Consider the following 70517-nt stretch of genomic DNA (forward strand, 5'->3'; position numbering starts at 1 on the left):
GTCTTGAATTGATTTAAAAGCTATTGTGTGCATATATATAGTTACATCATAAATATATTGGTTTTTGTCATTGGTAGGTGATGGTGTCTAACCTCTTAGAGTATCAGGTATGTCTACATTTGATTGATTAAGAAATTGATATACATATATGTGATAGTTGCCTATTAATATGTTTGTAAATTGGAATTTTTCTATTACTCTGAGTTTAAAACATCTCTAATTATTTTTTATATTTCTTTTTTAGGTTGGATATTTTTTTAAATATCAACCGGTGTTTTGTTCGAAGATTAATTAAACTTTGAGTTGAATCGATTAATATGAATATGACTATTTTTTCATGTGAAGGAGGAGAATAGGATAAAACATACTTCTATTTTTGCTTACGTTGCATCCTATGAATGTTTGTAAACCTATGAAATGGCACCTCATGTGAGGATGTGTATTTAACTCTGATGGCAGTTTGTAAACCATCATTTTTTTTAATTGATATAATGTTTGTAATTAGACAACTTTCTTTTTTCATTTATTATTTTATTAGTCTAATGTTTTAGCTTATTTGTTTCTTATTTTCTTTTTCATTTATTATTTTATATAAGGTAAAAGATTAGTATAAAAAATTGTTGATTAATGGGAATATAATTAATTTTTTTCATGTGAATAAGTTGAAGAAGATAAAAGAGACTTCTATTTATTGATTTTGAAGTCCCTTAAAATTTATATAGATCGAGTGTATATTGATGTTGGAGGCATTCAATTAAAAGAAGACAATCCAAATAATTTAGAAATATAAATATGTATCTCATTTTTAAATACAATATTGTCTACAATATGTAGGTAATCTACTTGATCTCAATCAAGAGAAATATAGAAACAATAACAAAGTAGAAATTAAAATAAGTTTTTTTTTTTTTTGTAGTTGATACTCAAGTCATGTGGTTCTTATAATTGTAATACATGCAAGAAGTATATTGATTCAACTTGACTTAGAGGTTGTCCAAATATATAATCTTCATGCATTTATCGTATAACACTTGCCTAAATCTGGATGGTTCAATATGAATATATATGAATTTTAATAGATGGTCATATTTTAATATACGCATGACATCTTATTCTTACAACCATAAAATGAATCGATGAAAAGAATTGTGCTAAAAACATGTTAGTTTAGAAATTGTGCTAAATACTTTTTCCTCCCACTTAGAATTGTACTAAAAACTTTCTAAATTAAATTAAAAAAAGACAAAAATTATTAAATAAAAATTGTTGATGCTCATTTGTCAAAATAAATTTTAGAAATTATTAAAACCGTAGATGTTAAAATATATTTACATATATTTAGAAAATATAATCACACATATATTTAAACATATTTACACACAACTAAAATTCACCAATAATTCAAAAATTATTAATTTAATTTACGTAATAATATAACTTTTTGGATAAATTAATTACATATTCTAAAAGAATGTTTACGTTACGGCTGAAAATAAAATAGTGGAATATTTATAAGAATAAGATGACATTTTTTTAAGCAAATAAGAAAATGACACATGTTAAATCTTAAATTCATCTATAAGACTTTCTTTACCTTAACCAAATAACTAAACCTAAATTCAAATATATAAAATCTTCGTCCAAAGTTATATATTGACAACAACAAATATTCAAGTTTATATAATATAATAAGAAAAATAAAATAAATGTTCAAGAAAATATTAAATAAGAGGGACAAAAACTAACAATAATTTTGAAGAGACACAAACCTCACCAAGAAAAAGAAAAACAAACCAAAAACAAAAGGACCAAGCAAAAAAAAATGTGAACCAAACAATAGACTAAAAAATTGGGACTAATAAAGTTGGAATAAAATTTCAGCAAGTGAATAAGTGAGAATAAACTCCAAGAGAACGAGAGATGAGTAAGTAGATATGTTATTTGGAACCTTAAATTGCATAGAACGTAGTAAGCAAATACGCTGTTTGAGACATAATTTTCAAAAAATGAGATCACGTGGAACAAATAGTCAAAGCCACCATATATGAATCATATTCTATAATCAAAACTTATTTTAACATTTCTCATGAGCAATATTGTCTACAAGTATAATTAGGTATGCCTCCAACTCTTATTGAAAATAATAAAATAAGGGATACATCAAAAATAAAAAAACAAAGTGACATTTGACTATAAAATTGCAACTCATATAAAGAAAACTAAAATCTTATATGATTACACTAATAAAATAAAAAAATGATACATCCTTTCAAACTTATGAAATATTATAAGAGATCTATTACATTAAAATATGAACAAACTACGATATAAATTAATAAAAAATCTAATATTTCTAAACAACTTTTTTTTTACCCATATCTATATATATAAATCCTAGATAGTTGTCCAATTGTTTATCTAAACCCTAATCCACAAACCAATCAAAACCTTTCATTTAGCCACATCACTTACATCCATTTAATGTGTGGTACTAATTATAATTATAATTATAATAATAATTATTATTATTATTATTGTTTTGGGTTTTTATCCATTTTAATTTTTTTTAATTTTATTATTTTGTGTATTTTATTGTTTTTTGTTCAAAATAGTTAATGTTCAAAATTTGTCTATTCTTTGTGTATATAAGGAGTTGGTCGATTGTTAGGACTACTTCCTAATGTTAGTAAAAAAAAAAATACTAATGGTTGGTATGCACCGCATAATTTTAATCATATTCGATTTTGAGTATGAGTTAAGTTGGTTTATCGTTGCTCCAATAAGTTTCAAATTAATATAAATGACAAATTCAATAATAAAGTAATTAAAAAAATACTAATGGTTGGTATGCACCGCATAATTTTAATCATATTCGATTTTGAGTATGAGTTAAGTTGGTTTATCGTTGCTCCAATAAGTTTCAAATTAATATAAATGACAAATTCAATAATAAAGTAATTTATCCAACTCATAATCATGCCTTATTCAACGTCAATTGTTTTTCATGGTCAATTATATGTTGTCATTTCCAAAGTTATTTTAAAGAATGAGTTAAAGATATTGCTAACCAATGTTAACGAAGAAAATACCAAAGTAACTTCAAATGTGATGTATAAATAAATAAGTTTTTTAAATGTATAAACACATATTTAACATCTATATCACATTTAGATAACTTTTATTGTTACTATTATTTTGATAATACCAATTATTTCAATTTGAAATTACTACTTATACAAATAATTTTTTGACATTATAATATAAAATAGAGCATAAGACCCGTGCATCGCACGGGTAAGCGTCTAGTACTAATATTAAATATAATCATATTTTAAAATAATATCTATCACAATTATTATTTTTTATTTATAAAAATATTTTAATTATATATTTTAATCAAACCCGTGCAACGCACGGGGTTACCCCTAGTCCTAATTAATTAAAGGCTTATATTTAACTAATTAAACTATGCAAGGTAAGCCCTAACGATCCTACATAAGGAGGGCATTAAAAAAATTACAATCTTTTTTTTTGGTACAAAAAAAAATTACAATCTAACATAATTAAAATTAGACAAAAGAAACATCCGTGGCCTTATTTAACTAACATAATAACCAATGTCTTTTTTAACCGAGTTAATTTTTTTTCCCAGCTTTCACCGTCAGTTTAATTCGACTCTCGAATCAAATTAAATTGGTAGTAAAAGAAAAAAAATGTAGCTCGGTTAAAAACCGCCGATACAACAAAGTAAAATTCGTGTGGGAGGTTTAACTAAGCTTTTGCTAAATGAAGCAAAAGAAAAAAAAGATTTATTATATTATAGGTTCTTCATCTTTTTCACAATTTATTAATTTCTATATATATAGCAATTTATTAATTATGTTACTCTTACATTGTGTGAAAATTTTAGAAATCCTTATTTTTATTGATATAATGTTTGTTAGCCTACTTTTCTAACTTTTTTCTTAATTTTTTTTATTTCTTAACGTAGATTTGACAATTTTTTCATGTGAATTAGGATAAGAGAATAAAAGAGAGACCTCTATTTTTGTCTTTGTTGCATCTTTGATGCTCAAGAAGTCTATGAAAAGTGACAATTTATGTAAGCATATATCTTTAAGTGCATTTCCACTATATATGTTATTATTCATAATACCATATTTTTACTTACTACCCTACAACAATATTGCTTATTTTTTCAAGGAAAATATAACTAAAATTATTAAAACAACAAAACCATCATTTTAATTGTAACAAAAAAAACATCATTTTAATTTTGATATTACTTATTCTTTGCAATAAAGCAATTATTATATTCAATTAAATTTGTCTTTTTAAGTAATCGTGAAAATAAAACCACAAATCCACCTTCATTTGTAAATTAGTTACAATAAGAAAAATAAATGTATGAGAAAATCAAGTTTCTTATAACGATAATAAATTATTAAAAATTTTGTAGCAAAGATTACTCTATAAGTATAAATTAGTCTACCAACTCTTCATATTTTACAGCTATGCTTATTTTGTGTGCTCATTCTCCATTGTTTAAACATCTCTATCGCACAAGCAAGTAGATTACTTTCTTCCCAACCTGTCAATGCTATTTTCTAATTATATATATATATTTCTTTTTATTTTTTCAGAGGAAGAAAAATAGAGGAAGATATTGTATATATAGTTTTTTTTATGAGATGTATATATAGTTTTCTTAACTTTCTTATCAATACACAAAATAAAATTTTACTAATAAAAGGAAGGTTGAGTTACTCATAAGCAAGCATTGTGATGATGTGGCATGCTTTAGAGAGCTCTCATATCTATTTAAAATTTGTCTCACAATTTATTTTGTGTGTCCATTCATCCTCCAAAGTAATTATCTATATGTTACAATAATAATGGCTCCCAATATTTTTTTTGCAAAGAACAAAAAAAATGCTATATTGATGTTGATAATTATACATGTGAAGTTCAAGTGACAAGTAATTTAAATTAGTAGCAAGTGTAACATATAACATAAATAATAGTAATAATGAAAAAAAGACAAAAAAAAAGGTTCAAATTATAAAAGAAAAATGAATAGATATATGCTCTTTCACATTTTACACTATCAAACATAAAATATAAACTATGCATGCATAAATATAATTTGCACTTTGCAAAAATTTACTTTAATTAAATAAACCAAATAAAAAAAATTACTACTCAAAAAATTTTCATACTTGACAAAATAAATAAATTTTATGAAGAAATTGGGAAGTGGGACACACTTTTAGAGGATTTGGTTGGAGATGCCACTATCTAATAGTAGTGATGATACAATGTGAATTCTCATGGCAAGGAATTGGGACCTACCCTTTATAGTGGGGGGACAAATTTGGTTCCTTTATTTAGTATTTTGATACTCAAAGATAAGGCACTAGTCTTTGCTTTCTAAAAAATGTTATAGTTATTTGCTGTAATGTTTTAAAAATCGAACCGGTATGTTCAACTGGTTGAATCGAAAATTATTCAATTTACTGATCAGTTTGATTTTTGTTACACTGTAGTCTGCTTGAATCAGATTGAACTGATTAAACTATAGTTGAATCATTTGAACTATAATTCAAAATGAGATTGATTTGTTTGTTGGCTATGATTCATTCACATTTATTTATGTTGTTTGGTCATGGGGAGCTTCTAGTGTTCCAAACATTTTTATATGAAAAGAAAATTGGAGTCATCTTCCACCTAATGTCAAAATCAATGGTTTAGTGCTTTGTGGGCCTTGGACTTTCTTTCATGCATGTCACATATTGAGAAGATGGCCTTGTTTCTTTAAATCTTCTTTCTAGAGTTTCTTTTTAGATTTGAAAAATGCCATATCACATGAATAATTTAACACAAATATTGAATATACTTTGTCATGTTATTCATGTTTTATACTTTCTCACCAACCCATGATTAATTATTTATCCCATGAGTGCATGCAACGTCTTTCTTTGGGAAGCCTTTCACTAAAGTAATTGGTAGGACAAGCAATTTTCTTTTACATTTTATAATATCATATATTAATTAGCATGCACTAGTTAATAATGTTTTTTATTTGACAAGTACTAGCTATAATAATGTTAGTGATATAGTTATCATCACTCACTATAATGACAATAATATATTTTTGAACAAACTATAATGACAAAGAATTTGGATAGTACACATTTAGCCACATAATGTTTAAATCTCTTTAACCACTATTGCATAATTAAGTTGTTTATATATGTGAAGTGTTAAAAGTCCATTGATCGTACAATAGCTTGAACATGAATTTATAAATGAGTGTAAATTTTATTTCTATAAACCGGTTTTATAAAGTTGAGTTATATGCTCAATACAAAATTCTAAGAAGGTATATGTCATACCCCATTTTTTGACCGACCGTTTTTTATATTTTTTGTTTTAGACGGTTTTTCTTTGTCCGTTTCTGACGAAATTTCGGCAGAGAAGTATTTTAAAATACCTCATTTATGTGATTTCTTTTTTTTATTTTTTTTTATTATTATTTTTATTTTTTTATTTTTATTTTTTCGTTTTTTATTATTATTATTATTATTATTATATATGTTTTTTATTTATTTATTTTTATTTATATATTTTTGTATTTTATTATTATTATATATTATTATTTTTTTAGTAGTTTTATTATTAGGTATTTTTTTTTTCTGTCATTTTTTTAGTGGTCCAATTTATTTCGTCCTGGTCCAGGCCCAAAGGGGCATTTTTGTCCAAATAAGGTAAAAATTCATCAGCTAACCCTAATTTCTGACACTTTTAAATAGTGCATTTATTGCACTGTTCCCAAGGGGGAATCGTCAGCGCCGCACCAACAACAACAATTTTTTCCAGAATCAAAGCAAAAGAAATACAAAAAAATCAAAAAATATACAGAATAATATCATCATCAACACAATCTGTTCTCATCAACCATAACCATATCATCACAGTATCAACAACATCACCATAACCATATCATCACAGCATCAACAACATCACCATAACCATATCATTACAGTAACAACAACATCAACAGAACCCAAACCATAACAACAGAACTCAAAATTTCATCCAAAACAAACCAAATCGGACGAACTCAAACCAGACGAACACAATCTCAACGAAACCGAGTCGGAATCGAACGAGAACGAGGGAGAGAAGAAAGAAGAGGAAGGAAGAACAAACCCAGAACAGATCATCAAAGGTTGAAATCTCTTCACCGAATCTTTTTTTTTCTCTTTTTCCCGATCTACAATTATTAGCTTTGATTTAGGTTTTTCTAGTTTGATATTTGGGTTAGGAACGTTAAGACGAAGCTGTGGGTGTTTTTTGGTTAAGTTCTGGGTACCTTGGCCGCCGGAACCGCCGCCGGAATCGCTCCGGTGCGGTGGTTCGTGGCAGCCGGCGATGGGTTCGCCGGAACCCTAGCAGAAGGAGGAGGAAGGAGAGCGCCGGCGCCGAGAGAGAAGGAGAAGAGAGAGTTTTATGAATTTTTTTTAGGGTTTGAGGGTATTTATACCCCAACCCGATCCGGTGTGCGCATGTCCATTGCAGCACACCCTACACCTTCTCCTCTCAGCCTCTGATTTCAATCACATGGCTTAGATCTTATCTTTTTACTTTTAGATCAGAGCCGTCTGATCCATCAGACGGTCGTGATTGATCCTGCGTTTTTTTCTTGTTTTTTTTTTTGTTTGGTAAAGAGGCCTATTCTGGACTGGGCCTTAGTATTCTGTTCATTCTTTGCACCCCATTCCTGCTATTTACACTCCTGTTAGAATGTGATTAGGAAATTTGTAATTATAAATAAAATTTGCATTGCATATGTATGGTTGCATTCATTCATATTTATTTATTTATTGAAGTTTAGAATGTAATTAGGATTTATAATGTAATTGCATTGCATGCATTTTATTTATTACGCTTTATGCCGTGCTTGCGATCCAACGTCGCTTCAATCCCTCGCGTTTAGTTTAGTTTATTGCAAAAACTCAAAAACATTAAAAAAAATTCAAAATCTTTTCAAAAAGAAATCTTCTACTCTTTTTCTCAAATAAAATTAATTAATCGCGTTTTTTTTAAAAAAAAATTCGAGGTCAAAACCTCTTTTTCAACGCGCAAAACTTTTTGCTCATTTTTTCCTTCAAAATTGAGGTCAAAACCTCTTCAAAAAAAATCAAATCAAAGAAAACATTTTTTCCAAAACATCAAAAATCTCAAAAAATCATTTACTTTTTCAAAACCTTTCCCAAAAACAAAACACAAAACAAAAATATTTTCAATACAAAAGCACTTGGATTTCAAACCAAAGTTGCATTTTCAAACTCAATCAATCAAACTTCTTTTTTTTTCTTAAACTCTTGGATTTTAAACCAAGTGGTTTCATCACACTCTTTTCCTAAAAACCTTGGACTTCAAACCAAGAGACTTTTGTCATTCAAATCATTTTCACAATAAACCTTGGACTTCAAACCAAGCAAGCGCGCCTCTTTTCTAAATCAAACATCAATCAATCCTAATCATTTAGACTTTCTTTCACCAAAACTAAAATTAACCAACCTCACATTTTATGCCACTTTGGCTTTTTTTTCATCTTTAAAACCTTTTTCAAAAACCATAAAAACAAACCAACAAACAAATCGACTTTTACCCCGAACTACGGTGGTTTGATCCCTCGGGTACGTAGGCATGAGACTTGTCTCTCCAATCAAATAAAATCAACAAAAACATTTTTCCCTTTTTTTCTTTCTTTAAGCATTTTTCATTATCACTTTAATTCTTATACATTTTCTTCAAAAGCAATTAAAATAAAGCGCGTAGGTAGAATAAAAACAAGAGGTTCCTATAGAGTACTATAGATACTTAGGGTGCTAATACCTTCCCTTCGTATAACTAACCCCCGAACCTTGTTCTCTAAAATAAATAGGGTTTTTTTTCGAACTTTTTCCCTTTCCCTCGGATAAAATTAAAGATCGGTGGTGGAATATCAAATTGCGATTCGAAGTTAATTAATAACTCGATATCCAAAAATCACCGCGACAGAAATGGCGACTTCACTGGGGACAACCAAGCGGGTTGAACCTAACTTGTTTTAAATTATTATCTTCGCGCTCTTTCTTATTGTAAATATTTGTATATATGTTTGGGTTTGCTTTTGAGTGGTGAGATAAGTCCTAACCCGGGCTTGAGCGACACAATAAGATAGGACGGGGTGAAATCATAGTGACATGTCCAGAGTAGTCTGGATTATGAAGCACATGTGATATGATCCCACTTGGTGGAGGCCTCATGACGGTAGTACTCGTTGTCATGAAAAGTCATGATGATGGTATTATTTTCAATGTGAGTGTCCGGAGAAGCCGAGAACCTTTAGAATCACCTTTAACCCATCTTGGCCTTTTCTAGGACGTAGTGCGGTGGCTAAATCAAGAGTAGTCTTGAGATTAGTCGTCACGCGAAACTACACTCAAACGAGATTATCCCGTGGATGTTATCGGAACGAGAGTAGTCCCGTAACCCGGTAATGTCCATAAGACGGTCAATGACTTTGGGAACTTTGAAGAACCCGTGATGCAGGTACAAGTAAACCCTAGTACTTACCATATGGGAGGGCTTTTACCCTTAAACTCCATCATTATGTATCCCAACCTTCCATTTGTGCATTGAATCATTGTAACATAATCATGCATCCATGCATTCATTTCATCATAAGAAAATCTTTTTTCGAAGGACCTAAGAGAGTTATTTTGTAAACATTACAGATTATGGACCTAAAGAAAAGGAACACTAAGAAGTATAGTTTCAAGGAACCAGACCTTTCCCGACTAAGAGAGCTAGGAGCTCTAGTTCCATTCCCCGAAGATTTCCAAAAGCGATATGGGAAACTTTTGAGCATCCTCAATACAAATGTTGAAGAGGGAATTCTTAACACACTCATCCAGTTCTATGATCCAATTTACCACTACTTTACTTTTGTCGATTATCAGTTGGTCCCTACCCTAGAGGAGTATTCTTATTGGGTTGGTTTGCCGATCTCCGAAAGGATACCTTATACCGGTTTAGAAGAATCCCCTGCACCTTCAGTTATTGCAAATGCTCTTCACTTGAAAACTTCAGACATAGTCTCCAATCGCACTAAAAAGGGAGGATTTCAAGGATTGACCTCTAATTTTTTATTCGGGAAGGCATTTTTGTTTGCCAAAAACGGAGATGTGGCCGCTTTCGAAGCTATCCTTGCTCTACTCACCTATGGGTTAGTATTGTTCCCCAATATTGACAGTTTTGTGGATAATAGTGCCATCCAAATCTTCTTGGGAGGGAATCCCGTTCCGACCCTACTTGCGGATGCTTACCATTCTATTCATCATAGGACCCACAAGGGGGAAGGACTTATTCTTTGTTGTGCACCATTACTATATAGGTGGTTTATTTCACACCTACCTCGGACTAGACACTTCAAGGAGAATCCAGAAAAGCTCCGTTGGGCCCAAAGGATTATGCCTCTTACTTCATCCGATATAGTTTGGTACGATGCGGCTTATGATGTCGAAGTGATTATTGATGGTTGTGGGGAGTTCTCCAATGTGCCTCTTCTTGGCACACGGGGAGGAATCAGTTACAACCCTACTCTTGCTAGACGACAGTTCGGATACCCCATGAAGGATAGGCCTAAAAGCATTTTATTAACCGGCATATTCTATCTCAATGAAGAAGGAAGTCAACACATGAGAGAAAGTTTCGCCCGGGCTTGGTGTAATGTTCATAGAAAAATGAGGGATCAGTTAGGAAAGAAGCTTGGAATTGTCTCCGAAGATTACACTAAATGGGTAATAAGTAGGGCTATAGAGCGCGGGATGCCTTATAGTTTCGAGAAGTCATCTTCTGTTGACGCATCTTCTTCCACCACACCTCCTTCAGTTATCCCATTCTATAGATGAATTCCAAGAACTTTTGGCAAGATTGAGACTTGAGAAAGATGCGTGGGAGAGAAAATTCCGAGAGTCTGAGCTTGAGAACCAAGAGTTGAAGGAGAAGTTGAAGGAACAAGAGAGGGTGCTTTCTCTACAAAGTGGTTTGTTGGTGGAGAAGGAAGAGATGATTAGGGTCAAGGATGCCTTATTGAGACAGGATAGCAAGAGGAAGAAGAGGCAAGGGGATTTATTTTCCTCTGGCCTCGATTCACGTTTTGATGGCTAGTCAGCTTCAGGAGTTCGGATTTAGTTTTTATTTTATGGATGCAAGTTTTTTTCTCATAAAATGTTTACAAAATTATTGTCTTAAAGTCCTTCAAAAAAAAACTGTGCATATTTTAGCATAACATATATCATGCATCATACTGCATGCATAAGTTTTCAAAAACAGGGTCTCATGCTCTTTCTTTTTCTCTCCGTCTCAGTTAAGGTGGCTCGGCGTATTCGGTACAAACCAACCCGTGTCTACAATACTCGGTCCAGGTTGAGAAACAAGATGAGTAATTTTGAGGAAGAGCCACCTAGTTTCGTGACTCCAGGAAGAATCTGCTGCAATTGGGTCACTGTTGATGTCCCTTCTGTCACTCCTTTATCTAAGTAATATGTTTGTCTATGTTTGTTTTTCCAAAAAAAATCCTTTTGCCCTGCCCCAGGCAAAAGTGAAAATCAAAAAGGGCTTTGTTTAAGCTTCAAGTATTTTAAAAAAAAAAAAAAAAATATATATATATATATATATATATATATATATATATATATATATATATATATATATATATATATATATATATATATATATATATATATATATATGTTGTCATTTTTCTTATCGTGACACTTTATTTTATTTATACTCTTATGAAAGATGGTAACACAAAAAAAACCAAAAAAAATATGTACATATCTTTTAATTTCACCTTTTTTTTTCTTAGCTTTAATCAATTTCAGAAGTTTGCATTCACATTTGTTTATTGAAATCAATCATAAATCATATGCAGACTAAGCATCAATAAACCCGTTGAACACAATGATCCTAGGCCCTCTCCCAACTTTGAGTTCCCTGTCTACGAGGCTGTAGAGGAGGAGGACAAAGAGATTCCTGATGAGATCAGACGGTTATTAGATCAAGAGAAAAGTACTTTCCAGCCCCACAAAGAGGTTATAGAGTTAATCAATCTGGGTAGTGAAGAGGAGAAGAAAGAAATCAAGATTGGGGCATCCTTAGAGGCGTCTGTCAAAGAAAGGGTGATCGTTTTACTCCGAGAGTATGTTGACATCTTCGCCTGGTCATATCAGGATATGCCTGGTTTGGATCCTGAAATTGTGGAACATCATTTGCCTTTGAAACCCGAATGTCCTCCGGTAAAACAGAAATTAAGAAGAACTCACCCCGATATGGCTCTAAAGATCAAAGAAGAAGTACAAAAGCAAATTGATGTTGGTTTTCTTATTACAGTGGTTGGCTAATATAGTACTGGTTCCAAAGAAGGACGGCAAAGTCAGGATGTGTGTCGATTACAGAGATTTAAACAAAGCTAGTCCAAAGGATGACTTTCCTTTGCCCCATATCGATGTGTTGGTGGATAACACAGCTAAATCCAAGGTTTTCTCCTTCATGGATGGTTTCTCTGGGTACAATCAGATCAGGATGGCAGTTGAAGATAGAGAGAAAACCGCTTTCATTACACCGTGGGGCACTTTCTGTTACAAAGTGATGCCTTTTGGTCTAACGAATGCGGGGGCTACATATCAAAGGGGCATGACTACCCTTTTCCATGATATGATGCACAAAGAGGTCGAGGTATACGTAGATGATATGATTGTCAAATCAGGTACTGAAGAAGACCATGTGGAGTACTTATCGAAAATGTTTCAAAGATTGAGGAAATATCGTCTCCGTTTAAATCCCAACAAATGTACTTTCGGTGTTAGATCCGGAAAGCTCCTGGGGCATCTAACACAGACAGAAAGACTCTGAGAAGGTTGTCTAGCAGCTTCTTCCTAAATGGTGAGGTGTTGTATAAAAGAAATTTTGATATGGTCCTGCTGCGGTGTGTGGACAAACATGAGGCTGCTCTATTGATGCATGAAGTACATGAAGGTTCATTCGGAACCCATCCTAATGGACACACAATGGCCAAGAAAATGTTAAGAGCCGGTTACTATTGGTTGACAATGGAGTCTGATTGTTATAAACATGCCAGGAAATGCCATAAATGTCAGATCTATGCGGACAAGATACATCTACCATCAACTTCCCTAAATGTTCTTTCTTCTCCTTGGCCTTTCTCCATATGGGGTATTGATATGATTGGTCGGATTGAACCGAAAGCTTCCAATGGACACCGTTTCATCTTAGTGGCCATTGATTACTTCACCAAGTGGGTTGAGGCAGCGTCTTATGCTAATGTGACCAAGCAGGTGGTCGTACGTTTTATCAAGAACCATATTATCTGCCGTTATGGTGTTCCTAACAAGATTATTACAGATAATGGGACAAATTTGAATAACAAAATGATGAAAGATCTGTGTGACGAGTTCAAGATTGAGCATCATAATTCATCTCCTTATCGGCCTCAAATGAATGGTGCAGTAGAAGCTGCAAATAAGAACATCAAGAAGATCGTGCAGAAAATGGTGGTCACTTACAAAGATTGGCATGAAATGTTACCTTTTGCTTTACACGGATACCGTACTTCAGTACGTACTTCGACAGGGGCAACCCCTTTTTCTTTAGTGTATGGCATGGAAGCAGTACTCCCCGTAGAGGTTGAAATCCCATCGATGAGAGTCTTAATGGAAACTGAGTTGGCCGAGGCCGAATGGTGCCAAAATAGATATGACCAATTGAATTTAATTGAGGAGAAACGCATGGCGGCTTTATGTCATGGCCAGTTATACCAGAGAAGAATGAAACAGGCTTTTGATAGGAAGGTTCGACCTCGTGAGTTCCGTGAAGGTGACCTTGTGCTCAAAAAGATTTTGTCCTTTCAGCCGGATTCCAGGGGCAAGTGGACGCCTAATTATGAAGGCCCATATGTTGTCAAAAGAGCTTTTTCTGGTGGTGCTATGACTCTCGCAACCATGGATGGTGATGAGCTCCCTCGTCCTGTAAATGCCAATGCAGTCAAGAAATACTTTGTCTAAAAAATAAAAAAACAGCTCGCTAAGTTGAAAACCCGAAAGGGCGGCTTAGGCAAAAAAGAGCGTCTCGGTGGGCTGAAAACCCGAAAGGGCGGACCAGGCAAAAATTAGAGACATAAACAGAAAATAATGATCCTGATAGGTCGAAAACCTGAAAAGGCGATCTATGCAAAAGTTAAGGAATAAGACAAGTAACTACATCGGATCAGGCATCACCTACTCAGAGCACCTCGATTGACAGAATATTTTTGGCTTACAGCATTTTAGACTGCAGATTCAAAGTTGTTAGGGAGAATAGCGATCATTGTGTTTAACGTACCTTTCCCACACAATTACCATTTTCCATATTTGTAACAATCTGTGGAGTTGTGCTTTTCGCCAATTACCACTCTATTAATCAAATTCGAGCCTGTGCCCTCTATTTGGAATTCAATTTTATTTGCAATTTTGTTTTCCTCTCTTTCAATTTAAAGTACTTGAAGCAAAGAAACTCAAAAATAATTTAAAGTTTTTAGTAGTTTTTTTGAAAAAATATAGATGACAAACATATCTCTTAGATTCTCGAGTCATACAAGCATGTATCAACATTGTTCCGAAAACAGTCAGATTCAACAAAGCAAACACAGTCATTGCTAAAAAAAAAAAAAAAAAAAAAAAAAAAGAAAAAAAAAAGAAAAAAAGAAAAAAGGGCTTGCTAAGTTGAAAACCCGAAAGGGCGGCTTAGGCAAAAAATGAGCGTCCCGGTGGATTGAAAACCCGAAAGGGCGGTCCAGGCAAAAGTTAGGGACAAAACAAAAAAAGATATATATTCCCGGTGGATTGAAAACCCGAAAGGGCGATCCAGGCAAAAGTTAGGGATTTCAAAAAAATAATAACAAAACAGAAAGCATGACTGTTGAAAACAGGATCTTGAGAAAATATTCGGTTTCAGTGTACAAAATGGCAACTTCTGCCAAACTTCTGACCGGTGGGCTTTACCCCAAAAAGCAATCATTTTTACCATGGATCAACATATTATGCCGGGTTTTACCCCGAAGATCTGATTTATTTCACCTATAAAGCATTGCCCCCAGTGGAGAACTATTGAGGGGTTGTATGGATACGTCGGCCCAATACTCATCTTACCTGATCAAATCTTTTATCTCATCCAGTCATGTACAAATATCATTCAATCATACAAATACAAACTTCATAGTATACATTAATACATACATACAAACGTTCACACATACTCATACATACAATTATTCACATATCCATACATACATTCATATTCACATGCAACATGCACAGAAAATCATTCATACATACTACATTGACCATCATGTGTCTTACTTCATACATCACAAAAAAAGAGTCATTCCCAGTGTATCTGGTCCAGAGATGTCTCTATCATTCATACATCAAAAAAAGAGTCATCCCCAGTGTATCTGGTCCAGAGATGTCCCCGTCATTCATATTCCAAGTAGCAGGTTTTGCAAACAATCAACTGCAAACTTGTGGTTAATTTCCCCAAAGGAAGTCACCTCAAGTGTGTCTGATCCAGACAAATACATATCCTTGTCATGTCTTGCTCTCCCACAATGATAGCAGACAATTTACTTCCTCGTCTTGTCCTTACCATCCCACAATGTTGGTGGACACTGTCTTTACTTCTGTCCGCTCACAGGACTTTATTGCTTTTCATTTACTTATGTCCGTATCCAGGACTTTACTGCTTCTGTCCGTTCACAGGACTTTATTGCTTTCCATTTACTTATGTCCGTATCCAGGACTTTATCTGCTTATGTCCGCACACAGGACTTTATTGCTTTCCATTTACTTATGTCCGTATCCAGGACTTTATCTGCTTATGTCCGCACACAGGACTTTATTGCTTTTCCGTCTTTACTTCTGTCCGTATCCAGGACTTTACTGCTTATGTCCGCACACAGGACTTTATCGCTTTCTGTCTTTACTTCTGTCCGCACACAGGACTTTACTGCTTATGTCCGTTCAGAGGACTTTATCGCTTTCTGTCTTTAATTCTGTCCGCATACAGGACTTTACCACTTTCTGTCTTCACTACTCGTATTTTCCAGCAGACTTGTTTCATCCACAATCAGATAATCTCATGGTCAAACACTCATAAGCATAACACTCATAACATTGTATCATAGCAGTTTATAGTTCAATCCGGTCAAAAAATGGTGTACTCTGTATTTAAGTTTCTTCCATCGTCAAATCAAAACAAAAACATAATCAAAAATCATCCTATAGCAGTTTATATAGAAATGATGTTTGATTTGGCAACAAAGTATATAATACAAACATAGATGAAGACATTATGAATACTATAGTATATAGCGGTTGGAGGAATGTTAAGCTTAGGGAGCACATTGCTCAATTGCTAATCTAGTTTAGCCTTCTTTGTTTGTTTTTGCTTGTCCCCTTTGATTGGTTGGATCACTTTGTACAAACCTGTTTTTTGAATGGAATAAAATTTTCTTGCTTAAAAAAAAAAAAGACTGTTAATTTTATATATCAATGACGAACATAATCTAGTAGTGTTGTATTTGTTGTATCAAATCACATTTTACTACTTTTCTATTAAGGAAATTATTATTTTAAACAAAATTATGGTTAAATATATAATACGAGTTAAATAAGTTTTTGATTCCTACAAATATCTTAAATTTCTTTTTAGTACTTATATTAATATGTAAAAAAAGTAGACAGACATATTAATATATGAGCAAAAAACTAAAAATATAGGTCCGCGTAAAAAATTATAAAAAAACTAGACACACATATTATTACATACTTAGAAATATAGGTTCCGGTAGAAACTATTGAAAAAAATAGACATGCATATTAATATATAAGTAGAAATATAGGTCACAATTGAAATAATAGAAAACAGACACTTTATTAATTAATATATGAGTAGAAATATAGATGTACATAAAAATTATATTTTCGTCCCTAAATATAAAACTCTCTTGAAATATTTCTTTTACCCTTTTTATAAGACACTAGGGATAAACTCGTGCGTTGCACGGGTTTGATTAAAATATATAATTAAAATATTTTTATAAATAAAAAATAATAATTGCGATAACTATAATCACATATAGTTAAATAATAGATATTATTTTAAAATATGATTATATTTAATATTAGTATATGAGTAAAAAAAAAGTTGGTTAGAAATATTAGATTTTTTATTAATTTATATCGTAGTTTGTTTACATTTTAATGTAATAGATCTCTTATAATATTTCATTAGTTTGAAAGGATGTATCATTTTTTATTTTATTAGTGTAATAATATAAGATTTTAGTTTTCTTTATATGAGTTGCAATTTTATAGTCAAATGTCACTTTGTTTTTTATTTTTGATGTATCCCTTATTTTATTATTTTCAATAAGAGTTTGAGGCATACCTAATTATACTTGTAGACAATATTGCTCATGAGAAATGTTAAAAAAGTTTAGATTATAGAATATGATTCATATATGGTGGCTTTGACTATTTGTTCCACGTGTTCTCATTTTTTGAAAATTATGTATCAAATAGCATATTTTGCTTACTACGTTCTATGCAATTTAAGGTTCCAAATAGCATATCTACTTACTCATCTCTCGTTTTCTTGGAGTTTATTCTCACTTATTCACTTGGTGAAATTTTATTCCAACTTTATTAGTCCCAATTTTTTAATCTATTGTTTGGTTCACTTTTTTTTTTGCTTGGTCCTTTTGTTTTTGGTTTGTTTTTCTTTATCTTGGTGAGGTTTGTGTCTCTTCAAAATTATTGTTAATTTTTGTCCCTCTTATTTAATATTTTCTTGAACATTTATTTTCTTATTATATTATATAAACTTGAATATTTGTTGTTGTCAATATATAAGTTTGGACGAAGATTTTATATATTTGAAATTAGGTTTAGTTATTTGGTTAAGGTAAAGAAAGTCTTATAGATGAATTTAAGATTTAACATGTGTCATCTTCTTATTTACTTAAAAAAATGTCATCTTATTCTTATAAATATTCCACTATTTTATTTTCAGCCGTAACGTAAACATTCTTTTAGAATATGTACTTAATTTATCCAAAAAGTTATATTATTATGTAAATTAAATTAATAATTTTTGAATTATTGGTGAATTTTAGTTGTGTGTAAATATGTTTAAATATATGTGTGATTATATTTTCTAAATATATGTAAATATATTTTAACATCTACGGTTTTAATAATTTCTAAAATTTATTTTGACAAATGAGCATCAACAATTTTTATTTAATAATTTTTGTCTTTTTTAATTTAATTTAGAAAGTTTTTAGTACAATTCTAAGTGGGAGGAAAAAGTATTTAGCACAATTTCTAAACTAACATGATTTTAGCACAATTCTTTTCATCGATTCATTTTATGGTTGTAAGAATAAGATGGCATGCGTAGATTAAAATAGGACCGTCCATTAAAATTCATATATACTCATATTGAACCATCCAGATTTAGGCAAGTGTTATACGATAAATGCATGAAGATTATATATTTGGACAACCGTCAAGTTGAATCATTATAACTGCTTGCATGTATTACAATTATAAGAACCGCATGACTTGAGTGTCAACTACAAAAAAAAAAAAAAAAAACTTATTTTAATTTCTACTTTGTTTTTATTTCTATATTTCTCTTGATCGAGATCAAGTAGATCACCTACACATTGTAGACAATATAGTATTTAAAAATGAGACACTTATTTACATTTCTAAATTATTTGGATTGTCCTCTTTTAATTGAATGCCTCCAACATCAATATACCCTCGATCTATATAAATTTTAAGGCACTTCAAAATCAATAAATAGAAGTCTCTTTTATCCTCTTCAACTTATTCACATGAAAATAATTAATTATATTCCCATTAATCAACAATTTTTTATAAAATCTTTTACCTTATATAAAATAATAAATGAAAAAGAAAATAAGAAACAAATAAGCTAAAACATTAGACTAATAAAATAATAAATGAAAAAGAAAAGTTGTCTAATTACAAACATTATATCAATAAAAAAATGATGGTTTACAAACTGCCATTAGAGTTAAATACACATCCTTACACGAGGTGCCATTTCATAGGCTTTATAAGGAGCAAGGATGCAACGTAAGCAAAAATATAAGTATGTTTTATCCTGTTCTCCTCCTTCACATGAAAAAATAGTCATATTCATATTAATCGATTCAACTCAAAGTTTAATTAATCATCGAACAAAACACCGGTTGATATTTAAAAAAATATCCAACCTAAAAAAGAAATAAAAAAATTATTAGAGATGTTCTAAACTCAGAGTAATAGAAAAATTCCAATTTACAAACATATTAATAGGCAACTATCACATATATGTATATCAATTTCTTAATCAATCACATTTAGACATACCTGGTATTCTAAGAGGTTAGACACCATCACATACCAAGGACAAAAACCAATATACTTATGATGTAACTATATATATATGCACACAATAGCTTTTAAATCAAGTGTAACTTTAAGATATGGAAGGTGAAGATGCATAACTTTTTCTCATGGAGATGTTAGACAAAGAAACCATAGAGTTTTTGCCATGAGATAGATAAATTAAAATTTTGTTAAAACATAGAAGGTAGACTTCCTGATATGGTGTGGTGATAATTAGCTTTTGGGTTAACTTTATATAGAGCTTGTGTTTGATAATTAGCTAAATTTACATATTCAATATTAGTGTCTCCAAGAATTCTTTGTTTTCAATTGCATTAATAGGAAATTGTAACATACAATATATATTTTAATAATATATTGCAATGCAATTAAAACAATAACATGATGCATCATTCCACCTTTCATTACTTGCAATTCATTTTTGTCTCAATTCAACAACAATAAATTGTGTTAGTTTTTTTTTTTAATATATTATTATTGTTTATTATTTATTATTAGAGTAACTCTATTATATGAAATATGAAAAGGTTTTAATAAAGATTGTAGACTTTTCTTATAGAGTGCCACATCATCACAATAACTTATATGTCTAAGTAGAGTCATAAAATTAGAAGTATGATCCCTTTTAATTCATTAGGCTAAGTAGAAGTATGATCCCTTTGGTTTCAAGCAATCCCTTCTGTTGGCGTTGTATGGTTGGCCTCATTTTGCTAAAACATGTGATCTTTCCTGATGTGGAACTACATGCTTCCACCATCCAGTATAAGCAAGATGTTCGGTACAATGCTTCAACATTGGATACCACATCCAGTAGGCCGGGCCTGTGTATGTTGAGATCTCGCGCCTAAGTTCTAAATATGGAATCCACAATAAATGGTCGTTTGCGATAAGGAGCGTTGTCACGCATAATTATTAATGGATCTCGTGATCAAGTGTTGCTTGTTAATCAGATCTTCAAGTTAAGGAAATAATACATTTGTATTAAAGAGTATTTCTTGAAAGGAACCCTTAATCATGCTGAGCTATTGAAGCCTAATTAAAGGCTTAGCCTGAGCTCGTAAAGGTTATTTAAAGAAGGCTGACTCCATTGTTCAAACCACTGAAACCAGAATTGAGTCTTACAAAGCGTGAGTTTAGGTTTTAGTATTGTGTTTATTGTGTTCTAAGTCTTGTGTTGATTTTCCACTAGACTAGGAACTGTGTGTTTGTGCATTGTAATATCTCTGGAGCTTCTAAGCAAGGAGATAGTGTGTGTATACCATTCCAAAGCTTTTAAGCACGGAAGTGGTGTGAGTGTTTTATGAAGTGTGTCTTCACATATTAAATTTAGTATTGTACGATCACAGTGGCTGTGATCAAGAGGAGGTGAGCGGAGGTTCTCATACCTAGGTGTGTCTTAGGTAGGATATAGCACGGGTGGTGATTAGGTGAGAAGTCATAAACGGGAGGTTTATTGAGGGCTTCAAACTAATACTATCATAGTGGATTCACTCCTGGATTGGTATCCCCCAGAGTAGGCTTATGCTGAACTGGGTTAACAAATGACTGTGTTAATTTACTTTCAGTTTGTTTAATTTATTATTCCTTGTGTATGCGCGGTTGGATGTTGGATCATTGATTCACGCATTAAAAGTGTACTATAGTGGTGTAGCGTTGAGTACAACATCTTAATACTAGTGTGCCAGAATTTCAATTGGCATCAGAGCAGGCACCCTGCTCGAAACTCAGGGTGAGCTTCAGGGACAGAAATTTCTGGTGAGATGGACAAGGAAGGAGGAACGGTTTCTAAACCACCACTGCTAACTGGGCCTGAGAACTATGACTACTGGAAAGCTAAGATGATGGTATTTCTTAAATCCATTGATAGCAGAACATGGAAAGCTGTAGAAAATGGATGGGAACCCCCTATGGTCATTGATAAGGATGGAAAGGTAACAGGTGAAATCAAGCCTAATAAAGACTATTCCAAAGACGAGGATGACCTAGCTCTGGGAAATTCAAAAGCCTTGAATGCCATATTCAATGGGGTGGACATCAACATGTTCAGACTTGTTAAACGATGCACTGTAGCCAAACAGGCGTGGGAAATACTCAGGAAAGCACATGAAGGAACCAACAAGGTAAAGCTGTCCAAACTTCAGATGCTTCGCACAAATTTTGAAAATCTGAGTATGAAGGAAGAAGAGACTATTCATGACTTTCACATGAATATTTTAGAATTTGCAAATTCATTTGATGCCTTGGGAGAACCCATATCAGATGAAAAACTGGTGAGCAAAATCCTCAGATCTCTACCTAAGAGGTTTGACATGAAAGTAACAGCAATAGAAGAATCTCAGGATCTGGCCAACATTCAAGTGGATGAACTAATAGGCTCACTTCAAACCTATGAGATGAGCATAAACCAAAGAAAAGAGAAGAAAACCAAAAGTTTGGCTTTTACTTCTAATACTGCAGAAGATGATGAGATAGATATGGAGAGTGATGAAAGTTTATCTGAAGCCATGGTGTTACTTGGAAGACAGTTCAACCGTATCATGAAGAGGATGGATAAAAGAAATAAATTCAATGGTCCAAGCACCAAATCTGACTTCAACAATAAGTTCAATGGTCCAAGCACCAAATCTGACTTCAACAAACCTGCATCTAGTCAAAGGAGGACCAGAAGTGATGACAAAAGTACCTCATCTAGAGGAGTTCAGTGTCATGAGTGCGAAGGATTTGGTCATATCAAATCTGAATGCCCTACTTTTCTAAAGAAGAAGAAGAGTCTTGCTGTTACTTGGTCAGATGAGGATGATTCAGAAGAAGATGAAGGTGAATCTGCTAAACTTGTCAATGCATTGACAGGTGTCTATGAATCTGATGCTGAATCATGCGATGAAACATCATATGAAGAACTTCTGGCTACCTATAAGGACTTATTCATCAGGAGCAATGAATTCTGCAAAGCCTTGGAAAAACAAAAGGAGACAAATTGTCAACTTCAGGCTGAGAAAAATGAATGTCTGGATATAATTAAGACTCTCAACAAAGAGATTGAAAAGCTGAATGAAGACTTGGAGCATGCTAGAAAACAAGTTAGAGTGTTTGCATCAGGAGAAGAAAAGTTTCAAGCCATGCTACTAAAACAAAGTGCTGGTAAGAAACCTATTGGTTTTGATTACGAGATAGTGGATCAAGAAATGGGTTACAACAAAGCTACAATCACTACCCCCATTAATAAAACTTTTCCTGTTAGTGGTGGGTTACTACCTCCTCATCCTCCCACACATCAGGGAACTGACACATGGCTAAAACCCAAGCAGCATGTCCAGACTAACTCGATGCCTCAACACCCGCCTCACCATCAATACAACAGGTCAAGATCTAGGACTAAAAGAAGGAATTGGAGGTGTCATTATTGTGGTAGGAAAGGGCACATTAGACCTTATTGCTACAAACTGTACGGCTATCCACAGAATTCATGGCCACTTGAACCCAAATCTGAGAACGTAAATGTCAAGAAAGAATGGAAGAAGAAGGAAGATGGTGTAAGCTTGATAGCTCATACATCACTGCGGGCATCATCTAGACAAGATTGGTATTTTGACAGTGGATGCTCTAGACACATGACTGGAGTGGAAGGGTATCTAGCCAACCTAAGGTCCTATGCCACAAGCTTTGTAACATTCGGAGATGGAGCTAAGGGAGAAATAAAAGGAATTGGAAACCTAATTGATAATGGGTTACCAAACTTAGACAATGTTCTGTTAGTAAAAGGACTTACAGCAAATTTGATTAGCATCAGTCAACTATGTGACCAAGGTATGAAGGTGAACTTCACACAATCTGAATGTCTTGTTACAGATGAAGAAGGAAAACTGATAATGAAGGGAGTAAGGTCCAAAGACAATTGTTACTTGTGGGTGTCTGAAGAAGGAAATTATATGTCTACCTGCCTCATAAGCAAAAATGAGGAAGTCAAACTCTGGCATCAAAAGTTGGGTCATCTACACCTGAGAGGAATGAAAAAGGCCATAGCTGAAGAAGCAATCAGAGGATTACCCAAGCTAAAGATAGACGAAGGAACAATATGTGGAGAATGTCAGATAGGCAAACAAACCAAGGTGGCGCACCCAAGGCTTCAACATCAATCTACTACCAGAACACTTGAATTGTTACACATGGATTTGATGGGACCTATGCAGACTGAAAGTCTTGGAGGAAAAAGGTATGCTTTTGTTATGGTGGATGATTTCTCTAGATTTACATGGATAGACTTCCTTAGAGAAAAATCAGACAGTTTTGAAACTTTTAGAAACCTATGTGTACAACTTCAAAGAGAAAAGGGGTCTGTCATCATAAGGGTCAGAAGTGATCATGGAAAGGAATTTGAAAATAGCAAATTCTATGATTTCTGTGCAGCAGAAGGTATCCAACATGAATTCTCTGCTCCCATAACACCACAACAAAATGGTGTAGTAGAGAGAAAGAATAGAACCATTCAAGAGTCTGCTAGGGTAATGCTTCATGCCAAGGGTCTTCCATATCAGTTCTGGGCAGAGGCTATGAGTACAGCCTGCTACATACACAACCGTGTAACACTCAAAAAGGGAACATCTGCAACTTTGTATGAATTATGGAAGGGAAGAAAGCCAACTGTGAAACACTTTCACATTTTTGGGAGTAAATGCTACATTCTTGCTGACAGAGAACCAAGACGAAAACTTGATCCTAAAAGTGAAGAAGGTATATTTCTGGGATATTCCTTGAATAGCAGAGCCTACAGGGTCTATAATACAAAAACCAAAGTTATTATGGAAACGATCAATGTTGTGATTGATGATGCACCATCCACTCAACCATCGGATGCGGAAACTGATGTTGAACCATCTCCTGACAACTCAGATGAGATGACACAAAGTGAAAAGTCTGAAGTAAAAGGTGATGAATCTGATCAAGACTCTGCACCTGCCCCAGCAAAAGCACCATCTATTAGGACACAGAAGAATCACCCTAAAGATCTAATCATAGGTGATCCAGACCAGGGCATTGCTACCAGAAGAAAGATTGATGCTATCTCAAACACTTGTTTTGTATCAAAATTTGAGCCTAAAAACATAAAAGAGGCTCTTACTGATGAGTTCTGGATTGAAGCAATGCAAGAGGAATTGAATCAATTCAAGAGAAATGAAGTCTGGGACCTTGTTCCAAGACCACATGGAGTAAATGTCATAGGCACTAAATGGATATACAAGAATAAGTCTGATGAGAAGGGTACAGTAACAAGGAATAAGGCAAGACTGGTAGCTCAAGGATACACTCAGGTGGAGGGTATTGACTTTGATGAGACCTTTGCTCCCGTGGCAAGACTAGAATCCATAAGGCTGCTTCTTGGTGTAGCTTGCATCCTCAAACTCAAACTCTACCAAATGGATGTCAAGAGCGCCTTTCTAAATGGGTATCTTCATGAAGAAGTTTTTGTTGAACAGCCCAAAGGTTTCATAGATCCAAATCATCCGGATCATGTCTACAAACTGAAAAAGGCTTTGTATGGCTTGAAACAAGCACCAAGGGCTTGGTATGAAAGGTTAACTGAATTCCTGATTAACCAAGGTTACAAGAAAGGTGGTAACGACAAGACCTTATTTGTCAAAGAAATGGATGGAAACTTGTTGATAGCACAGATATATGTTGATGACATAGTCTTTGGAGGGATGGCGGAACCGATGGTCCAACACTTTGTGAGACAGATGCAGTCTGAATTTGAGATGAGCTTGGTAGGAGAATTAACCTATTTTCTTGGATTACAGGTGAAACAGATGGAAGACACAATATTTGTGTCTCAAAGCAAGTATGCTAAAAATATCATAAAGAAATTTGGCATGGAAAATGCTGCACACAAAAGAACACCTGCTGCCACACATCTAAAATTAACCAAGGATGAGAAAGGTGTAGATGTAGACCAAAGCCTGTATAGAAGCATGATAGGGAGCCTACTGTACCTCACAGCAAGCAGGCCTGACATCACCTTTGCAGTGGGTGTATGTGCTAGGTACCAAGCTGAGCCAAAGATGAGCCATCTTACACAAGTGAAAAGAATCTTGAAGTATGTTAATGCAACTTCTGATTATGGAATAATGTATTCCCACACCAACAATGCTAGGTTGATGGGATACTGTGATGCAGATTGGGCTGGATGTGCAGATGACAGGAAAAGCACCTCTGGAGGATGTTTTTATCTAGGAGAAAATCTTATCTCATGGTTTAGCAAGAAACAAAACTGTGTTTCTCTATCCACTGCAGAGGCTGAGTACATTGCAGCTGGGAGTAGCTGTTCTCAATTATTGTGGATGAAGCAGATGCTTAAGGAATACAATGTTGAACAGGATGCTCTAACATTGTACTGTGACAATTTAAGCGCCATAAATATTTCAAAAAATCCTATTCAGCACAGTAGAACAAAGCATATTGACATTCGTCATCACTTCATCAGGGATTTGGTGGAAGAGAATATTGTGAAGTTGGAGCATGTTGCAACTGAAGAACAGGTAGCTGATATTTTTACCAAAGCTTTAGATGCAAATCAGTTTGAAAGGCTTAGGGGCAAATTAGGAATTTGCCTATATGAGGAATTATAGCAGTTAAGGCATTATGTGCGCGCAACCGTTTTGCTCTCCAAATTTCATCAATTGGCGCACGTAAATCAAGGGAAGACAAAAAATACTTTCCATAACTGCTCTACTACACGCTATCAACTCTCATATCTTCATTATTTCGCTCAAAATCTCTTAACTTCCTCTGACCTTTCTGCTGCGATCCGCAAACACAAACCATCATCTCAAATCATCAAAAACTTCAAAAACTCCAACAAATTCTTTGAGAAAATGTCTCAATCTTCCGGTTCCGCTCAGATCAAAAACAAAATTGCTGATACTGTGAAAACAAGATCAAAGTCTAAGAAGGAAGGAACAACTGTTGTGGTAGATGCGATGCCTTTATCAAGTATTCCTGCAACTACTTCTAAAAAGAAGAAATCTGCAAAATCGTCTAAGAAAGTAAGTGAATCGTCTCCCTCTATTAAGTCTGATTCTATTAAGCCTAAGAAGAAGAAACCCCAATCTCCTGTAAAAAGGGGTTTAAGCATGTCTGATCTGTACTTAAGTAAGAACTTGTCTGAAACGGCGAATGTGGAATCGCATGATGTTGCCTCCGGCAAAAATGCGAATGTTGAATCGTCTGTTAAGTCTGTGTCTGAAAAAGTGAATCAAGAAAACCCTACTGTAGAGGAAAACCCTAGTTCTGTTGAAACCCTAGGAAAAACCCAAAATATTGCTGAGAATGTTGGTGTGAACAATAATCCGAGTGTTCCTGAGAATATGACAGTTCCCACGAATGTCATAACTGATGTTACTGAAAAATCTCAAGAAAAGGCTGTTGTAACCGATGCTCCAACCGGTGTTGAACCATCCTCTATACCAACTGATGCTGAGAAGGATGTTGAAGCATCCAAACGAGGATCTAGCCCACATGCTAACACTGCCACTGGGTCGTTTGGCAGTGGATCTAATACTGAAGCTTCCACTGAAGAGGAAGTAAACAAAGAAAGTACCCCTGAGGATGTGGCTGATTCTGAGCCAGAGAATGAAGCTGGTGAGGAATCTGAGAAAACCACAAATGAAGAACAGGACATAGTGGATGTTGATGAAGTCCCCTCTGAAGAAGATCTGCAACCTCCACCTACTCAGAAAGGAATTGGGAGAAGACTGAGAAGCAGAACCACTACACCTGCACCTGCTGTTACCACTACCCCTGTTGTCACCAAGAACTCAAAGGACACTACTCTGAAGCCTGTCAAGTATGGTCCTAAGAAAGGATGGAGCAAGCCTATACCTCCTCCTGAAAAGAATAAGGGTGTGCTGAAAAGGAAGAGTGCACCATCAAGTGACTCTGAATTTGAAGCTGAAAAGGATGCCTCAAGCATCAAGCCTCCTGCTAAGAAGGCTATGTCTGCTAAGAAGGCCATGCCTCAATTTGTTGCTCCTGACATTGAAGACTTTCCTTGTGACAATGTTTCATTTCATCTTCCATCATATGCTCAACGATGGGGAATCATTTGCAAAAGAAGGTTGGCTCTGGAAAGGGAACTAGGCAAAGATATTCTGGAATGTGAAGAGATTGTAAGTTTGATCAATGATGCTGGATTGATCAAAACTGTGTGGGGCTTAGGTTCCTGCTATGAAAAGCTGGTTAGGGAGTTTGTTGTCAACATTCCTATAGGTTGTGACAATCCCTTGGATAAGGAGTTTCAGAAAGTCTTTGTTCGAGGAAAATGTGTTACTTTCTCCCCAAGTGTGATAAACAGGTTCCTGGGTAACTCTGATGAGCCACACCCTGATATAGATGTGTCTGATAATGTGGTCTGCAGAACCATCACAGCTGATAAAGTGAAAACCTGGCCCAAGAAGAAGAAGGTACCAGCTGTCAAGCTAACTCAAAAGTATGCCATCTTGAATCGCATTGCTTCTGTCAACTGGGTCCCTACTACACATGCATCCGACATTGCAACAAATCTGGGTAAGCTCATTTATATGATTGGTACTGGTACTAAGTTTAATGCTGGTCTATACATTTTCAATCAAGTTGTGCAGCATGCCAAGACCTCTGTCACCAAGCAATCCATTGCATTTCCAACCCTAATCTGTGACATCATCTTGTCCCAACATCCAAATATAAGGCATGAGGATGAGTCTGCTAAGAAAAGGGCAACTCCTCTGGCCATTCATCAGAAGCTGTACAGTAAACAGCATGCTCCAGATATTGCTGGACCATCAAATGCTGCTGCTGACACTCCTATGACAAGGAAGGAGATGATTGCTATGCTGGAAGCTAACTGTAAGGAGCTAGATGAAAAGAAATTGCAGTTTGAAAGGATGATACATGCTCTCAGGGTTGAAGAGGCTGCAGCTCAAGCAGCTGATGCAGATGATGATGGCTCTAGTGGTGAAGAAGAAGCTGACACAGATGTTGAAGGAGAAGAAAATGATTCATCTCCAAGTGCTTCTGTGTAATTTTGATGTTTCCTTGTTTGGATTTTTTTTGTTTTGCATGTCTGTGGGCTGAGCCCTGAATTTAGCACCTAGTGTGCATGGTTTGTATTATTTTGTCTGCACTTTCTGTTCTGCTACTATCTGCACTGCTCTTGGATACTATTTTATGCAGTTCCCATTTTGTCTATTTTGTGGCTAAAAAGGGGGAGTAGTTATTAATGTGCCACCAGATGCTGGATCATCCCTATGCATGAATTAAGGGGGAGTAAGATGAACTTGATACTCGTTTCTACTTTTGAGGGGGAGCAATATTTCTTTTCTGCTTAGCACACAATGTGCTACTGCATGTTGAAGCATCATCTGTTCCTGAGAATTTATTTTTCTCAGCTTTGAGGGAATTTATTTTTCCCCAGTGTTTCTTTTATGAGAATTTTATACTCTCTACTGGCAAATTCCTGTGAGGCGAGTTGTGTTCACTATTCCGCTGTTGCATGCCTCTGAAGTTCTAAATTGATACATATTAAATATGCTATTTTTATATGAGGGGTTATTAAAACAAGCATGTTAAACTATTCTACTTTACTTCATGACTGTGTGCCTACGTTGAGTTGAAGAAAAGGTAGTTTGTGTATCTCTCTAGAACGGTTGAAATAATCTTAGGATGTTTTAGCCAAAAATTGCCAAAGGGGGAGATTGTTGGCGTTGTATGGTTGGCCTCATTTTGCTAAAACATGTGATCTTTCCTGATGTGGAACTACATGCTTCCACCATCCAGTATAAGCAAGATGTTCGGTACAATGCTTCAACATTGGATACCACATCCAGTAGGCCGGGCCTGTGTATGTTGAGATCTCGCGCCTAAGTTCTAAATATGGAATCCACAATAAATGGTCGTTTGCGATAAGGAGCGTTGTCACGCATAATTATTAATGGATCTCGTGATCAAGTGTTGCTTGTTAATCAGATCTTCAAGTTAAGGAAATAATACATTTGTATTAAAGAGTATTTCTTGAAAGGAACCCTTAATCATGCTGAGCTATTGAAGCCTAATTAAAGGCTTAGCCTGAGCTCGTAAAGGTTATTTAAAGAAGGCTGACTCCATTGTTCAAACCACTGAAACCAGAATTGAGTCTTACAAAGCGTGAGTTTAGGTTTTAGTATTGTGTTTATTGTGTTCTAAGTCTTGTGTTGATTTTCCACTAGACTAGGAACTGTGTGTTTGTGCATTGTAATATCTCTGGAGCTTCTAAGCAAGGAGATAGTGTGTGTATACCATTCCAAAGCTTTTAAGCACGGAAGTGGTGTGAGTGTTTTATGAAGTGTGTCTTCACATATTAAATTTAGTATTGTACGATCACAGTGGCTGTGATCAAGAGGAGGTGAGCGGAGGTTCTCATACCTAGGTGTGTCTTAGGTAGGATATAGCACGGGTGGTGATTAGGTGAGAAGTCATAAACGGGAGGTTTATTGAGGGCTTCAAACTAATACTATCATAGTGGATTCACTCCTGGATTGGTATCCCCCAGAGTAGGCTTATGCTGAACTGGGTTAACAAATGACTGTGTTAATTTACTTTCAGTTTGTTTAATTTATTATTCCTTGTGTATGCGCGGTTGGATGTTGGATCATTGATTCACGCATTAAAAGTGTACTATAGTGGTGTAGCGTTGAGTACAACATCTTAATACTAGTGTGCCAGAATTTCACCTTCTAAACAATATAAGTAATGAAGAATGATCCCTTTTAATTCATTTAGTATTGAAAGAATATATTTCAAGCAAGAGACACACGTTTTTTTTTATTATTAAATTCAGTTCTTTAAGGGATTGATCAAAGAGGTTTGGAATATCAAAGTGACTCACTTGCTTGAAATATAATGATTCCTTTTTTTTTAGTATTGAAAGAATTCCAATAGTCATGAATATTTTGTAGTTATATAAATCTTATATATTAGTTGGTCCATTTTAATTTAATAATTTTTCATTTTCGTTAGTTGGTCCCTTGTAAGAAGTTATATAGTGATAATTTGATATATTGATAATTAAAATAAAAATGATTTAATTAAAGATAATTAAAATTAAAATGATTTAATTAAAGGAGATGATGAAAAGGTTATATAGTGATAATTTGATATATTGATAATTAAAATTAAAATGATTTAATTAAAGATAATTAAAATTAAAATAATTTAATTAAAGGAGATGATGAAAATGTTTTTTAATAGAGATTGTAAACTTTTCTTATAGAGTGCCACATCATCAAAATACTTGATTGTGAGCAACTCAACATTCCTTTTACTTGTAAGGCGTGGTCCTGGGTCAAATGCCCACATTGCAGTCCTTAACCCGGCTCTGATACCATGTTAAATATGCTTGGATCTCATCCACAAAAGCTAGCTCAAAATGTGAGATTGCCCTCACATATTTATACACTTCACATCCCGTGAACCTAAGCAATGTGGGACTTCAAACAATCTCCAACAACACAACAACATATTCAACACCCACCCTCACGCCTAGCGTGGTCCTGGGTCAAATGCCCACATTGCAGTCCTTAACCCGGCTCTGATACCATGTTAAATATGCTTGGATCTCATCCCCAAAAGCTAGCTCAAAGGGGTGAGGTTGCCCTCACATATTTATACACTTCACATCCCGGGAACCTAAGCAATGTGGGACTTCAAATCATACAATATATATTTTCAATTGCATTAATAGGAAATTGTAACATACAATATATATTTTAATAATATATTACAATGCAATTAAAACAATAACATGATGCATCATTCCACCTTTCATTACTTGCAAGGTTTAACTAAGTTGGTCCCAATTTCTTTCATTAAAAATATGTATATACAACATGGGATACTATGTCAAAACCATGAAGAAGAAAAAACAAGAACGAAAAGAAAAAGAAAAGTTAAGAGAATCTAAATTGAAGGAAATGCTTCATAGAGAGTGAGGGATATGGAGCACTCTTTGAATGAGTGTTGTAATGACTATTAGCATTTCTGACCAATTTAGTTTGTTTCTTCCTTCGAGCGATGGTTCCTCTTGACGCTCCCTTGAACCTTCTCTTAAAAGGCAGCCTCATTCTTAAGAAAATAATGTTCCATATCAAGATCGAGTGGTTGTTTCATGAGTGGCGCACCCTTGAACCTTCTCTTACTTATTGGCTAGCCGCATTCTTTTCGGCGATATCAACGTGAGGGGTTTTATTTGGGACCTATATTTTTTTTTTGAAGAAGCTAAATTAGCCCACCCAAATTGGCGCCAGAGAGAATCGAACCTCAGACCTCAAGAGGAGCACACTCCCAGGTCCCAAGCCAATACAAATGCACTAACCCAAGTGGGTTTATTTGGGACCTATATTGGTTGTCGTCCCCTATCAACATGAAAGCTCACCATTATCTTCTTGCCTTTGTCTACAACATGGATCTTCTTCTTTGGGTGCAATTTGTTACAAATTAACAACAATGCCCAATGAAGAAGCAATTGGTGTAATAATTCAGCAATCGCTCATAAACCACTTCCACATAAAAGGCAAAGCCATCCCACTCCACCATAATCTCATCATATAACTGCTTGGAAAAATTGATGTCCACAACAAAGCTAGCTGGTAAATACGAGCGATTTTATTGGTAAAATTATTAATGGAGCACATGAATGTGTTGCTGGATATTTCAAACAATTACAACTATCATTAATGAACAACTTCAAAATATGGAAGTTTCTATTTCAACTTGATCCCGAATTAATTAGAATCATATCAAAATGGTCAAACACACCACATGTTGAGACGTATATTTTATATGAAACTCCGATATTCTAAAAATGATGAAGAATTGTGTCTGACACGTATTCAATATTGATACACGTCTGATATGTCACGATACGCGTATTGGAGAAGTATCGGACAATTAATGTTCTTTGATGATGGAAAAAAAAAAAAGAGGAGACCGATACAATCCTTGTTTAGGTAGTAATTAATTTAAAATATATAATTGTCACTTATTTGCTCATATTAAGTATTTTGAATGCGAATTTATTGTTATTATTATTATTATTATTATTATCCATTTTAGTTATATTTATATATTGTGCATTTATATATTTAATTTTTAAATAACGTATCCCGGTCGTATCGTATCATAAATTTTTAAAATTTTCATGTATCGTCGTATCGTTTCACGTATCTGGGCTTCATAACTTCTAAAATATTCACTTGAGATGTTGAGCTCAAGTGGTTAATGCGGTTTACTTAAGACAGATCGTTCGAAAGAATTCGAGTTTGATTGAAAATTAATTTTTTATCAAACTTTATTTATTTCGCAGTCAAACTTTAGATTACTAAGATCGTTTTTCCTCTGAAAATAAGATGGTTAATTATACCCATAAAATATAAGATATGCACTTGAGGGATAATATGGTGAATCCCCACAATTATCAAGATTTGATGTACAAATAGCATTAGCATTGCTGATATATTAATAGAGTTTGTTACAAAATCGTTAGTGTAGCATGTGAACGTCATATCAATTAATAAAACTAAACAATTATTTATGGAAAATAGTACAAGTACCATTAGCATTGCTGGTCCATAAGCTTGCTCTTTCCCCACCTTCCCCATTTTTAGTTCAACCAAACACCAGAAAAAGAAAAGACAAAAACTCCTTTATAAATTATTCAAAGATGAAATTGAACCGGTATAAATTTTGAATAAAATTAATCCCAGTTAGATTGAAATTTTGTATTATATAGATCATTCATGCAAAATTTAAAAGAAATATAAAATAATGTGATATGTTATTTAGACTTGTCAAGATTAACAATGTTTAATTAAAATCTATAAATTGCTCAACTTTGACGGATCTAAATAGCATATCAAATAATTTTATATTTATTTTAAATTTTACATAAATGATTCATATGCTACAAATTTTCAACCCAACTATAAATTTTGTAAAATTTGTATTATTAGACCGTTACAAATTTTCGGTTGGATTGTTTTAATTTGTAACATTTCTCAAATAATTTGATTTCATCCCATTGAAATATATTCGATTAAAATTTTCTAAATAATGTTATGTTCATATTCCCGTATTAATTTAACTATGTATTAAATGATTGCATGTTTCATGCAACTACTTCGTAAGCTTGAGTTGAAAGAGCTATGCTTTTGGACAATTAGAGATGAAGCACCAAAGTGCAAATGGAAAAGCACCAAAGTATACATTTGTGCATCTTATTATAATGGCATATCAAGAGCACTTAGAAAAATATCAAGGGTATTGTAACGAATGCATTAATTTTAATCTTAAGCAACACGTCAACCTCTTGATATATAAGAGGTATGTTCTTGATTCTTAAGAAGAATCTTAAAAAGCCAAGAACAAAAATGATCTATGAGCATTAATTACATCCTCCTTGTTGAGAGTTATTTATATTAGTGTACATCAACTAAGTTTGTCTTTTAGACAAGCTTAGATTGATAAAGGGTTTCTAATTGTATACCCACTCTTTGATAGTTAGAATCATGGACCATGACTTTTTATCATACCGATACAAACTCAATGAATGTTGTAATCAGCCTGTTAGTGGCAACAACTTGTTCATCATCAAGGAAGCCCTCCAGTGTCTAGGTAGAAAGTTCTTCTATGTCGCCAGGAAGGAAGTCTATTTATGTGCTAGAGAGTCAGGTCAACTCCACTAGGCTAATGAGCAGGAAATTCTTGTGGTGCATTAGGTGGTAAGTCTTTCAGGTTGAAAGTAAGGAAATCTTAAGGTGGATACTTTGAATACTATAATCGGATTACATGATTATAGTTGTTAAGTTCACAAATCATAGTTCAACTGACAAAAATATCAAAATTATTACGTTTGACGTAATGATGGGTATAGAACTTTGATCCCCACTTTATATATATATGAGTCTATAATAATTTACATTTTTTAATCTACAAAAAATAATTTATCCATTGACTCATACATCTTAGGTAAGTATCTCCTGTGTTATTTGAGTCTTGAGTAATGTTATGACTCTATGAGCCCTACGTACCAACTCAACTACTTTCTATATAAAAAAAAAAACCACATTTTGTTATTTCTTTGAAAAATTTCTATGAAAATAAAGAATTAATTTATAAAATTAAATTGTAATTTTTATGAAAAAACACTATCAATTTTTTTTTAAATCATCAAAATATTGTCAATTGTTTTTAGATCATCAAGACACTATCAATTTTCTTATTTATTTTATTTGTTGAGTAAATGTTAATTTTGTTTATTAATATTCTGTTAATCTTTTATTTATCGTTTTAATTTCAATGTTGCGGAATATGACTTTTTTTTTATGTCAGTTACACATATAAATAACTATTTTTGATGTTATTAACATTATTTACAATTTAAACAAATGATGTTCTTTTTATATTAAAAAATTGCATTTTTTATTAGGGATCAATTTTTATTATTTGCCCCAGACCTCCAAAATTTCGGAGCCGGCCCTGCTCATACATCTTAGGTAAGTATCTCCTTTAAGTATTATTTGAGTCTTGAGTAATGTTATGACTCTATGAGCCCTACGTACCAACTCAACTACTTTCTTTTCATAAAATTAACACGTGATGACTCACCTTATATATAATCCACACATACATGAGAAGGCCATATATTGTTATATTTTCGGTTTATTTTGTTGGGGACCTCTATCTCTATGTGAACTCAAATACATATGGAGTATATGATACATAAATTGTTGGGGTCTTTGTCAGTGATATGATACCCATCTCTACTTCATTAATGAGTCCCACAACTTCCAAAACTTGCTGACCGGCCAAGTAAACGTCTTTCACTATTTAAATAAATGTGTATTATACTATTGTTTTTATTTATTTCATTTTAAATTGAGATAAGATTAATTATATTTGAAGGAAAGTACTCCCTTCAACTCAAAATAAATTAAAACAAAATAAAAATTTGTCTTAACATTCAACTTTTAATTTGATATTTTATAATTATACTAGTACTTTTGAATTATTCTTACTTTCACGACTCTCATGTAAAAATGTTAGCTTATACATAGTACCATCCAATATACTCTATATATTCAAAATGTTTGGTAAAAATGTTTTTCTAATTTGTGTTAGGAAACACATCCTGATACTAGTTTTTCTTACTTTCAACTTTTGAATTATTCTTACAAACTAGAAAAACTAGTATTATAGTGTATTTGGTAACACAAATAAGCTAACTTATAGTTTATTATATGAATTTATAAGCTTGTTTCAAAAAATTAGAGGTGTTTGGTAACAAATTTTTTTTACTAGCTTATAGCTTTTTTTCACATGCTATTTTAAGTAGCGTTTGAATTTATAGTTTTTTACACTTTATTCCATTTTTATCCTTTAATTTAGTAACTACCCATTCTAAAAAAGAAACTATTCACTATCAATTTTGTCATTTTATATTTATTAACCACTTTAAAAACTAATTTTACCAAACACTTTAATTTCAATTAGCTATCTTTTCAGCTATCAGCTAACTTATAGCTTATTTTTAGCAAACAGACTCTTAGTAATAATATATTTGTTTTAAGAGTGGTTAATTATCATCATCGTTCCTTGAATAAAGAATAGTCATAATACTATAGTCTTTTCGACTTAAGAGTGGTTAAAGTACCATATTCGAATGGTCAAAGTATCATATTAGAGTGGTCTTAGCACCACAACCCTTTTGATTTTAGAATGGTCAAAACACCATATTAGAATGGTTATAGTACCATATATTAGAATGGACTTAAAATCATAGAGCAATGGTTTTAGTACCATATTTGAGGGTGTAATTCATGCATGATATCTACAGTGTAGTATTTATCGGTATCAGTAGAACTGGCTGTTTTATCCTGAAAACTTTGTGGTTGATCGTCTGCCTCGCACAATTTTGGGCAGTGCCGCGAAACGTCTTAAAAAGAGCGTATCGACCCGCGACTCAATCCAGTAATCTCTTCGATGACTGAAAATTATTTTAACAGTTTTTTAACTCCGAAAACAACCGTGACTAAAATGAATATGATTTTATCATAAAATATCTGACATGCATGATTTTTAAGTTAATAGTTATTTAAAAGATAAAAAATAAACTGACAGAAATATTTATATTTTTTTTATAAATTTAATATTTTAACTAAAGTAATGGTATTTTATGTGCATTTTACGGCTTAATTAAAGCAAAATTTAATATTAGACCTTTCTCTCTATAAAAATTAATATTATATTTTTTAAAGTATATATTATGGTTTGTACCAAAAAAAGAAGTGTATAATCGTAAGTTTTTATTGTGTTTGTTTTTATATATGCCTTTTATTCATTTTTGTCTTACCAATATATGCCTTCTATCTTTTGTTTTAAGAAAACTTCAAAATATGGGACTCTCATTTTCCATATATGGTGTCATTATATTATGGTTATGGATAAGATCCACAAAAATATGAGCCAAGTGGACACCTATCGTTTATTCAAGTTGTGATCAACTAGGCAACAATATCTCATGCATGCTTAATGTATTTTCTTCCATCAACCTTTCTCCAAATAGGCCATAGTAAAATGATTTTTTTTGTCATGTAACAATGTTGATTGGATTGAAGCATATACTCTATTATTTTTAAGCAAAACCGCAAGTGATGTTAATTAATTAATTAATTATAGAGAAAAGAATTTGCGTTTCCACTTCACTCCACTCATAACCAATGGTCACAATCACTTTTTGTAGTCTATAGCTAGTGTGACCAAATGAGAGTGACACATTTAAGAAACAATTGGCATATATATGAAGCTATATATAATGTAACTTGTATTTATGTAAACAAGTGACTATGCCAATAGCTATATTTGTTAATTTGATTTGGGGAGACTAAGTTGTCATGATCACTATAGTTGTTACAAACTAGAAAATTCCCTGTTAGGATCCACGTGCTTTGATTATTTGGACAATCCATGACGTAGGAATAGTTAGAGAACAATGTGTTTTGCACTTACGTAACAAAGCTTGCGACAAAATTAATCAACTTTTTAACTTACTCTCGTGTTTTGGTATTTGTTTTTTTCGTATATATAGTAGACTAGTAGTTATGGTTAAGTGTGATTCTAAATATATATGATTCATTATAGTAGAGTTTGTTTGCCTCCAAAATAAAATTATAGTATAGTTTGGCCGTTTAATTTGAAAATAAAATAGAGTTTTTTATTTAATCAAATAGACTTAATGCACGAATAATCTCAATTCTATGTCCGAGAGTAAGAGTATGACAAACTATGCATGTTTTGTCTTCTAACAAACTTTACTTCAAAGTTTACACAGGATAAATTAATTTGGGTAATGTCAACAACAATTAAACTAAATTTCGAGTTATCACTATGCCTAGTGCGAATAGCTTCAATCAACACATGTGAGTCACTTTCAAATTCAACCATATTCAAACCAGCCACAAAATTAAACTTTTCTTAAGCATAGAACGGTGTACGACCGCAATTGTCTGTGCCATGTCGCCTTAACCCAGATGGTACCAAGGTACCACTTGTTCTTGATCCAGAGGAAGAAACACGTGTAGATGATGAAATCAATCCTGCTGATCTTTTGGCTCCTAGAGAGTTTCTTTTGGTGGATAGATTTGGTAGACCTGTCATCATGCCCACTGGCGATTTCACCACCAGGCACGTGCCTAGGCTGCCAATTATTAATTATTTTTTAAAAAAAAAACACAAAACAGAAGAAAGGAAATATCATTTACGCAATTACGCTTTTTCTTTCTCTTTCTCTCTCAGCCCTCAGGTCACGTTGTCACTCGTCGTCGCCGCTCAATCTCCCAGCTGCTTTCAAATCCGCCGCACCATCGCTCTCACTCACTCTCTCCCTCTCGCAGCCTCGCGCAGATTTGAGGTAAGCAACCTAAAACTAAAACCTCGTCGTCTTGTCGCTCTGTTTGTTTGTTTTTGTTAAGAACCTAAAACCTTCTCAATCTAGAATCTTTGTTTGATGACTTGATTTCCTAGACAAACTCTATTTCATGTTTCTGTTAACCACTTAAGCTGTATTGAATTTTAAATTTGTTAAGCTGTTTTGGCTGTTAAGTGATTATATAAATAAGTTGTTTTGATTGTTAAGCTGTTTTTATGTCCAACTTAAAAAAATTTAAGCTGTTTTTGATTGTTATGTGATTATATAAATAAGTTGTTTTGATAGTTAAGATGTTTTTATGTCCAATTTAAAATTTGTTAAGCTTTTTTGATTGTTAAGTGATTATATAAATAAGTTGTTTTGACTGTTAAGCTGTTTTCATGTTTCTTTAGCCAGACCTTGGTGTCTTGTGTTTTTCCTTGTTGTAAGCTTATATCTTAATTTTGCATCATTTAATTTCAGAGATGAGGAAGTTTTTGATTCCTAGAGCGAGTTTGAGAATGTGAGTGTTATGCAATCAGAAGCCGAAGTAGAAGAAGCACCACCCAATGTGGCCAATGAGTTTAATTCAAATGAGATTGTGCGTGATTCGGGTCTTAGGAAACAAATTTATGAGTATGCTCCGAATATTCAAGACCAAGTGAGGAGGACATATATATTGAAGGGTCCAACACAACCAATTTTGGAAAAAATTTCCTCGTACTCAATTTGCAAGAGAACCAAGAACAAGAGCATTTTGTAAATCATGGTATAAAAGTTATACATGGATAGAATACAGTGAGTTCAAGGATGCAACTTATTGCTTCCACTGCTTTCTCTTTAAGCAACCTGGGAGGGTCGAGCACTTTGGTTTTGAAGTCTTCACCAAAGGTGGATATAAAAACTGGAAGAGTGCATCCAATGGATTGAAAGATCATGTTGGTGGTCATGGTAGTATGCACAACTCATGTATGAAGCACTATGATGATTATAATAATCAAAGACAAAGTATAGCAAGTAAGTGTCTTAGAGCAACGAGAATCTGAAGAATTGTACAAGATCTGTTTGACTTGTTCCTTAGATTGTTCAAGATATCTCATAGCACAAGGCATGGCTTTCCGTGGCCATAAGGAATCCCTTACTTCTCTAAACAAGGGCAATTTTAGAGAGACGGTAGATTGGGTAAAATCTAATGATGAACAAGTGAGAGATGCTTTTGACTGTGGTGCAAAAGATTGCATAATGATTTGCAGTGACATTCAAAAGGACTTTGCAATGTCTTGTGCACATGAAGTTACCAAGGTGATTATGGAAGAGCTTGGTGATAGACAATTCTCTGTGCTTATTGATGAGTCACATGATATATACGTCAAAGAGCAAATGGCGGTGATGTTTAGGTTAGTAGTTGTATCTTCCAATTTCTATTTCCAATGTCACTAATCTTCATCATTACCGGGCTGATATTTTTTATGTTGCTATTGACAAAATATGTGTGGAGATGGATCACCGCTTTAATGAAGGAAGTAACATTGTGCTTAATTGTTTCTCATGTCTTGACCCCAAGAATTCTTTCTCCAAGTTTGATGTTGATAAGGTTGCTCGTCTTGCTGATATTTATCATGCAGACTTTTCTGATGTAGACCGTGGAACAATAAGGGAGCAACTTGAGACTTATGTAGTTCACGTGAAAAGACATGTTTCATTTTCTACTTGTGGAGATGTTCAAAGTTTGGCTATGAAGATGGTTCAAACTAGTAAACATTTTGTATTTCCATTGGTCTACAAACTTATTGAGTTGGCTTTGATATTACCGGTATCGACAGCATTCGTTGAAAGAGCTTTTTCCGCAATGAAGATTATTAAGACTAAATTGCGCAACAAGATCAACGATGAGTGGTTCAATGACTTGATGATATGTTACACCGAGCGGGAGATATTCAAGTCACTTGATGATGTTGATATTATCAGAACCTTCACCGCAAAGAAGTCTCGGAAAGAGAATTTGCCTCCTAGTTTTATGTAGTACACTATTGGTATGTTATATTTCATCCCTCTTATTTGACTCATGTTTTATTGGTTTAAATATTACTGTATCTAGAAATTGGGTTGATAAAATTCCCTCCAAAATTTTGCCTAGACTCTCTAACATTCCTGGAATCGCCAAAGATCATGCCATACTTAGATGAGTAAGAAATATTTTAATTTATATATTAATTATTAATACGATAATTAATATTATTTATAATAATTTAATGTACATTTTGTTAATTGTGTAGTTTCCAACCACAAAAAGCGTCTAATAGTAGAGGAGGGAGCATCCACAAGGGTGGACAAACATCCGGTGCTTCATTTCGTGCTCAACTTTTCCAAGATAATGAACCTGATCCAACAATGTTAAACGTGCACGAGTACTTCCACAAAAAACCTAACGGGATATGGGATACAGTAGAAGCGGCACGAGTACAAGTATATATAAGTTTGTTTACTATACTTTTTTGTTATAGTTTCTTTTTTAAAGCTGTTTTTTTCGGGGGGGGGGGGGGGGGGGGGGGATTTTTACTTCTCTTTAATTATTACTAATAAAATATTCCCCTTTTCTTTTTGTAGAGAGAGATGGAACAGTTTGAAGAAAGTTTTAATGCTCAATAAAATGCTCTTCCACCTAGTGAGCAGGCTATTGAAGAGGTTAGAGACACAATAATTGCTAGACCAATTTGTCGAGGTTGCTGGCGGGATGCAAAAAAAAAAAGTCTAAGGGGGCAAGGCAATGCATCTTCATTGGTGATAAAGACCCCGATGGGATATAGACTTGATCCTAGCTCCACTCTTAGTAACGTATGATCGAGTAGTTATACGGATCGATCTCATGCAGCTGTCAATTTTGAAGAGATGGAACGCTGACTTAAAGCTGACAATGATGCTTGGGTTCAAGCCGAGGTTGCATCTCAGCTCAAATCTCATCTCGACACAATGAGGTCGCAGCTCCGAGTTGAAACAATGGAGGACATGGATTTAATTATCCAAAGGACACTTTTACAACGCGATATTCGGGGGCAACAATATCAACGTCAACCACAACAGCAAAACTCCCAAAATATGTTTGCTCGCCACTCAGCATATGTCAGCTCGAATCCTCATCAGCAACACCAGCGATACATGCTGCAGATGCCATCTCGCCACTCATCAGTTCAGGAGACCTCGCGATTTCAGCCTATGTCATTTCAAAGCAATTCATCACCACTTCAAGAGTCCGGCGACAGTTCTCGATTTGTAGGCCAAACGTCTAATCAGAGCTTGACATGTCAGAAACTCGCCTATCGACCTACTGTTGATTTCAATCAACCGACGAGTCAAGTTCCACCATTTAATGTTGTCAATCTCACAAATAATAGTAATAATATGATCAATGAAGAATTTATTTCAGACTTTCTTCCCCCTTTTGACAATCAAGGTGTAAATCAAGGCGACAATCAAGACCGAAATGTAGGCAGTGGAATCAGACGAGGACAAAATGAAAATCAAGGTGATTACTATAATAATAATAATAATAATAATAATGGTAATGGTAATTAGATATTAGTGGATATCAGGCCTGCAGCCTTTTTTGCTTCTACCGCCCTTGCATTGTTTGTGACTTTGGCGCGAGATCTGCGTTGCATCTTTGTCTATTGAATATTGTCATTTTGCTCAAAATGTATTTTGAAAGGTCATGTTGTTGGGGACTGTAGCATAAGTGGTGCTGTTAAATCTTAGATTAAGGGTTATCATTTTGAATTATTGGGTGGAGTTGGCTTGGTGCTTCAATTTGGGAGTGTCACTAGCAATACTGCAGAGATGATTTTTAGCTTTATTATTGGTTGGAGTTGGCTTGGTGCTTCAATTTGGGAGTGCTTCAATTTGAAAGATCACATACTGTCACTAGCTTGGTCTGATATATGTACACTAGCTTGTATTGTTTTGAGTATTGCATTTTCTAACCTGTAACTTTGGTGCTTGGATCCTGGTAGTTTCTTATAGGTTGGTGTAGTTTTATGTTGAATTGGAGAACTATAGTGTTTGGATATAGTTCCTGACTTCCTGGCTCCTGCTATATAACCTGCTATGTAACATACTTTGGTTTTGAGTAGTGAAACAAATTAGATATTAATTTTATATTTTGTCGGATCTAATTTATATTTGATGTGGTAATATTTCTTAATTATTTTTATGTTGAATTTATTTTTTTGTTTTTAACTAATATATTTATAAAAATTGAGATAAAGAAATATAATTATTATAAAGAAACAAAATGTAATTATTAACCACTCATTTTCTGTATAAAAAAAAACCACTCATTTAGTGGCGGAATATTCAGCCACAACATATATTTTATTTGTTTTTTATTTTTTCAACCGTGACAGTGTATTGGAGGATTATTCCGCCACAAAATATTAAAAAGCAACTGGCAGACTTTGTGGCAGAAATTTCCGCCACTAAATCTGCTTTACTGACACCCACTTATTGGCGGATTATTCGGCCACTAAATTTAAGGAAACTGTCATTTTACTGACACAACCTTTGTAACGCATTTAGTGGCGGATTTGTTCGCCACAAAATTTAGTGACATGCGTTTTAGTGGCAGACTTGTTCCGCCACTAAATTATCAGTTAGTGAGAGAATAATGCACATAGTGAGGGAATAATTCCGCCAAAAAAAAAGGTTTTTCTTATAGTGATTATAAGTCTATGATGTTGGTTTCAAATATTTTAGATGTACAAATATTTTTTTCTCTTAATATGTGTATGTGTGTGCATAAATGCGTGTATGCATGCAAGCATGTGCAAGGGCATATCCACACTTATTTCTTATATATTATTACTATTTTCACTCCCTCAATTTTATACTTTGCACCACCAAAATTCTATCGTCGGGTAGTACAAGATTTTTATGTTTTTTCTCTTTGCTCACTGTGTAATATGTATTTGTTTTTAATGAAAGTTAAAAAAAAGTTGTTCATAAGTCTAAGCTCAATTGAAAATGTCGATATTTTTAGATTGACACTTTTATTTAGGTTCGAATATGGACCTCAAAATCGTGCATGCATATGCATCCTTGTATGTTAGAATTGTTAAGCATAGTGTGATAAGTCATACATTGTTTAGTCTCAAAGTTTGTTAGTTAGTTAGTGTTAACTAACTATAGTTTGTTAGAAGATAAGAAAGTTAGTTAAGGGTAGTTACTAGAGTTAGTTACTTGTGTGGCCCAAAAGTGGATGAATAATAAACTTTCTTTCTTTTTATGGATACATCTCCAATACCTTGCACTGCAAGACTACTATTGTCTGCAAATTTCACATTGTTGTTCTGTGTAGCTTTAAGGCTTATGAACCAATCTTTTCTTCCTGTCATATGTGTTGAACACCGAGTATCAAGATACCATTTCACTTGACAGTCACTATCATCTCTTGTAGTTACAAGAAGCATCACTAAACCTTCATCATCATCATTTCTGGTCATTTTTGCTTCAACATCACTTGATTCATCTTTGGACCTACATTCATCTGCAAAATGCCCATATTTTTGACAGTTATAGAATTGAATGTTTTTCTTGTCAAATTTCTTTGTACCACCTCTTTGATTACCATAGTAATTGCCTCTTCCACCATTAGCTTGTTGCTTTTGATTTCCATTATTGCTAGTATCTTGATTATCTTTAACATTTGTATTCCTGGTAGCCACATCTTCCCTTGTTACCTTGCCATTTACCATTTCCTTTCTTATCTTTATTGCTCTGATGTGCTTGTAAAGCAATTTCACCTTTGGATTTGTCAGAGTTTCTCTGATACATCCTTTGTTCATGTGCTTCCAAAGATCCTTGTAGCTCTTCAACTGTCATGCTATCAAGATCTTTAGGTTCCTCTATAGCTGCTACTACATAGTCAAACCTAGGGAATAATGATCTTAAGATCTTTTCTACTCTCATTGAACTAGACACAGCTTCACCACATGCTTTCATTTCATTAAGTATTTTTGCAACTCAACTAAAGAAATCACTTACTGTTTCTTTATCCTCCATTTGTAGCTGTGCAAATTGCCTTATTAGGGTTTGTAATTTCACCTTCTCTACCTTCTAATCACTAGCATATGCAGCAGCTAAGATATCACATGCCTCTTTTGCAATTTCATAATCACCAACCTTCTCAAATATGTCAGAGCTTACACTTTGATGAATAATGAACAATGCTTTGAAATTTTTCTTCTTCAACATCTTTGTGTTGACTTCTTTGATTTTCGGTTGCATCCTCTATGAGTTGATCTACACCATTAGTCACTTGATCCATCACATCTTGATAATTGAATAGAACATTCATTTGCTTACTCCAACTATCATAATTCTTGCCTTCCAAGATTGGAAGATTTGCAGGGAATTGACCATGATTGAATGTTGTCATGTTGTAGCACGAACCATACTCTTGATGCCAGATGTTGGCGCAGCAAGAAGCACTTCAAACACTCACAAACTGCAAGATCACACACACTCTCTGCAGAGGCTTAGGGAACGCCTATGAGCACAAAGCAGTTTCACTGATTTTGCAGTTTTGGCAAGAAAAGATAGAATGAAGGAATGGAGAAAGAGTTTTCAATGAGAGAAAAAATTATTGGGAAGAAGAAAGAAAGTTTATTATTCATACCTGGTATATACAATACACCAGAGATCACAGAAATATTGAAGAGATTTGAGATGGAAAAATGCATATTGCATTGTCACTTGCAGAACCAAGATTGCAATTAACAAAGAGTATAGAAGAAGAGGATGTAGACCCTACATTTTATAGAAAATTGATTGGTTCTCTAAGATATTTGTGCAACACAATGCCTGATTTGGCTTATAGTGTTGGCATAGTTAATTAGCAGGTTCATGGAAAAGCCTAAGAGTTCACATTTAATTGCAGTCAAGAGAATACTAAGGTATGTGAAAGGTACCATAAACTATGGTATAATATTTCCTGCAAGTGATAGAAATAAAGAGTGCAAACTGACTGGTTGCACAAATTCAAATTGGTGTGGTGACCATGAAGACAGAAAATCAACTGCTGGTTATATGTTTTTCAATGGTGGAGCACCAATCTCATGGTGTTTAAAGAAGGAACCTATAGTAGCCCTATCCTCCTATGAAGATGAGTATATTTCAGTATCGCTCAGTACTTGTCAAGTTATTTGGCTGGAGAATTTGATTGAAGAGATAAGCCAGGACAAGTGTGAAGTAGTTACTTTGAAGATTGATAATGTGTTTGCTATCAACCTTGCAAAGAACCCTATTGCTCATGGTAGGAGCAAACATAAAGAGTTAAGGTTCCATTACTTGAGAGAGCAAGTAAATAATAGTAATCCAGCTCCGATACATTGCAGGAGTGAAGAACAAGTTGCAGACTTGTTAACAAAAGCAGTGACAGTCCAAGTGTTTGAAAAATTAAGAAGTGAAATGAGAATTGAGACAGCGGACAACATGAATTAAGGAGGAAATAGTTTGTTAGTTAGTTAGTGTTAACTAACTATAGTTTGTTAGAAGATTGAAAGTTAGTTAAGGGTAGTTACTAGAGTTAGTTACTTGTATCATAAAAAAGGAGTATAAATGTACCCTCCTTGTGTAATTGTTTTGTGTGGCCCAAAAGTGGATGAATCATAAACTTTCTTTCTTCTTCCCAATAATTCTTTCTCTCATTGAAAACTCTTTCTCCATTCCTTCATTCTATCTTTTTCTGCCAAAACTGCAAAACCAGTGAAACTGCTTTGTGCTCATTGGCGTGCCCTAAGCCTCTGCAGAATGTGTGTGTGATCTTGCAGTTTGTGAGTGTTTGAAGTGCTTCTTGTTGCGTCAACAAGAATAAAGTATAGAATTAATGTAAATAAATTTTAAAATAGGGTTAAACTTTTATGATCTTGATTGTGAAATCTATTTGGTCGTAAACTTTTCAATATTAATAGTATTATATATTTAAAATTATATAACTTACAAGAAAAAATGGGATACCAAATTTATAACTCGCATAGGGAACCAAAAATCTGAGGGACGACCCAAACCTTGATGATTAAGAACGTTATGATTGATAAATGAAAGCTCCTGAGCTATTGTAAAATTGCAACAAAATGGAGCGTTCTCTGTGATGGGAAGTTATTCTGCCACCTTTTTGGAGTGTGAACAATAGAGTTTCATCTTCTCTCATTTGTGCCCTAAAATGGAAAGTTTGATTGCCTCATCTTTTATTCCCATAGAGAAATGGTATGTTTGTATCAGCTTTAAAAAAATAGATTTTTTCTTTGTATTTTTGAAATTAAATTTTTTAAAATCGTTTTTCAAAATATTACAAGTTTTTTTATATTCATTTTTTCTAAATTCAAAGACTAATTTTGACATCATATAACATAAAACATACATTATTGAAGAACAAAACAAAGTCAAAATTGCAATTTCTTAAAAAACTTGTATTTAAAAAATTAATTTTATGAAAATCTATTTGAAATAGCTTCAAAATTAATAGATTTTTGGAAATTTTGATATCCAAATTTTTTTTCGATAAAATAATGAAATACCTAAAATAACATTTTAAGAATAACTGTCTATGAAGCACGGACACCTCCATGATTAGGCGTGTCGCGGTGTCTGACACTCATATAACACTCGTACGACACGTGTCGGATAACTCATATCGGTGTCGGAAAAAATTCAATTTTTCCTTTACTTTGACACTCCTTTGATCGGTGCCCGACATCTGTAAGACACTCGTACGACACGTGTCGGACAAGTGTCCCAAAAAAATTATTTTTTCTTTGCTTATACTTTCCTTAGGCACATACCAGACATATCTACAAGAGTTAAAGATGTGTCCAAACAACAATATTTTTAGTGTTTTCGATAGTAGGTAGATAAATAAAGGTAAAATAAAGATAAGTTTTAAAACTTTTTTTAAGAAATAACTTGCTCAAATTAGATTTACATGTATATATTTTGATTCTCTATGTTTTATAAATATGTAGCAGTGTCGGTGTCCTATATTTTTTACATTAGCGGTGTCGCAGTGTCCGTGTCGTGTCGCGGTGTCCGTGTCGGAGTTCGTGCTTCACAGATAACTGTTCAAACCAAATTTTCATTTGAAGCTTTTATAAAAAATTTCTTTATAAATTTGTTTTACACAAAATTATATTAAACTATAAGAATCTATTTTAAAGAAATCGGTTGTTCATGGACTAGCGACTAGCGGTACCCACCATTTCTTATTTGGGATCAATATCAGCAATGCAGTTCATCCAACGATAAACATAATCCAAATTATAGAGCTACGACACAATCAAACCCAAATCAACAAATAACAAACAGGGCTAAAGTGTCATTGAGTCATTGACCGATCTCAGTCAGTCTCATTCCGTCACAATTTTTGTAGACTAGAATGTTACATGCTTTTAGATATCATTCCTAGAGGGAAGTTTGGCTGATATTTATTCTTATCATTCTCGTATAAAGATTTCGTTCGTCCTCTGTATATTCTATGGTTTAAGTAACATTATATGGTTTAACTATTCTTATATACATATTCTATGGTTTAAGTAATAATAAAAAGTGTTAATATTTTCTATCAAAACTGTATAAACATATTGTCTACATTGGAGATGTAATAAAATTCCTACGATTTGATCTCTGGTAGGCACACTAAGATATTCCTACGACTTAGGTCATATGAGTTCACTATGAGATTAATTATCAAATTGGAATTGGAATATCTTATTTTATTGGAATCAAAGATCCTAACATTAGTGTGTTACTAAAAAAAAATCAACTAATCATTAGTTAGTTTAGTGGTGATTGACGCTGGATTTGGTAGGAATGTCCACGACTCGATCCCCGCAACTGTGATCGAGAGGGGAATGAAACCTCTTGATGCCATAATTGACCTCCAAACTAGATTAACGGTCCAGTGAGCCGGATATTGGGAGTAGCAAAAAAAATTAAAAAAAAAATTCCTACACTAAGCAAAGAATGAATTAAAAAAAAAATCGTTATTATTATTTGTAAAAGAATATATCAGATTTAAGACTCATTATAAAAAATAGTCGGTCAGCTATTAAATATGAACCATGTCTAAGGGCTTGTTTGACCCAACTTTTTTTAGAGCTTATACAAACAGCTTATGCAATATAAATTAGATTTTATGCTATTTTATAAGTTCACACTAGTAAAAATTGTAATTTTATAAGCTATTTTATAATAAATTACCTTGACAAACTTATAATAATATATAACATTTGAATAAGCTGTTTGCATAAGTTCTAAAAAAAGCTGGGACAAACTAACCCTAAGAGAAGTTTGTAAGCAAGAATTGTGTTATGAATATCAAGCTGAAAACAAGTATTTTTCAATCAACCTAAATTGGTCCCAGTTAGTAAAGAATTAACTCATACACAAAAGTGAGTTCAACTCGAGCCGAATCGGGCCACCAATTGGGATGGGAATGGCTCGGCCCATATGCATCATTTGATGAAAGCACTCCAGTCGCTTCCTCGAAGTGGCTTGTCAACCACGCTTTACCTCCCTCAAAACAATGCTCCTCACCAACCATAACACGCTCTTTGAGCATTGAGGTCTACTCAAACGGATAACACTTGTCCTCAAACAAAAACTGACCAATATAAAATACCACTAATAGCCAGTGCCAAAATCAGAATTTCTAATAGTAGCAAATCCAGCAAATAAATGAGGCAGGAGAGGTTGAAGAAAAAAAATTATCAATTTTGAGAGTACGATAATCAACCTAAGACACTAATTATTACAAATTACAATTACAAAAATCGAATCCTAACACTGTATGCTTCTCTATCATACAACAAAATCTGCTAATGTATGTGAAGCTTCATATAAGTTAATGAAGCAACAAGCAGGACAAACCAATTTTGTCCTCCCAAGAATTTTGAAGAAAGTAATGTTATTTATATATAAGAATGAATTCAGACAATTGTCACAATAATCAATTGTTGACTTTATTCTTGTCATCAATGTCTTCACAGCAAAAGCATTCCCAACAATTGCCAACTATCAGCGATGTCAATAATAGTAGTTATCGAATAAAGCAGTAAATGTTTTCACTCCAAATCCAAACTTTTTTTCATAGACTCGTAAACCATATAAGTGATACTTGCTGATGGGACAACTTTGAGCAAGTTGGGAAATATTCCTTTGTAGAATCCCCTAAATCCTTCATGTTGCAAGGTTTTTTTAAATACATCACCCATTCCTTTATAAGTGCCTCGGGCCTGCATTCTGAAATCAGAAGCTGTTTTACATTTTATTTTCGATAGATAGCCAAAATGGTTGAAGATACAAGATAGGTGTTTAACAAACAACATTTTAGAGCCAAAACTTACCTTGTTCTAACGACCTGTAATGGGTAAACACATGTTGCTCCAAGAGCTCCTGATACTGTCCCACATCCTAATTGTACCAGAGGGCCAGGTTCTATAGAAAATCGCAAAATTTAAACACAATTGAAGGCAATACCTGATACCGAAGATAAGAAACAAATAAGTTTATTGTTTTTACCTCCTTCCTGAATAATATACTTTTTTGACATCTCCTTTAAGGTTTCATAAGCAGCTAGATCAATCCCAGCATATGGGATAATCCCAAGAATAGAAGGAATCAATCCCCTATAAAAAGCCCGGGGTCCATCCTGAACCAATATATCTTTTGCAAGGGTACCAAGACTAGGAACTTTTCCAGTTGCACAAGAATATGTTTGTAGTCGGGTCTTAACGAGATCCATAGGGTATATTGCAGTTTGAGCTACAGCTCCAGCTATACCACCAGCCAGCAGCCGCCCCATCCCTCCAATATCAGCCTTCTCCTCTCCTCCTTTAGCATCGACAATGAAGGTCTTCATCATCTCATAGGTATAAAATCTAATGGCACTCTCAGGAGCCACCTTAAGAACATTTAAGCCATTGCCTCGGAAAAATCCTACTAAACCTCCTGCTTTCCAAAGATCTTTCACTGCAGGCATTATATGAGCTTTTGTTGTTTGGACTTGCAATACAACCTTTAGACGGTCAAGAGGTGCAGTTGCTGTCCGTGATGCAGCACCTGCCACTCCTCCTGCGATCAGATACCTACTTGCATGAATGTGCTTACCAACACCTGCGGGAATAACAGTTTGTTCCCCGATATCAACCATGCATATCCGCTCCAAATAATGGTAAATGTTCTCAATAGTTGCCTCGTGAGGGTAAAGCAACAGAAAATCCCTCCATTCCTCAAATGTTATAACACCATTATGATCCGTATCAACACTCTCAACAAATTGAGCGAGTTCCTGGTCATCAATTTTTATCCCTGAAATAGAGAGACTAGTGCGGTTTATAGAATGAACCAACTACCAATGCATATCACAAAACCTAAAAAATCTAAATCATATAACAAGAATCACTAAATAATTAGATAACTTGGATCCAACTTCAACATTTGCAATCAAATGGACTTTTTTGTTTAAGTTGTCAATCGTTAATTCAGAACACGTAAAAGTAAAATGGCAAACTAGAGTGATATGTCAATCAAACAATAAGGACATGGAGTTCAATCAAAATAAAGTTACATAGCAATTGATAACTGTCATGGCAGTGCTAAGTTATGAATATAACTACCGATTAAAAGAAGCTTTAAAAACTGGTAAATCACTTAGTTGATAAGGTGACATGCAAGGGAAGGTTGCTTTAACAGATGGTTTTCTTTTTCCCTTTCCTTTCAACTTTCAACAATGCAACTAGAGTCTATGCAGCTAAGCAAATTTTATACATAAATTGCCTCCAACAGAAAAGAATATGCCAAAATGTGCAATACTCTCACCACTCGATCAGAAAATGTAATCACGGCTTCTCTCATGCTAACACAAATTTCTAAGAGGATAAATGACAAGTATGGCATGGTTAAAAGAACATTAGTAAGCAACTTTACATTGTTGCACTATTTTAAACAGTCCAAGTGTCTTACAACTTAAACCATCCCAGGCACAACTTATCCAAATAATGGATTGTTACTGCCATGATAGGGTGTAATCCATAACCAAATTCTCTGCAGTGATAGGATCACACATTCACTACACTCATCAAATCAAAACTGCCAGATGAAGTGTACAACTGACAACTCATTCCAAGTTCCTGACGACTAATCCAATCTTCACTCAGCAGTTCCTATAATTTATCGAGCCAAACAGTCTTTATTCTACTTCTAACATACTAACTGAATTCATAAATTTGTTACTGCATGTAATCCAAGTCCATGGTGGAATCAGAATCCATTGCAAAATAAGTGTCATTACATTTAATCGCATCTAAAACTACCATACCAAGACAAAATAAGTATCATTTTAATTGCATCTAAAACTACCATATCAGGAAATATAAATAGAAATCAAAATCAAGAGAAAGTGAAACAATCAAATAACTAAGATATCAACAAAATTGAACACTGAATTCTAAAATAAAGAAAGCAACAAAAGAAAAGACGAGACATGCCTGCTCTTACAAGTGCCTCCCATAGCTCCTCAGGCACAATGCAACCATTATGTTCAACATCAATAGCTTGAAATATACGATAAAGCTCAAGCTCTTTATCATCCATATACTTCTTAAACTCAACAAAATCAACACGGCCATCTTTGTTTGCATCACAAGCATTCAACAAATCAGTAGCATATTTATACTCAGAAGGAATCTCAAGAGCAGTTAAACCGGCTTCAATGTGAGCAAAATCCAAATAACCGCGACTCTCCTTATCGAAGAAATCAAAAAGGCTTCGAATTCTCTTATCCCTTTGTTCCTTTGTCTCTTGTGATGCCAATAAAACATGATCCATTGTTACTGGACCCGGTTTTTTCACCGGGTTTGAACGCTCTTCCTTCGATTTTAACCCCATTGATGATCCAAAAAAACCGATATTCAATTCAATTCAATCCAATTTAATCCAATTCAATTCAATTAAATTCAAATTCCACACTGAAAAGAAAAAGAACAAAAAGTTAGTTAGTTATTAATAGGAAATGAAGAATGAAAAAAAGTGTGATTTTGAAACGCGATTAGATTCGACAACGCTAATGTAAGTGATAAAGTGACAATAATGATGATCGAATAAGAGAAGCATATTCGATTTGATTTGCGTGAAATTGGGAATTGAGCGAAACGACATGGAAAGAGTGAAGAGAAGAGAATTTTGTTACCGTTTTGGGAAAAGGAGTTGATGCGGTTACATGGAGATTGAGGAGTGAGGTTAATGCCGGCGCCGATGAGGGGGATCGCCGGAGATGATGGTCGTCATCACGGAGAAGAATAGAATATTTGTGTATCGGCGAATAGATGATGAACACACAAAATAAGAGAAATAATAAAATAATAATAATATTAATATTAATAATAAAGAAATTAATTAATTAATGAAATAAAGAATGTGATTGTGATGATTCGGATTTGGACACAGTGTAAGATGTAGAAAACTTTGGTTGGAGTCTAGAAGTTTTCTTCTTTTTATTGAAACTATATCATTGATCCGTGTGATATACGGTTCTGATTAGCAGTAAGATATATAATGATTAAATAAGATATAATAATTTCAATAATGTAATGTAAGGTATATGAAAAAAGTTGAGTAACATTAAACGATAGTTCAACAATAATTTTGGATAAATATTCATACAAAGAAAATTATGTTATATTACGGAAGACTTCCTTATATATCATATTCGAAGTCTTAGTCGTATCTTCACCATCGTCATCGATGGTCAATATTTTTAATCCTTTTATAGAAGTAACTCTTGAAATTGTAACATACAACTAACCATGTGAAAACACTGGCGATGGAGATATATCCCAACATGCTTTAAAGATTGTCCCTGACTCTTAATAATAGTCATCGCAAAAGAAATCATTATAGGAAATTGTCTCCGTTGAAATTTAAAAGGAGTACTCACGTCAGATGGTGTCAGAGAAAATCTAGGTATGAAAACCTGATTACCAATATTACTTCATGAAATAATTTTTCCTTCAAGAGCACGTTTTCCCAATCTCGTAATAATAAGTCTTGTTCCATTGCATAATCCTAATTTTTTATTCAAATTCCTTAATAGCATAACTGGAACTCCAACTTTAACTTGTGATTTTGAAGTCCCGACGTAGAAATCGTGTTCAAAAATTCGGGAGTATGAACTGTTGGTGTAAGCCCTAGAGGCCAATTACTTATAATTGAATAATAGATGTATTGAATAATTTACTTATCAAATAAAAGGCTTTTCTTTATTTATTTTATATATGATAAAATGATAAAGTCCCTAGAATAGTCAGTTCACTTATGGAACGTTAAGTATGACTTAATCGTGAGATTCCATTAAATATAAGAACACTATTCTTAAACATATCCATAGTCAAGTTTTATTGTGAAATGGGATAACGATAAAGCATAAAGACTATTATGTTGGTAGACTGATGATCATATCTCACTGATCATGGATAATGAGTTATCAAGTCTTCACATAGATATAAATGTTAAGGGTAACTTTATATCGGATTGACCCACCATGAGAATACTACATAGAGTGTTATGAAATGTCATAAGTTTTCTCATAGTGATAAAAGGTGTATTCCACCCTTCGACCTGAAACCACTATGTACCCTAGATGCAGGAGTGTAATACCTTGTTGTCATTCAAACGTTATCCGTAACTGGATAATTATAAAGATGGTTGATGGGTATCCCACGAATCATGCTGAGGGACATGAGTGACCTAGATGGAATTTGTCCCTCCTACATAACGGGAGATATGTCTATGGGCCCAATATTGAACTAGACAAGGATGACATACTATGCCTTGTGTTCAATATAGACATGAGGACAAAAGGGTAATTGTGCACAAGATATTTATCACGGAAAGGTTAGTCAGATCACGTGACATTCCTATGACTTGGGTAACAGTGATGTGTTGCTAGATACCGCTCACTGTTTATAATATTACGATTAATATTATTGCCAACGTCATAAGAACCTACAGGGTCACACACATAAGGACAGTTAAGAAGGGAAAAAATAAGTAAGACTTATTGTGGGGGTGCAGTTAGTGAAAAATGGTTATTGGGCTTGAGAAGCCCAATTTCGTGTAAACTAAAGACCTCATAAGAAACTCTATAAATAGAGCCTTATGAAGTTCAGAAGTTACACTTTTTGAAACCCTAACTGAGTTTAGAAAATTCTGAATTTCTCTAAACCCTAAACCGCACAAAATTCCCTCAGCCTTCATCCAAGAACAGCTAGCACTGTGAGATTGAAGGTTTCTGTTCGTGTGGACTAAGTGGAGGTGCTGCAAGTGCGGTGCTTGTGATCGATAAAGGCGGCCACAGTTTTGTTCTTCAAAGGTAATATTCTAGACCTGATCATGCTCATTCACAAGAATCCATTGATAGGAAATCTTAATTTTAAAATTCCGCTGCGTTTATAAAAGTGTTTTATGAAACGATTTCCTAACATGAACATCATCCACTATTTAACCGTCTACATTTTGTGTAATTCGAGTATTAAAACTCAAATATGTTTTTTCTTCACCATGAATTACATCCAACATATAATCATTTATTGTGTCTACTATTGAATTTTTAGGAGCTAGTATAGCTCTATTTTGGAAATACGTTATATCGTTCATGTTTTGTAAAAGTTGAGGATAAGTGTTTTCAACGATTGAAGCAAGAGGATCACCTGAATTTGGAATCAATAAATCTGATGAAATGTCAAGTTCTAAATCATCGTTGTTGTCATCTCCAATTTCTCCATCGCCAATACTCAAAACTCATTCAGAAAATAATCTTCTTTGTTCAACGTCTGCACTCGAAGTACCACCGAGAAGCCTCGTGTTTTTACTCAATGTTAAAACTTCATAAAAATTCCAAAGAACCGAAGAATTAATAGTAGCATGAACAACTTCTGGCCTTGTACCATTGGGTATTACTGGTAGAATTTGTCTAAAATCTCCACCAAAAACAACAACTTTTCCATCGAAGGGAATGTGTTTATTTTTTTCATCAACAGACTTGAGAATATCTTTTAAAGTTCGATCAACAGCTTTGAAACAGTGTTTCTGCATCATTGGTGCTTCATCCCATATAATGAGTTTTGTTTTTTGTATTAATAGCGCCAAAGGGCTTTTAGGAACTATGGTACATGTTGAAAACTCGTCAACATTTAGAGGAATACAAAACCTTGAATGTGTTGTTCTACCTCCAGGTATAAGCAATGCAGCGATCCCACTTGAGGCAACTGTTAAAACTATCTCACCTTTTGAGCGTAATGCGCCTGACATGTCTTCCCTAAAGGCACATGCTAAGGAGCTTAAATAGAAGTTTTGTATTGGAAAAAACAAGATTTTGATTTTGTAAAAGTTGAATGCACAACTTTTAAGACAAAATTGCTATATAGAGTATCTTATAATGTTCCCTTAGGGCACATCTTAGCTTTTTCTAATTACTAATTAGGATGATCTTATTTTATACTACATTTGTCTCTAATTATAAGATCTTGTTTGATCATTCCAAGTATGCCAATGTGCAATTTTGATAACTAACTAGCATGACACCCGTGCGTCCGCACGGGAGTCGCGGCGTTGCCGCTCCTCATTTGGTAAGATGAAATTTATTGGAAAGTAGATTAAAATATTAAAAAAAAATAAAAAATAGAAGGCATATAATATTTGGTAAAAAAAAATAGAAAAAGAACAATGGTAAAATCATCACCAAAATCTCAGATCTCCATATTAATATAAGAATATAAATATAGATAATGTCAAAATTATAAAAGAAAAAAGCTACCTTATTAAAAAATAATGTTAAAAATATAGGTCTTGTAAAAATCACCAAAAAACTTATGTTAAAAAATATAGATAATGTTAAAAAATATAGGTCTTGTAAAAATCACCAAAAAACTTATGTCAGTGTATTAATATATGAGTATAAATATAGTCATGTAAAAATTATTAAAAAAATAAGTAATCGTATGTGAAAATATAGGTCTCGCAACAATCATCAAAATAATTAGGTCACCGTATTAAATATGAGTATAACCTGTAAAATTGTAAAAATAAAATAAAATAGACAACTTAATTTTTATTTTATTTTTGTTACAAACAACTTAATTAATATATAATTAAAAGTATAAGTCTCGTAGAAACTACACAAACAAAAAAGTTTCCATATTAATATATGAGTATAAATATAGGTCCCGCAAATGTTATAAAATATGGGCAAGCTTATTAATGAGTAAAACACATATGTCCCCATATACCCAAAGAAAAAACACATAGGTCCCAGAAATCACACAAAAGATTAGGTTCTCGTATTAATATATGATTATAAATATAGCTCAAAAAAGAATAGTAAAAAATTGAAAACTAAAATTTATTTGAAAAAGTGCAAAAAAATAGTAATTTATTGGTGAATTAAGATGAGGGTATAATAGGAAGATAGTGTGCAAAAATCCACTTTCTTAATTTAGTGTTATCATTCTAACTGGACACTTATAAAAAAACGGAAGGAGTAAAATATTAAAATTGAATTAACCACCTCAAGAAATTTTTTAAAATATTGAAATTATTTACTAACTTTCAAATATGACACAAAATACCCATTAAAATGATGATGTGTCAAATTATTAAGTAGGGGTAACATGAGATTTTCACATGTATCTTATTTTTTTAGGTCTTGTAATAAATATATATGTGAGTATGAATATAGTCCCGTAAAAATTATTAAAAAAAGGCAACCTTATTAATATGTTAGTGAAAATATAGGTCTCACAACAATCATCAAAATAATTAGGTCACCGTATTAAATATGAGTATAAATTTAGGTTCTACATAAATTATTAAATATCAGTAAACCTTGTTAATAAGAGCATAAATATAGGTCTCACATAATTCACATAAAAGATTATGTCCCCGTATAAATATATGAGTATAACTCGTAAAATTATAAAAAAAACAAACAACTTTATTAATATAGGAGTAAAAATATAAGGTCCGTGGATATAACAAAAAAAAGAGGTTCCCATATTAATATGAATATAGCCCGTAAAATTATTAAAAAAAATAGACAACATAATATATTAGTAAAAACACAAGTTCTTTGAGAATCACAAAAAACAGGAGATTTTCGTATTAATATATGAGTATAAATACAGATCTCACAAAAAATAGTAAAAAACTGAAAACTTCATTAATAAGAGTAAAAACATAGGTCTCGCAGAAATCCCACAAAAAATTAGATCATTATATTAATATATGAGTATAAATATATGCCATGTAGAAATTATGAAGAATTGACAACTTTATTAATATATGATTAAAAATACAAATCTCGTAGAAATCGGAAAAACAATAGGTTCTCCCATTAATATCTGAGTATAAATTTAGGTCCTACATAAATTATTAAAGATCAGGAAACCACCTCAACAAAATATTAAAATATTGAAATTACTTATTAAAATATCTGACCAATGTATTGATGACATAAAATATTAAAATGGAAGTAAACACCTAAAAAAAAAAATTGGGTTACATACAAAAAATTGGATTTTTAGATTAAAAAAAAATCGTCGGAGAAGTAACAAATAAAGTGGAGTTTTGTGGTTACAATTTGGCATTTAACTCATATTGGTTCCAAAAATATAACAAATTAATTCGTATGGCTTAGTGGTAAATATAATAAGAAGTGTAACTAAAAGGTTAAGGCCTCGAATCCTGCTGAGAAATGTTAGAAATTTTTTAGCATTTTTCTACTGACTTTTTTTAATAAAGACACAAATACCCTTAAAAATGATTATGTGTCAAAAAACAAAATAAACAAGATCTTATATGCTAATATTTACATTTGTACATTATTAAAAAAATACAGTCAAAACAAGGTAAATGAATAGTACGTTTTTGTCAAACATGGTCTTATTATTAGGGGACGGGGGTAGTGGTATTCTCTTAGGCTTTAAATATAAGTAAATTTGCACTTTTTAGATTTATTGAATAATTAATGTATCTGCTCTATTATTAAGGTCATACGTTAGCTATCTAATAAATCTAAAAAATGAAAACTTGTTTATAATTAATGTCGGAGAAAAAAGTATATAATTAAGATTGTTTCCATATACATCAGCCCATTTGAGAATCCTTTAGGAAAACAAAATAACCTTCAGGCTTTTCCCTTGATATACTCAAACTCTTTATCTACACATTACTATTAATCTCAATCAATTTCGAAAGCGCATTTTTTCTTGAAATTTCGTTTTTAGTCCAACTTTCATAGCAGTAAGTGTCCCTTTCCAAATTTCTTGCATTGTATATGTTTATTTGCATTTCATCACCATATGCCTCTTGTCGTAATTTCTAAACTTGTTCAACGTTTAATTTTTTTTATGTTCTTTTAGACATATACCCAAATCACGGAGACATAACCAGCAAAAGTTAAACTTACATAATTTGCATTTCATTAGACGACATCCTTCGTTTTTCTGAATAGGTATATATCTTGCAATAGGACATGGTTTTGTGTTAGCAATAATCAAACTATTAGTTGAAATCACAATATTAGAACAAATCTTTCCCATCCATTTAGCAACAGTTTCAAAATCCGTCAGTGCATGAGCTTTTTCCCCACAATTCCAAAAAAAGCTATGATAACAAAGACATCTAACATCATAATTTAACCTAGAACTAGAATTAGTTAAATCATAATCTATAGCATAACCACAATCCGGAGTAGGACACCACTTCAATTTCGATTATTGTTAGTTTCCACATAAGAAGGAATCAAAAATCGATCATATTTAATCTTTCTTGACTCACTTGCTAATTGATAAATCATGTCTTCATCAATAGCTGCATTGCAAGAAGGTTGAGGACATCTCAGTTCAAAGCAATTACGATCATTGATGTTTGTATCGATATATTGATTCCAATAATTAATACAAAATGGATGCCCACATCATGATGACTTGATGTCATCTTTAGAAAACGTTTCAAAACAGATATCACAAGTGTGAATTTGTTGATTTGATGATAAGTCGTCCGCAAACTGTCGTGTGCAAGTATACACAATCAATTTTGTAGCAAGTAATAAGAAAAGTATCGATCCCATGAGAATTGCTTAGTGGAACGTTATCTCATCAATTTCACAATTGTACTTATGCTTATTAGGGAAAGACAATTAAACATCATTTTGGTAACAAACATATAAAGTAGTTGGTCTTATGATCCACTTAACGTTAATCAATGTTGTGTGAGTGATATGTGGTGTCAAGACTACTATGAGCAAGCTTACCTAGTGGTGCATGTCTACAACGTTAGATGATAAAACAACAGTCAAGACGATTCTTATGTCTAGGTTCAATACGTAGTACTGTTTCCATTACATTAAGTCCGCTTCATTCTCACTATGGCCTTAAGGCTTATGTCTAAGTCCTTTAAGAAAGAGTGATGTGTCCATACCCTACCATATTATTTCTCTAGATCCATTCAATGTTAGATGTCTCATAACAATGAACTTGTGTTTAAATCTAAGGTGATCAAGCTAAGATAAAAACATATAGAATTAACTCAAGAGAAAATAAAGTAGCATAAACAATCACACAATCACATCACATAAACAACATCGAAATCAATTAAGCTTCACATAATTCCAACTATAGAGAGTTTAGCTCATATTGAGCTGAGTAACCGATACAACCATAGATAGAGATTTACAAATCATAAAGAAAAATAAACCTCCGATCAACGGCGGCGAAGCACCGATTATTGGATCTCAGAGTTGCGTCGCCTCTTCACCGGGATGGCTGCGCTTGATAGTACAGATGATAGATCTAAGATGAGCTTTCGAAGATTGATAAAATTAGGTTTAGAGGTCCCTTTATATAAGCATCAATATTGGGAATTGGGCCTCTAATGAGTGGAGAAAGATCACCCCACTAACCAAAGAATATTCCCCAAACTAGCCAATACAAAGGAAAGTATCGTACTACACTTAGAAAATAGTCAGGCTGTCTTTCCTCCACTATGCAGCTTCATTCAACGTTTCAACTCTGACGTGGCCAAGTTTGACTCACGTTTTGACTCCAATCATCAAATTTGTATGGACTCATGAGGTCTTGACTCTGATTATCATTCATTATCTCTGAGGCGTTCTTCAACTTCACTCAGTGGTCTGTCTTGACTCCTAAGTACATCACTAGACTCAAAAACATAATAAAATGAATCTAAAGCAACTATAAATCACCGTCTGGTCAGGTAATAATCAAGTAATAGAGATAACAAACATCACAAATAGTGAGTTATCAATAAGCCAGTGATTTTTTGAACTTGTTGTTGATTTTCAAACGCTCCCATTGTAGCCGGAGAGTAAAAGGGATGAAGTGGCTTTGGATATTGAGAGAATTTATGAAATGTGATTGATGTCTTCGTTTTGAAGACGCTTTATGTCAGATTCAGTTAAAACAGAGAAGTGATTATCATCTTCTTCTGCAATATGTAGGAATAATCGTCGTCGTCAGTTTCCATCATGGAGAAGACGATTGATTAAACCCTAATTTAATAATTAGCTATGATTGTGACTTACTTTGGGAATTTCAGGTGCTATTTATTTATATATTGTCGCTAGGTTTACATTTGCGGGCCTACTAATATTGTATGGCCCATATAACACAAATTTGCATCCTCTCTCGCATTTTCTCTTATCTTAGTACGGTGTTTGAGATTTAAACTCTAGCCCCAACATCTAAAATATGATGTCCCTATTAAATGAGTTAAGCTCACGGGACATCTTTTTCTTAATATTATTATTACTCATTTGATCATTTTATTTTTTAATTTTATCTTTTTCTTAATTTTAAATGAGTTAATCTCATGATGTCCCTAATATTTTTTTTAATAATAATTACTAGTATGGGTTCTTCGTCAATTCCAGTTCTAATTAAATCTATTGATTGACTGACCAGTTGCTATAGTAAATAACATTATTCTTGGTTTTGAGTCTTGAAAATCATTTATGCAAGAGGTCTAGATCCATTTTTGGATGATTCTTGGATAAAAAGATTTAGGGTAAATAGGGTTTTACCCCCTGCAAAATGGGTGAATTTTGCATTACCCCCCTGCAAAAATTTTTTTTGTGATTACCCCTCTGTAATATAAAGATTCATTCAATTACCCCCCTAATTCGCCAACTAGACATGAAATCTTTTTTTTTTATGATGTGGCATGCATATGTGGATTTTCTTAGAATTTTTATTTATTCTTATTATTATAATTATTCCAAACCATTGTTATTTAAAATTAAAAAAATAAAAAAATCTTCATCTCAAATCCCACAAATTTTTTTTCCAAAAAACAACCTTCATATCAAATCTCAGGGAGCAATTTTCATCTCAAATCCCTAAATCGAAAAAAAAAATTCATCATCTCCACAATTCCTCCAATTCAAACTCTTCCTCCACCTCCTCCATAACCACCACCACCAACAACAACCCTAACATAATCAACTCCTTCATCCCTCTCATTCCTGGTCTCTACCTCTCACGTGTTCATTCCTTTGATCTTGGTGAAGGATATGGGTTGGGTTAGCAATTACAAGTTCAAGAAAAATAACAACAACACATGTTCTCCAAACATCATTAATTCTGATTTAATTTTAATTTTTTGGAAAATCAACAAACAACAAAATTGAGAGTGATGCTGCAAGGAAGAGAGATGCAATTGGTGGGAAAGAGAGATGGACGACGACGGTGGTGGTGGAGAATGAACTGTGAGATTTTATGTTTTGAGAAACTTATGAGTTTTTTATGGTTTTGGATTTATGGGTTTGAGATTGAATTGATGAGATGAAATTTAAGATTGAAGATGAAGTTTGTTGTTGTTGTTTATTCTTCCCATGAGAGTGGTGAAGATTGTTGATGTTTCTTGCTGTTTGTTTTTCCCCTTTTTTGTTTTTTATTTTTTTTAAATGACATAGCTCAATATGTGGCAAAATAAAAATTAAATAAATAAAAACAGTAAAAAAAAAGCCATGTGTAAAAAAAAAGCCACGTATGATTGCCATGTCAGCAAAATTAAGATTCTAAATCCATGTTGTCAATTCAGGGGGGTAAAACAAAGAATCTTAATATTACGAGGGGGGAATCACAACTTTTTATTTTACAGGGGGTAATGCAAAATTCTCCTATTTTGCAGGGGGGTAAAACCCTATTTACCCAAAGATTTATTCTCGTCGTAAAAAATAGAAGGTAGAACCAACAAAAATTTCTCTTTTGATACATCCTTAGAGTTGCATGCCTCGTTTATGGATTGTTTCACACGAGACACTTGTGAGCATTTTCTTTATTTTTTTCAATAAAAAACAAAGAGAAAGCTTAATCCTTGAAATTTTAATAAGCATAGTGTTGACTTTAAATAAGAGTAATTTTGTTGATGTAAGTTGATGTAATCAAAAGTTTAATAACTCGTCATCACCGCCTTCAATTTGGAAAAAAAAAAATACAAGAGATGATCTAGGAGGAATTTTGTTCTCATCTCCATTTGTCCCCAATCAAACAGACTCGTTGCAAGATAATATGATGTCAACATTTTATGAAATAGTGGACCATTCTTTGAAAAAAATAGTGGACCCTCGTAAGACTATTAATTGACCTTCTAGTAAAATACTTTTAGTCTTAACAATTTATATATTATTTCATTTTATCTATTTGTCACTTTGTAATAAATAGTCAAGCATATAACGAAAATTACTTTGAACATTGTAATCTACAAATAGAAAACAATAGAAAACGAGAAAAGAAACTTGTAAATAAAGCTTAAATGATAGAAGGATGTAGAAATAGTATTCGATATGTTGTACCATAAGTTTGAACTCGCAATTTTTCACTTTTTAACAATTAATGTGTATATTAGTAAAAAAAACACTTAATGTGTATAAATTTTGTCGTTAAACTCTTTAAAAGAAAGTAAACAAACTGAAAAAAGATAAACTTAAAATGAAATGGAGAAAAATATTTTAACACGTTTATTATTTAACACAAAAGCAAACCCAAATGTAGCTTTTTTAGTGCTCAAAAAAATTTATTTAACGACGATGAAGTGGATTAGGACCTTGGGGGACTAATCTTGCAATATGATAGAAATTATAACGTCGCAGTGAATTGCGGTGCCTTAGACCTTTTGAAATTTCTCCGAAAATAGGATCAACATAATTACTAGAAGTGAATCTAAAAGGAAGGTTGAGTTGTCATGGGCAAGCATTTTGATGATGTGTTGGAACAAAGAGCACAATATTGTGTGAATTGAAAATAAAATGTTTAAGTCCCACATCGGGTACTAGAACATACTAGTGTGTGTAGCATACTAGTTTGTAATTTAGAAAAAATAAATAAATTAAGTCCTATATCGGTAAGGTTACACACTTTATTTATTTAATTAATTATTTAGTAAACATCACGTGGAAAATGCAAAATGAAGTAGTCAAAGGTATTGGTATAGTCAAGAGTTATGGTACCATATATCTAGCTTTGTTAGTTATTGCTTTATAGGGTAATATATTTTGGTTTAAGGGTGAAGCCTTTATAATTTTTTTTTAACCGCTAAGCTAGATCAGCCGCCACTAAAAAGTTGTGAATAGAGATAGCAGATGAAACAAAGAATAGCCACTATATTATGATGCTCAATTCACTCACGTTAAAAATATCATTCATAAATTGGTGCAACAAAATCAGCAACCAAACCATAGTATGATCAATAAGGTGAAGAGAAAGAAGTTAATTATAAGATGAAGTTTCTGTCCCTGCCGTACAACATCATGCATGTTTGAAGAGTCAAGCGTACAGGTATGTTGTTGTTGTGAAGATTCCACAAGGGTTTCAATACCTTGTTATCATCATAGAAATTGTCTAGTGGTTGAATGCTAATGAGTTCACACATAGTTATACAAATTTAGTATTTGACTTGAAGAGAATGATATTGATGTGAAACTGTGCCGCATTAAAATTAGAATAAGCTAATAGGCATATTAAGTGGTTTACTTCGTTATTTGCTTATGCAAATTTGAAAGAGATGCATTAGCTCTTTCAAATTGTTTAGAGGATACTAATACTAGTATCAGTACTATTATTAATTTGGTTTGTTTGAGAGTGATCAAAGTATCACTAGTTCCTTTAAATTAAGAATGATTACTATAATCCCTTTGATTTAAGAATGGTCAAAGTACCATATGAGAATGGTCTCAGCACCATATTAGAATGGACTTAAAATCATGGCGCAATGGTTTTAGTACCATATTTGAGGGTGTAATTCTTGTCCGATATCTACAGTGCAGTATTTATCGGTATCAGTTGAGAACTGGGCTGTTTTATCCTGGAGACTTCGTGGTTGATCGTCTGCCTTGCACAATTTTGGGCAGTGCCGCGAAACGTCTTAAAGAAAGCGTATTCACCCGCGACTCAGTCCAGTAATCTCTTCGGTGGCTGAAAATTATTTTTAAAGATTTTGAACCTCGGAATCAACAATTTTAAGACGTATTCCTTTCTGCCATGTCTACCGAAGAAATTACTGGCTCAGATTATGATGTTGCTAACTAGAACAAACCATTTCGGTTTGAAGGAAATCACTTCAAATATTGGCAACAAAAAATTATGTTTTTTATAATAACAACAGAGTTGCTAGTGTTTTGAAGAAAGATATTTCAATTTTACTTGAAAAATAACAACTGAATAAGGATAAAAAGGCGAAACAATATTCCCTCGAATGTCTGATAAGATGTCTTCGCTTTGAAGAAGAATCTAGAAAGAAAGATCAGAAAAATGAAGTGTTTGTAGTCTTGAACAACAACACTAGAAAGAAATTCACAAGTCTGAAGTCAACCGACAAATTATTCAAGAATCGGATGCACAATGTGAATTAAAACTCTAGATGGTACTTTGATTAGAAACAGAAGAAAAAAATCATCACTTTTATTGATGACTGTTCAAGTTATATTTTTATATAGATCTTATGAAAAATAAAAGTGAGTGATGTTTTTGACATGTTCCAATTATATGGAACTGAAATTGAAAAGTAATTCAATGACAAAATCAAATGATTTTGATAGAGGCATAAAAGTATGATTCCCACATTTTCAATGAGTATGAAATTATCATGAAACAACTGCACCTTACTCTTTTGAAATGAACGGTAAAGTTTAAAAAAAAAAAAAAAAAAATTATAGAACCTTTACCGAGCTAGTTATTGTTGCAATCATGCTTAATTTAAATGTTGCATCTCATTATATTATTGTGAGAAATTTTTATTAATTGATTGTTTTGTGCAAAGTAGAGTGCCCAAGCACAAGAACAAAATTTCAACTTATGAATTTTGAAGAAAAGACAATCTAATTTGTCTTATATTAGAACTTGGGTTTATCTGGCCTATGTTCAAATTCCATAGACCAAGAGAGTTAAATTCACTAGTAGAGCCTATGAAGATATACTCATTGAGTATATAATTAACCGTAAAGCTTATAGGTTTTATGACCTAAATGGTAAAATGATCATAGAATCAAATTATGTTGATTTCTATGAAAATGAATTTCTCCTTAAATTGAGAAATAGTGGGGGCACTAGTGGGGGTATTGAAACTGATCACACTCCAGTGATCAGAAGCAATGATGAGAACATCGAACAAGATGTTATAGAACCTCGAAGAGGTAAGATAGCAATAGTTGCTAAAGAGTGTGAACCTTGTTACATGGTTTATACATTAAAAAAATCTAACTAGCTTTCAAGAAGGGTTGTCTTCCTTGAAGGCTGATATATGGCAAGAGGCCATAAAAGATAAGATAGATTCTTTATGGTCTAATAAGACTTGACATTTGAAAGAATTGCCTCCTGAGTACAAATTACTGGATTGTAAATGAATTTTGAAAAAGAATGTAAAACATAATGGAGTTTTTGATAAATACAAGGCTCACCTTGTAGACAAGGATTTTAGATAAAGAAAAAATTTAGATTTCTTCAAAAGTTTTTCTCCTGTCACAAGAATAACATTCATAGTGGTACTAAAATATTTTGATGCTATTTATAACTGAATAGTACACCAAATGGATGTCAAAATTGTTTTTCCTTTGTTTTTACGATGACTGGAAGAAGAAATTTATTTGGAACAACCTGAATATTTTGTAATTCATGGGTGGCAAGAAAACAAAAGTCTATAAGTCATATAGTACTTTGTATGGTCTTAAATAAGCCATAAGAAATGTCATGAAAAGTTTGACAATTTGATGTTGTCAAATGAATTAAAAGTGAATGAAGTGACAAATGTATTTACCATAAACTAGTAAATAGCATTTGCATTATCATATGTCTCTATGTAAGTGATTTACATGTTTAGAGAAAACATTCGTGTTGTGAATGGAGTGAAATCATTGTTGTCTAACAACTTTGATAAGAAAGAGTCCGAAAAGGTAGATGTAATCTTAGTTATTAAGATTATTAACTCATAATGAGAATTCCTTTAAATCAATCTCACTATGTTGAGAAGATGAAGATCTTTAAGAAGTACAAGTAAACGTACTTGCACACCTTACGATCCAAGTGTAAACTTATTTAAGTGCACTGGTGAATGTGTTAAACAAATTGAGTATGAGAGCATCATTGACAGCCTTTGGTATGTCACTGATTGTATTAGACCCGACATTGCATATGGCGTGGTATTGTTGTGCAGGTTTATTAGTAAACCTAATAATGAGCATTGATATGCTATTGACAGGTTCATGAGATACCTTAAAAGGACCATGAATCTCAGATTATATTAGCAGAGATTTCTTGTTGTACTTGAAGGATACAGTGATGTAGATTGGAATATATTGTCATATGATTCTAAAACAACTAGCAACTATATTTAGTATATAGTAGAGAACTGTATCTTGGAAATCAAAGAAACTGACCATATTGGCTCTGTCCATTATGGAATCTGAAGAGATAACATTATCGACTGCTAATGAAGAAGCAAGACAGTTGAGATACTTGCAAGCTGAGATTCCTTTATGGAATAATCTATACCAGATGTGTTGATCCATTGCGATAGTACCGCGGCTATTGCATAAATTGAGAACCGTTATTATAATGGAAAAAGACGTCAAATAAGAAGAAAACACAGCATAGTGAGACTCTAAGAGAGCTGTAAGAATGGGTCATGTACACACTGATGAAAGTTAGCAGATCCTTTGACGAAAGGAATAGCTAAAAATGAAGTCCATACATCCAAGAAGATGGGACTAATGCCTATGAATTGCTCATAATGGTAACCCAACCTAAAAGACTGGAGATCCCAAGAATTAGGTTCCAATGGGTAAACAACAAGTTGTGAGTGGTAGGAAATGAACATGCAAAATAAGAAGCATGAATCCTGAAGCAGAAGTAAAAGGATGAGTTAATAGAAACTCTTAATGAGATCTATACTCTGATATGAGTGGAGTACCAAGCTTCAGGAGTACTCCAGATAGACTCACCTATATGAATGTGGAACTGAGGCCGGTTCCTATGGAGTTTTGAGGCGAATTCCTAGAGCGTTCATGAAACCGGGATACACGTGCAGGGCCATTAAAGCACGGGCTTTTAAGATACACCTTAAGAAAGGTTGTGTGCGGGTTTGAGAAAAATCTGAGATAGAGTTCAAGACAAGCGTCACTCTTGTTAAATCGGGCTCTTACTTGCTATGTGAAGGTTCAAGACAAGCGTCACCTTTGCTTATGCACAACCTTATAGAAGCGTTCTACGCTATTTAAGAATTTTCTTTTAAATTCAAGTGGGGGATTGTTGGAACAAAGAGCACAATATTGTGTGAATTGAAAATAAAATGTTTAAGTCCCACATCGGGTACTAGAACATACTAGTGTGTGTAGCATACTAGTTTGTAATTTAGAAAAAATAAATAAATTAAGTCCTATATCGGTAAGGTTACACACTTTATTTATTTAATTAATTATTTAGTAAACATCACGTGGAAAATGCAAAATGAAGTAGTCAAAGGTATTGGTATAGTCAAGAGTTATGGTACCATATATCTAGCTTTGTTAGTTATTGCTTTATAGGGTAATATATTTTGGTTTAAGGGTGAAGCCTTTATAATTTTTTTTTAACCGCTAAGCTAGATCAGCCGCCACTAAAAAGTTGTGAATAGAGATAGCAGATGAAACAAAGAATAGCCACTATATTATGATGCTCAATTCACTCACGTTAAAAATATCATTCATAAATTGGTGCAACAAAATCAGCAACCAAACCATAGTATGATCAATAAGGTGAAGAGAAAGAAGTTAATTATAAGATGAAGTTTCTGTCCCTGCCGTACAACATCATGCATGTTTGAAGAGTCAAGCGTACAGGTATGTTGTTGTTGTGAAGATTCCACAAGGGTTTCAATACCTTGTTATCATCATAGAAATTGTCTAGTGGTTGAATGCTAATGAGTTCACACATAGTTATACAAATTTAGTATTTGACTTGAAGAGAATGATATTGATGTGAAACTGTGCCGCATTAAAATTAGAATAAGCTAATAGGCATATTAAGTGGTTTACTTCGTTATTTGCTTATGCAAATTTGAAAGAGATGCATTAGCTCTTTCAAATTGTTTAGAGGATACTAATACTAGTATCAGTACTATTATTAATTTGGTTTGTTTGAGAGTGATCAAAGTATCACTAGTTCCTTTAAATTAAGAATGATCATTGTACTATAATCCCTTTGATTTAAGAATGGTCAAAGTACCATATGAGAATGGTCTCAGCACCATATTAGAATGGACTTAAAATCATGGCGCAATGGTTTTAGTACCATATTTGAGGGTGTAATTCTTGTCCGATATCTACAGTGCAGTATTTATCGGTATCAGTTGAGAACTGGGCTGTTTTATCCTGGAGACTTCGTGGTTGATCGTCTGCCTTGCACAATTTTGGGCAGTGCCGCGAAACGTCTTAAAGAAAGCGTATTCACCCGCGACTCAGTCCAGTAATCTCTTCGGTGGCTGAAAATTATTTTTAAAGATTTTGAACCTCGGAATCAACATGATGTGTCACTCTAAGAAAATATTTCTAATCTCTATTAAAATCTTTTACTTATTTCTTTTAATTTATTAAATTAAATCTAAAAAAAACTAAATTAACATCATCATAATTGTATGAGTAACCAAAAAAATCATCATAATTGTATGCATCCTTTTACATTCCTCCAAATATAACTTATAAAATGAAAAAGTTTAGTGACTAATAGGTTCGCTCTCACTCTTTATAACCACCACCCCACATCCTTTGAGCGTATTTCTACCATGGTGCTATGTATTGATATCCAACAATATTCATTTGTACTAATGTTTAGTTTTAGTTCTTCATTTATAGGTTGAAAGAAATAATTTTTCACTACAAATAGAATGTTAATGGATGAAAAAGCCGGTATTCTCAATTACTCTTATAAAATTATATTGTTCATTTAAAAGTTATCTTTAAAATACTTTTTTATCATAACAATGATTGTAAGTAAAAAAATCTTATTTTTCTCATTTATTTATTGATATTGGATGTTCATTTGTTATCGAGAACATAGAACCATTATATTATTTTAGTCTACTTACTCCAGATCCATGTGATAGAACCAGAGGAAGAATAAGGTTTTTACTAATTTATAGATTTTTTGTTTGAGTCATCATTTACTTTCTCCAAAATAACTCTTGGGTACGTATTGTTCAAATTTTAATAATGTCTTATATTCTTTTCTTACTTTTCATGTATGTCTTCACTAATTTATTGATTTCTATGACAAACTATTGACTAAAGTATCTATTGATTTTCATACATCCTTACGAGAAATTTGTAAAATAAATGGTCATTCATATAAGAATATCTTATCATC

General features: G+C 33.2%; 5 protein-coding genes, 1 long non-coding RNA gene and 1 pseudogene across 8 annotated transcripts; 4 read left to right on the forward strand and 3 right to left on the reverse strand.

Moving 5' to 3' along the window:
- The first annotated feature begins 7122 nt into the window (after positions 1-7122).
- On the forward strand, positions 7123-11426 carry LOC123889715. Its single transcript, XM_045939176.1, has 2 exons — positions 7123-7231; positions 9789-11426. Exon 2 carries the CDS (start codon positions 9792-9794, stop codon positions 10962-10964), a length of 1173 nt encoding a protein of 390 aa, XP_045795132.1. The 5' UTR covers positions 7123-7231; positions 9789-9791; the 3' UTR covers positions 10965-11426.
- Positions 11427-25504: 14078 nt separating this feature from the next.
- On the forward strand, positions 25505-26286 carry LOC123890545 (secreted RxLR effector protein 161-like). The gene has a single exon (XM_045940183.1). The coding sequence runs from the start codon at positions 25565-25567 to the stop codon at positions 26219-26221; it is 657 nt and encodes a 218-aa protein (XP_045796139.1). The 5' UTR covers positions 25505-25564; the 3' UTR covers positions 26222-26286.
- Positions 26287-26467: 181 nt separating this feature from the next.
- Positions 26468-28651, forward strand: LOC123891708. The gene has a single exon (XM_045941611.1). It carries the CDS (start codon positions 26468-26470, stop codon positions 28649-28651), a length of 2184 nt encoding a protein of 727 aa, XP_045797567.1.
- Positions 28652-39394: 10743 nt separating this feature from the next.
- Positions 39395-42636, forward strand: LOC123890146. 2 transcript variants are annotated; one of them, XR_006802724.1, is made up of 3 exons: positions 39395-40751; positions 40842-41031; positions 41173-42636. It is a non-coding gene; the product is annotated as an uncharacterized LOC123890146 (long non-coding RNA). The 2 variants fall into 2 exon arrangements; XR_006802725.1 differs by having other exon boundaries at positions 39395-40598.
- Positions 42637-43793: 1157 nt separating this feature from the next.
- Positions 43794-44559, reverse strand: LOC123891709. The gene is made up of 2 exons (XM_045941612.1): positions 44298-44559; positions 43794-44104 (listed from the first exon to the last, which is right to left on the reverse strand). Exons 1-2 carry the CDS (start codon positions 44557-44559, stop codon positions 43794-43796), a joined length of 573 nt encoding a protein of 190 aa, XP_045797568.1.
- A 4746-nt stretch (positions 44560-49305) lies between these two features.
- Positions 49306-52962, reverse strand: LOC123891562 (calcium-dependent mitochondrial ATP-magnesium/phosphate carrier protein 2-like). Of its 2 annotated transcripts, none has more exons than XM_045941438.1 (5): positions 52802-52962; positions 52101-52580; positions 50134-50922; positions 49959-50049; positions 49306-49854 (listed from the first exon to the last, which is right to left on the reverse strand). In XM_045941438.1, exons 2-5 carry the CDS (start codon positions 52498-52500, stop codon positions 49677-49679), a joined length of 1458 nt encoding a protein of 485 aa, XP_045797394.1. In that variant the 5' UTR covers positions 52501-52580; positions 52802-52962; the 3' UTR covers positions 49306-49676. The 2 variants fall into 2 exon arrangements, with proteins under 2 accessions (XP_045797394.1, XP_045797395.1); XM_045941439.1 differs by having other exon boundaries at positions 49306-49867.
- A 6041-nt stretch (positions 52963-59003) lies between these two features.
- Positions 59004-59737, reverse strand: LOC123891710 (annotated as a pseudogene).
- Positions 59738-70517: the final 10780 nt, after the last annotated feature.

Source organism: Trifolium pratense, linkage group LG6, assembly GCF_020283565.1.
Source record: "Trifolium pratense cultivar HEN17-A07 linkage group LG6, ARS_RC_1.1, whole genome shotgun sequence".
Lineage (NCBI taxonomy): Eukaryota > Viridiplantae > Streptophyta > Magnoliopsida > Fabales > Fabaceae > Trifolium > Trifolium pratense.

Excerpts from the sequence above, each read along its gene's own strand:
- LOC123891708 (XM_045941611.1), top strand. The coding sequence starts at position 26,468 with ATGTCTCAATCTTCCGGTTCCGCTCAGATCAAAAACAAAATTGCTGAT.
- LOC123889715 (XM_045939176.1), top strand. The coding sequence starts at position 9,792 with ATGGACCTAAAGAAAAGGAACACTAAGAAGTATAGTTTCAAGGAACCA.
- LOC123891562 (XM_045941438.1), bottom strand. The coding sequence starts at position 52,500 with ATGGGGTTAAAATCGAAGGAAGAGCGTTCAAACCCGGTGAAAAAACCG. Across the intron at positions 50,050-50,133 it reads GTATATTATTCAGGAAGGAG|AACCTGGCCCTCTGGTACAA; the intron begins GTAAAAACAATA and ends GATTTTCTATAG. Across the intron at positions 49,855-49,958 it reads TTACAGGTCGTTAGAACAAG|AATGCAGGCCCGAGGCACTT; the intron begins GTAAGTTTTGGC and ends TTCTGATTTCAG.
- LOC123890545 (XM_045940183.1), top strand. The coding sequence starts at position 25,565 with ATGATAGGGAGCCTACTGTACCTCACAGCAAGCAGGCCTGACATCACC.
- LOC123891709 (XM_045941612.1), bottom strand. The coding sequence starts at position 44,559 with ATGAAAGCATGTGGTGAAGCTGTGTCTAGTTCAATGAGAGTAGAAAAG. Across the intron at positions 44,105-44,297 it reads AGGAAATGGTAAATGGCAAG|ATGAATGTAGGTCCAAAGAT; the intron begins GTAACAAGGGAA and ends GGCATTTTGCAG.